Source organism: Quercus robur, chromosome 5 (genome assembly GCF_932294415.1).
Source record: "Quercus robur chromosome 5, dhQueRobu3.1, whole genome shotgun sequence".
Classification (NCBI taxonomy): Eukaryota; Viridiplantae; Streptophyta; class Magnoliopsida; order Fagales; family Fagaceae; genus Quercus; species Quercus robur.
In genome coordinates, this window is record NC_065538.1 from 63,197,789 (window position 1) to 63,269,877 (window position 72,089).

The window sequence follows — 72,089 nt, forward strand, 5'->3', positions numbered from 1 at the left end:
AAATGCCTCTACACATTGAAGGGAGATCATTTCTTATAAACACATTCACATGTGCTTCCCTAAGCGATGTGGGATTCCATGGAATACAAGACCCCCTTTTTTGGGTCACTACAGTACGTGTATACTGTGCGCACCCAAGATAAGACTAACGGGCTGATTCTACTTTGAGCTCACAATCTATTTATGATGTGGGCTTTGGATTTTCTACCCAGGGTGATTCTTGCTTAGAGGCCCAGCAACAACTCTCCAACTTTTGTATTCTTTTCCCTACACTCTTGCGACTCTATATTGCTCTCAGTTCTAAGCTCCCCTCAGAACCTTTCATTAACCCTGTCTCTTCCTTTAGCTTCGCATATATATAGCCAAGCGTTAGTGGAGGGATTATGATTGCCTTCAAAGTTAGTGCAATAGGAGGTCCAATATCGTTGATCATAGGTGGGTGTTTAGGTGGGAGTGGCTTTGGAAATGGTTCCCACTTCAGGAGGTATGCTTGGCAATGGTAATCCCGATACTGTTGAGCAACCGAGGGACAGTACAACTGAGCAATCACTTTCTTGTTAGGGAAGCAGATCACCGGATGGGATCCTGGAGGTGTAGCGTGGTACGAATTGATGAAGATCCTTTTGTTCAATGGGCTTAAAGGTGACTTGAGGCCTGGGCCTAAGGGCAATACGAGCCATGCTGTCAGGTTGAAGCTCGAAGCCCAAATGTGTCCGGATATCACAGGGCCGTACATATACATATATATTACATCTTATATTGTTTATAGGACATTTTGCTTACTTTGTGTTGTCTTACTTTTATTATGAGCTACAAGCCTAGAACTTGCATTTTATGAATTTGGAAGGACAAATTTTTAAACTCTTTTAAGAAAGGTAGATTCGTATGTTGGCTTGCTTTCTAAATCATAGGTTATTCTCTTTTGATAAATAATTCTCATATATATATATATATATATATATAGAGAGAGAGAGAGAGAGAGAGAGAGAGAGAGAGACACACACACACACACACACACACACACACACACACACACACACATGTTGTGGTGGTTACCTAATGATGTACAATATATTTTATTCAAACGCACTACATTTATTATGTTTTAAAATAATTAAATTAGAGTTTCAAGTTTCTTATTACTTAATAAGAAGAGTATTTCATAAATAAACCCTTTTTTTTACATTCAATTCTAATTAAAATAATTTTTCATTTTTTATAATCTATATTTAACATCAAAATATATTTTTTAATTTATATATGATTTTTTATCAAGGCATTTAATTTGTATATGATTTTTTTTTATTAAACCGTGCATCGCACGGGCATAATACTAACTAGTCGCTAACCCGTGCGATGCATGGGATTGTTTTAAATCAAATATTAACATGTTCAGGTTTAAACATTTCTCTAATTTCAATTATTGAAAGTTATATTGGCTCTAATATAAGATGAAACATGTAATTATGATGAAACTATCAAAATATTACACATAAAATAATTAAAAATGAGATAAATACAAATATTATGAAGTAATATATTACAATAATCATAATGTGCTCTTACATTTGATATAATAAGTATTACAAAAGAACCAGTAAATAGAATAAATATACAATTGTGCTTACATCTTCAAGCTTTATACAATGCTTTTCAAGAATCTATTTCCTCCCTTTCTTAGGCTCTTCTCTTTTCTCAACTTCTTCAAGCTACTTAATTTTTCTCCAAATTAGTATCAAGTATAACACCAAATTATACCAATTCATCAAAGATTTACAATGTAACACCAAACACTCTTAATGTCAATAAATTTCATAATAACCCCACCCCAACTATTGAATTATTAAAAAAGTTCAATATGTCTATAATCTTCATGAAAATAAGTATTCCATTGGCTTTCATCATGAAATTCAGAAATAAATAACAAAATAGATTATTCACATACAAAAGAACTTCAATATATCTAAGTTATAAATAAAATACCAATACGAATTGTGCTAAGGTGAAAAATGGTATCATCTTTTGCCATATATAAATACAACATGACCTGAGACCTCAAAAGTTTATGTGAAACATGTTTAAATTGTACTATATGGTTTCATTCAAACATTAAGAATACAAAAGCCACAAATCTAGATATTTATGGCATTTGTTTCAAAAGTTTATGCCAAGCCAAAACTAAAGGCATGCCTGAGTGCAGTTCACAAAGGCTTTGTGGCTTGGCAGTGTTGTCAAAATTTGTGCAGTCTTCCAAACAAAAAACAATCCCCCCAAAAAAAAAAAAAGTCAAAATCTGTGTGGTCTTCCAAACTAAAAAAACAACCCTAAATAAATAAGGATGCAAATAATATGTAAAAAGATGGGTATTTAATAATGAAAATTAAAAGGGTGTGTGTTAAAAGGGAAAAAACCTTGGGGGTGCCTACTATATTTGCCATTTATTTTTAAAAAGTCACAAATTTTGGCCAATAACAAATAAAAGTAGAAAACTTCTAAAAAATTTGTTCAAGCATTGCACAATGTAGGGATGTGTGATTAAATAATGCATATATATATTTGTATGTTGCAAGAATTTGCAAGGGTACCGAAAAAAGTAAAAAATAGTGATGCCAATATCACATTGCACAACTTATTATTGATAGAACTACCAATATAGAAAAATAGAATTCTGTTGCTCATAGTTTGGCTAGACACGCTATTAATATTCCAAACTTTTTAGTGTGGATGGAGGACGTTCCACCACAACTTTTTTCTGTATTTCAGGCTGATTTAGTTGATCTTTTTTAATAATATTATTCAGCTTCTTTCTCAAAAAAAGAAAAAAAGAACTGTGACGCAACTTTGATAAGTATAGTTTACAGCTTTTGTCATGTTAGAGCATCAAGCATAATTGTAATCGACTGATCAACAATTTTATCAACACAAATTAAGTTTGACTCCATGACATCTAAATTGTAATCAAATAGCACTAAGAAAAGAATTGCTCTAAGTCTCAAAACACTGACTAAATTTGAGAAAATATTATATAATAAAGAATTGAATACAAAACATTACCTTGTGCAACATTAGTGACAGAAGCAAATTGAGAGTGGTGATGGATTTGGCTGAGATTAAAGAGAGAGGATAGGGTCTGAGTTTGAGCCCTGAGAAAATAAAAGAGAGATTATAGGCACTGGTTAGCTACATCAGGTGAAATTTCAAACATGATACAATACCTCTTTTAGGCATTTTGTCATTTAGATGCGTGCCTGAGCATATAGGGTTCGATAATTCAAATAAATTACTAACTATAAGAGATATTATGAGGTAAAAAAACAATTTAACATATGGGAATCAAAATTTAACATACCTCCACTTTTTGAAATTCCAATAGAAGGTTTATTAGTTCCAAAGCTAGTCTCTGTTGCAACAATGCAAGAATTAGTGCTGGAATATGTAACGAACAAACTCATAGGATTTTCTTGTATTTAGCTTTGGACATGTAAATATGTAATGAACAATACTATGAAACCAAATAATGTTGTACCTGGAAGAAGTAAATATCTAAACCTTTTTCCTCTCTGTTTTGCACAATTATTGCTGCTCCTCCTCTAATGAAGTGGTCATGATGTGCACATTTACTGATAACCTGCAATCATCAAATCATGGCTGATAGCCAAGCCAATAATTTAAACAAATTACAAAGTTTATTATTACAAACATGATACAATATCTCTTTTAGGCATTTTATCAAATAGCTGCCCCTACCCAAGCATAAAGTGTTCACATAATTCATATAAAATACAAACTATCTGACCTAAAATTTCAAAGTGCCATAAGTTTAATTGTTAAAAGAGGGAAAAAAAATAAATTTAACATACCTCCATGTTTATAAATTCCAATTGAACGTTTAGCAGTTCAAAAGCTAGTCTCCGCTGCAACAATGCAAGAATTAGCTTGAGTTAGTGTTTGAATTATTAAAATCGTATTTTTTAAATACAAACATAGAGGATCCATTTAACAAACAAAAAATCAATTGAAAGATCTAAACTTATATGTATGTATATTATTACTCCAACCCAAAGAGACAACAAAAACAGGGGTAGGTATATAAGAGAGAGAATTAGATCAAACATGTATTTCTATTTTTGCTTACTTTGAGATTGAATTCCAAGATTGGAACTTAAAATCCAGAATTCCAACAACAAAAACCTCTTTATCTAACAGATCAAAAAATAGAAAATCAAAATTTTTGTATATAAAATCAGAATTTTCGTTTTGATCGCTTACCGTTGCCAGGAAGAGATTGTCTCAGATGGGAGTGGTGACCAAGGAGAAGGAATTGCGTCTAGGGTTTTCAGTTTTGGGTTTCCTGCATATTCTCTTGCACACTCCAATCGTGTTTCCAAGCTGAGTTTGTGTTTGTGTCTAACGCAGATGGGAGTGGAGACAAAGAAGAAGGATTTGGGTCTAGGGTTTTCAATTTTGGGGTTTCGTATTGTGTTTTCCAGCTGAGTTTGTATTTGTGTCTAACGCCTCTTTCTTTTTTTTTTTTTTTGCTATTAATATTCCAATATAGCAAAATAGAACTCCAATCGTGTTTTCAACCCTAGAGTTTTTAATTTTATTTTTTAAATTTATCAAAAAAATTATTATTTAAATATTGTGCTGACGTGGAAAATTGTGGAAGCTTCAAAGGCTTCGGTTTTATATATATATATATATATATATAGATTATATAATAAAAGTTGGGCTTAGAAGTCGTGGTTGCGCCAAGTGGTTTCACCAAAATGTAGAAATTTTTTTAGATTTAAAAAAAATAGATATATATATATATATTTTTTTTATTCTTATCTTCTTTTCCTATAATTTCTAAGTTGATAAATGAGTAAAATCCAAAATTTTCATCTAATTCTTTTCTTATTATAATTTTATAAGTTGATAAAAAAAAAAATCAATTTGATTACCATCCAAAATCTTCAACTAATTCTTTCTTTAAAAATTATATTACTGCACATCAAAAAAAGAAAGGTAACAGTTGTACACGTAAAAAAAAACCCAGCAAATGTCCAAATGTTTCTGATCAAACCTAAGTGCAATGTGCTGCTTAACTTGGTTGGCTTGCATTACTGCATACATTGCTTGGAGTGCCGGTATTTACTCCTTGGCATTTCCATTCTTCTGGATTGTTTAATTTCTATGTAATACTAACATGTTTATTTTCAGATATACGAACATCTGGTAATGTAAAGAGAATTAATGGTATTTAACTTTGTAATGAGAAAAACAAAAAAGATTTATTTTTATCCAAGACACTAAGGATGTGTTAATTCAAACTAAAAATAAAAGTTTAAAGTTATCTGAAGAAGAAGAAGTTAAATTCAACATAACTTTATCCATATAAAATCCTATTCAACTAACATTAGACTTTTGTTTCATATCAACTTCTTCAATGCGGAGTGTGTGTGTATATATATCAAATAATTCATAATGAATACCTACTGTACGGTTTTTTTTCTTTAATCTTCTCTTTTTTTAGCTACAACCTTGCAAGTATGTATTTGTTTACTCTAATTATTTTTCCATTAAATTGAATAAGTTTTGTGTATTTTTTGTCTTTTGTTTAACCTAATTTGCTTAAGTTTTATCCAATTTATATGATTATGGTTTGAGAATCAATTATTAAATATGCTTAGACATGATTTTTTAAATTATTTTGTGTTTTATGACATGGGTTCCAATGGTGATATGTTGCTTTCATCCTCTGAATTTTAATTTAGAGAACAACCTTCTTTTTAGCTTATTTTTAAGCATGTCTTGAAATAAATTTGATGATAAATTGTCCATAACAATTTGATTTTTTTTTCCCGATTGAAATAGCATTGACTAACTATTAGAGTTGTACACTTTGACCTATAGAAGAAGGCCGTCTGTCCATTTAGTTTTTTATTTTATTTTTATAAATCATTAAATATGGTCTAACATGATTTTTATCAATCGTTAAATTTTCTAATATAGAAAATTGACAAATAAGAACAATGATACACTAGAAATATGGTCTACAAAGAGGTTCAACAATCTCTCAAAGATACAAAATTCTTATTAGAGCACAATTGGTATGTTACAAAATAATAATTTTTTATTTAGGTTTTATCATTTTATATTTGATAGTTATTATACCAATACAATTTATTCCTTTTTATTATAATAATTATTTATTTTGTTATTGTTGACACATCAGAGATAAGAACTAATTAAAATTCAAAAGATGATTCCCATAAATAAATAAAAAAAAATCAAAAAATAAGAACTCTTTATTTTCTTAGATTCATTGTATGCCGCATTATAAATAAGGACCAATTAAAACTTAAAAGATAAGGACTCTTTATTTCTTGGATTTATTATTTCAAAAACATTCCTCTCTCTCACAAGCACAAAACCTTTTGTGTTTCCACTCACCATTTTCTCCTATTGCACTTCTTCTATTTTATATAGACCTACCCATAGTCTTTCATCTTCATGCCATAGGTTAGGTGCTTTTTGATATTGTTTTAGCCCTCATAATTTCTTGGTTTCTTTGTCATTTTTTACTACTATTTAGAGTAGTATTGGTATGAGCCTCGACCATAAAAGTAAAAAATGGTGATTATTTTGGAGTTTTCTTTGTTGTGAATCAAGATTATCTCAACTTTAATTGCAACCTCAAGTTTAGTTGCAGCTATTCAAGAATAGTGTGCAAACGGTGTACAAACCACAATCATATTGTTAGTTCTCTCCATCAAAACTATAATTAAGTAGTTTTTCACATAATTTTTATGTTCTTTCTCATATGTCTTTAACGTATAGTACTTATCCACCTTCATCTTTTTGATTACTTCTGTTAGTGTTGTTAACTTTAGTTGTTGCCCTTTCAAAAAAAACTATAGTTGTTGCAGTTTGTTAGAATTAGTTTCAAATTATTTAATTTTTTGTCACGGTTTTGATATACAATTGTAAGTTAATTAGTGTGCTCTACATCTCTATATAAAGACAAAGTTCATGTGTAAAATTAATAATACAAGATCAGTTATCCCAATTTTTAGCTTTTACTTTTCTTGAATTTTAGTATTCTCTTTGTTTTTTTTTGTTTTTTTAAAGGATATAAGATAAATAGAAGTATATTTAGCCAAATTCTCTTTGTTTGATTACGCTCTCTTTATGTTGGTACACAAATAATTTTGTTTCATTTAGATTATGAACATAGCGTTTGAGATTGCAGACATGGGATTTGGTGATGAGAATGAAGTGGTTGAGGAAGTGTTTAGTTTTAGAAATAAAGTCTACCTTTTTATCTAGATGTTATTTTATTAATTTAAATATTAAATTTATAATATGGTATAGACTCCTATAAATTTTGGAAACTACTTCTAGGATAAGGAAAAATTATAAAATATGAATTAGGAAAATTAAGTTTCAAAAACAACAATATTATGGGAAACATCATAAATACTATATAACAAAATGATTATTATATATAGGTCTTAAAAACATAAAAATTATTTTCAACTGAAATTACCAAGCATCCGCGCATCACTCCGGAAATTATCTAGTATTTTATAATTGTTAAGATGACAAGCTGTTAATGATAAATAATAAGATGATATCATTTGTGAGCTACGAGAACCAATAAAAACTTACCAACTCAAATGTTATAAAAATATTATGAAATTGGTGAGTTTGTAGCATAACTCTATTCAAAGTTTCAGACATATCCCTACTAGAAAAGTAGGAATCTATGACCATGTGTTGATAGTTATTTTATTTTATTTTATTTATTTTTATTTTATTTTTTGGGATAGATATGATAGTATTTAAATCTATAGTGTCCGCTCCATGACAATTGCTCTTTATCATCAGGCCAAGACACCAATTTTTTTTTTTGGTGTAGATGACTCAAACCCCATATTTCTATTTGACGACATGAAACTTTAGCAATTAAGCTAACTGTAATCCACAACCAAATGTTGATAGTCCCGAGTCACCGCTAGCCTATTGCCCAAAAGATTGGGGAATATGCGTAGGTGTAGCATCGCAACACTAGTCCAATTAGCAAGAGTCCAATGGCATTTGCTAAAGGCATGTGGTCCTGGCTGAGATACCATTCGCCACAATTTGGAAATTGGAAAGGAACCCGTTAAGAACCATACGGATAATTGCAGTTGAACCCATATACCTATACAAGTATAAGCATCCAAATTGTTCGTGATCAAACTTCCTTAGGCACCTATACTTTACTAATGTTCAATTTCTTAGTAATAAGGATTCATATGGGTTATAGGTAATGGAAAAGAGGTGCTACTTTGGTTTGATTAAACTGGCTTTTAATTGGGCCTATCTAAACCTGTTTATGACTACTGTAGCTGATTCATTACCTCCTCAGGGGATGGGATTAGTACAAAGTTTTAATTTATCTCTATTCCTAACACAAATATTACTTGCAATTTGGATTGTATCTAATAAAATGGAATTTAAATTGAAACTAATGAACTTCTCTCTTTTTTGGCATGGAAGGTGACAATTAGGCATATCTTGAGGGAAGCCAACTTGTTGACTCTCTTTTTTGGGACTCTATGGACTTTTCTTGTAATGACCCCGCCCCACCTGTGTAGATATTGTCCGCTTTGGGGTCTCATATCCCTCATGGTTTTGTTCTCTCTCAAAGCACACAGTAGTGGGGGAAAAGACCTCTACACATTAAAGGGAGGTCATTCTCTTATAAACACATTCTCATATGCTTCCCTAGATAATGTGGGATTCCATGGAATGCAAGACCCCCTTTTTGGGTTACTACAATCCACCCCCCTTACGGGCACATGCGTCCTCGCGTGTGGGGCCCACACTTCCGGCTAGGGCATGGTTCTGATACCATCTGTAACGACCTCACCTCATTTGTATAGATATTGTCCGCTTTGGGACCTCATACCTCTCATGGTTTTGTTCTCCCCCAAAGCACACAGCAGTGGGGGAAAATGCCTCTACACATTGAAGGGAGATCCTTCCTTATAAACACATTCACATGTGCTTCCCTAGGCGATGTGGGATTCCATGGAATGCAAGACCCCCTTTTTTGGGTCACTACACGTACCAAAGACATACACTCATAGAAAATAACATTTATAGATTTACCTAAAGGCTCTATTTATTATTATTATTGAATTTATTACTCCTTACTTTTGAATTAGAATGTAGCTTTGTGAAAAAAAAATGGAAAAGAAAAGAAAACAAATACATAGATGTGTAGCTAGAGGAAGAGACGTTTCCTTGGGGATTCGGGGATTCACAATTTGGTGTGAGTTTCATTCCACAAAGATGAAGATATACTATAGAAGAAGAAGATATATTATAGAAGGACAAGATAAGAATAAAGAAAAACCTATTACAAAGAAAACACTATTTATATAATTACATATTTTTTTTCCTAATAAAATTATATTTGTGGTAGTAGTGTTACTTCATTATCTTATAAAAAATTTCATATCCACAATTAAGCTTTTGTATTTATCTAAAAAATTAATAAAACAATAGAGAAAAACTTGATAAAAAATATATATATATATATATATATTTTTTTTTGTTGTTGAGAAAGTTGATAAGAATAATTAGGTTGTGTTGTTTCTATCTAAAAAAATTACTGCAATTTTTTAGTTGATAGAGTTTAACTTAAACTTAAACTTATGCCTTCCCTCTCATATTGTACGTTTAATTTTTTAAAATGTTTTTTATGTAGTTTTTTTAGGGGTTTCTTTTAATGTAGTTTTGGTCATTTAGGATAGTTACAAAGCTATCCCATAAAAAATGAACCACACACACACACACACATGAAAAGAGGGAAAAAAAATTAGGTTGTGTTGTTTCTATTTAAAAAAATTACTGCAATTTTTTAGTTGATAGAGTTTAACCTAAACTCAAACTTATGCCTTCCCTCTCATATTGTACGTTTAATTTTTAAAATTTTTTAATGTACAGTTTTTTTTAGGGTTTTCTTTTAATGTAGTTTCGATCCTTTAGGATAGTTACAAAGTTATCCTATAAAATATGAAATATATATACATGTGAAAAGAGGGAAATTTTTTTGATATCTAGAATTTGGATTGTAATCAAATTAAGATTTTTATTAACTTAAAAATTATAGGAGAATAAAAATTATATATATATTTTTAATCTAAAAATGTTAAAAAATTTCTGCAATATGATACAGCCACTTGGTGCAACCATGACTTCTAAACTCAACTTTTATTATATAGTATATGATTTCAAAACTTACATTCTCATCACTTGCCACCTGACAAATTGTGATAAAAATTATGCAATAAATTATAGCTAGCATTATTAAGCCACATTAGAGCATTTTCGGCAGATTAGACAAATTTTTGTACTGTTTGGAGAATGAACAGTGACTTTTACCTTTTAGCTACCCACTTTTTCGAATACACTTTCCAACGGATTCTCTATCTCATTTAAATATTATTTTTTTATTAATTATTTATTATTTTTTAAACAACTACATATCTTCCAATATTTTTTTATTCAATACTTGATTATTATAATAGAAAAAAACATTTGAAGAATGAACAGTAGCCCATCAGACTTGATAAGCTACTGTTCATAAGTCAAAAAAAATTCTGGGTATAGAAAGTCTATTGGAGACTATTTTTATAATGTCATTTTCTATTATAGAGATTTTTATACGTTTAACTACACCATCGGAGATGCTTCTAGCCACCACAAAATCCACTGTGAGTCTGTGACCCATAACGCAATATTTTATTTAGAAAAAAAATATTAGAAAGAATTACATAATGCTGGTAATAAACTATAAACTAAGTTTTGTATAATATTTTATCATTTATTATGATGAAAACCCGTCAGCCATCTTTTTTTTTTTTTTTTTTTTTTTTGAGAAATATACTAAAAATCTAAAACACGTGAACCGAAATCCATCCTAAAAAGATTCTCAAAAAGAGAATCCATCCAAAACAAAAAAAAACACGTGTTTCCAAATCCGACAAAACGGCCCACATTCAGCCTTTTATACTCGTTTCCTTTCGTGCGCCGCTGCTGCATGATCTCATTCACACCCAAAAACGAAGACAATTCCAAAACCCCATCCACATGCATGACCATGAACTAGTCTAACCCAGCATTTACAAAAATGCTGATACTCCAGCCAATTTCACAACTATTTGATGTAGCCAATTGTGACTTGTGAGTGGTGAAGAAAAAAGTATCGAGTCTATGTAAAAAATATGAACAATCAATCGTAATAGGTCATGTAAAATGACTGTAAAAAGTGTATTTCAATTGATTCAATATGTTAAGTTTTTAATGGTTGAATAAGAAATCTGAAACTTAATCCCAAATAATTAATGCACTACACTTTTGGGCTGATCTGGATTTGGGAGTTATTTTTTGAGATAGATGTTAGGCATAAAGTTGTCGACAACAGAAACGATTCCTTTTCAAAATGCACAGATTCCTCTCCTCCACTGGGTAGATAATAAAAAGCTAAACTCCATTCAAATGATTGGAGATACATAACTTTCTCCTATATAAAAATATGTAACTTTTTATATGGTCTGTCAGGGCTTTAAATTTTAATTGAGAAGCATACAAAATAGTTACTTCAATTTGTTATAAGTATAACCCTCTCAATAGGCTCTAATCTAACTCTTGGGATATTAATGTATGAATAAAGTTTCCCTAGATAGTATAAAACTCAGTCCGGATAGATACTAAAATCTGGAGATTCGAGAGTAACTAATATAATTAAGGTTGCTGGGACTTAGTGAGTTCATTTATTAAAAAATGGTTATTTTTGAGTGGACATGGTTGTTGGTGATGTGTTTATAGAGCCAAAAAATGCAGATATCAGTGTTGTCTTTTTCTTTTTTGGTAAACAGTGTTGTCTTGTTTACAATCATGTGGTAGTGATTGTTTTCTTCCCCCAGTCCTTTTCCTACTATATAAGAAAATACAATTGCCTTCGTAAGCCCTGACGTTTGCATTTGTACTTATGTCATGATTGACACTGCCATTTTCTACTTTGCTTGCTTTCTGGTTCGTCATCAATTACTACTACTATCATTATTGATTGGACAATGTTTATTATGCTGTACACACTCTGAAATGTACTCAAAATCGTATATTGCCGCGGGGGGGGGGGGGGGGGCGGTAAATAGTATCATCTTGAAGTCACCATTTTAATGCATTTCAAGGTTGTGTAAGAATGTGTTTGATAGAAGTTTCTAAAAAGAAAAAAATTAGAGGGTGTGTATTAATATTTTTCCTTATTTATTTATGGTTTTTTGTCAATTTTTTTATTAATTTTTTTTCTTTAAATAGAGTGAAATTGTGTACAAAACTACAAATATAATATAAAAAGCATATAAATATGATAATTTTATGTATGTAAACCAATAAATTATTGACACATTTTCTTTCTCAAAAAAGTGTGTATTACAACACATTATGTAATACACTATCATTATTGATTGGACAATGTTTATTATGCTGTACACACTCTGAAATGTACTCAAAATCGTATATTGCCGCCGCGGGGGGGGGGGGGGGGGGGCGGTAAATAGTATCATCTTGAAGTCACCATTTTAATGCATTTCAAGGTTGTGTAAGAATGTGTTTAATAGAAGTTTCTAAAAAGAAAAAAATTAGAGGGTGTGTATTAATATTTTTCCTTATTTATTTATGGTTTTTTGTCAATTTTTTTATTAATTTTTTTTCTTTAAATAGAGTGAAATTGTGTACAAAACTACAAATATAATATAAAAAGCATATAAATATGATAATTTTATGTATGTAAACCAATAAATTATTGACACATTTTCTTTCTCAAAAAAGTGTGTATTACAACACATAATTAAATAAATATTTATTATTTGCTTGATATGTAGCCTTGAGATACTTAAGAAGACCTTTTATTTTTATTTTTTAAGTAATGATAGTCATTCACTATTGGACACTCACCGAATACACGGGCACATAATGCGAAATCGTGTTGTGAAATCGCGTTCTTTAAAACATGATTTAGAAAATAGAGATGTTACGTCTATAATATTTTTACAATAAATCACAGGTGATTAGTTGTTATTGGTTCAAATTTCGAATTAACGCTAAGATTACTTTTTTGCCCCAACAATAACAACTAATAGCAACTTGTCACTTAGAATTTGTTGTAAAAATGTTATAAATGTTGTAGACATAACTTACTTTTAACTTCAAACTAAGATTATATATAATCAATTATGCATGCCATAAAGTCGCTTATAGAATCTCTTGCGTATGTTTGACTCTGTTTGGTCGATTCCTGACAATAACTCAATCTTTGGAGGTAATGCTCTCATTGTCAGTTATTGGTTTCTTGTTCTTGTTTTTTCTTTTCAGTACTGGTTTATGTAAAAACTGGAACTACATTGCATAAACCTAAGAAAACATATGAATCAGGTTTCTGTATTCATTTCTTGTCCTCTGTCTTCTTGTCAGCAATAAATGGAAGAAGATTGAATTTTTCTTTCACTTTTTTTCTCTGTTGTCTGTTCCTTGATAGAATTTAAATTAGCATTTGCAGGATAGAGATGGGTTTCTTTTCTTTCATGTATTGATGGGTTCAAACTTAAAATATTTGGTGTTGTATTACTTCTTTTCGGTTTGAATATGAGTATGGTTTTCTATTGTTGCAGGGAATTGGGTTAGCACAAAACTCTATCAAACACCCTATAGTTGTTTCTAGCAAAAGAAAATATGAGTTTGTAATTTGGCCTTGCAATTGAAGATTTGTGAAATAGGGACTGAATATGGCTTTTGAGCCGTTAATTTGGTATTGTCAGCCTGTGGCAAATGGGGTTTGGACCAAAGCAGTAGATAGTGCTTTTGGCTCATACACACCTTGTGCAATTGACTCTCTAGTGATCTCCATTTCTCACTTGGTTCTCCTTGGCCTGTGCTCTTATCGGATATGGCTGATAAAGAACAATTCCAAAGCCATTAGGTATCGTTTGAGGTCAAATTATTACAATTACATGTTGGGATTGTTGGCTGGTTATTGCACTGCTGGACCTTTATTAAGGTTGATGATGGGGTTTTCAATCTTTAACCTGGATGGACAGACTGGTTTTGCTCCTTTTGAGGTGAGTTTTCATATTGTCTTAATAATGTTGCATGCTATCTTCCTCATAACATGGCATTTTCAAATCTTAGCATGTTATGCAAAATTAAACGTATTTGAAATTTGATATCTTTTAGCTTCAATTCACTGTGAAAATGTTTAACCTGTACAATTTTAGTTTGATAATTTTTATCTCTAATTCCGGCCGGAGGCAATTGTAATATTATGATAGTAACATGTTAAGTCAACTTGACTTGAATTTGCAAAATGAATTTTTTTTTTTTCCTTCTCTTGTAGAAAATTTCTTTGATCATTGAGGCTGTTGCTTGGTGCTCCATGCTGGTAATGATTGGCCTGGAAACTAAAATTTACATTCGGCAATTTCGGTGGTTTGTACGGTTTGCAGTCATCTATGTTTTGGTAGGGGATGCTGTGCTGCTCAATCTTATTCTTTCAGTGAGCAGTTACTACAGTAGGTTGGTTTTTCTTTCATTCATTAAGTGCAATCCTCACATAGAAAATTCGGAGTGGCCTCTGGTTTATTAAAGAAATGCTAGTTCCCTTTTCTTTTTTTTTTTTTTTTTTTGGGGGGGGTGGGGTGGGGAGGTTTCTCAAGTGTCTTGAGAAAGTTGCATGTACGTGACTCTCTTGACAATTTGATTTTGAGGAATTATTTGAAATCAGCTGTGAATAATCTGTTATATGTGGAAAATCCAAGATTGATTTTAGAGTGAGAGAAGTAATGCTTGTCTGAAAAATGGATGGCTATTGTGGTGCGGTTTGGATAGGACTTATATGGCATTTGCGTTTTGCGTTGCATTTTGCTCCTCTTTTTTTTTTTATCCCATGCGTTTTAGAGACAAAATTTAGCTGAAATGGCTACTGTTCATACACTGTACATGAACAGTAACCAAAATTTTTGACTTTTCAGCAGATCAGTGGGTCCCGTGCATTGTTCACAGGACTCACAAATTTCACCAGCAACTTTTTCATTAAAAATGGGTCCCACGGCACTATTTACACATTTAAAAATTATTTTGCTACAATATTTTCAATTTTCAGTTTCAACAAAATAAGTTTTATCCATACGGACCCATATGTGTTAAAGTTGTCCAGAATAAATCAAAAAATGTAAGGGTCAGGATTTGTACTAATAAAGCAGGGATAATCTGGGATTTCTCATTGTAAATCAAAGATCTGGAACAATATTCATGCATATATACCCTTGAAATATTTACTTACAGGGACAAGAATTAAAAAAAAAAACATTAGTAACAATTATAGTTGAATATCATGTTTAGCCCGACCATCAAGTTGGCTACTTCCTCATGTTAATTTCAGTGGTCAATGTTAATTCGCTAGAAACTTTAAATAACATAAAGTTATTTTTTAAAAGCTAATTAAATATAAACACACACACACACAAACATTATGATTTTAATTTTGCACCTTTATCACCAATCATTACTACAAAAATAACAAGTTTCAGTTTGCACCCCAACAAGAATGCTAGCGGGTTCCACTTAAGTAATCATTATGGCTATTGCATATAGGATACATGTCTTATTGGTGGCACTGTTTTCTGGAGTGGGATAACTTTTATTCATGCTGGATGCCAATGCATACTTACAATTCTATTTTAATCATGCAGATCTACACTGTATTTGTACTTAAGTACAGTTTGCTGCCAGGTTTGTTCCTTCTCTTTTACTGCCTCTAACGGTTGTAGGTCTATAACCTCTTCTTATGTTAGTTTTCATATGTGCTGTTTACCCTGTCATAATTATAAATGGTCTGTGGATGAAGGCTAAGAATTGGCTGTAGAAGCTTTGTACAGATCTTAGGCTGTGTGTCAAGCAGTTAATAGTCACTTATCCATGCTTGGAAGGCTTCAGGGACATGGGCCTGGGACTAAAGAAATATAAAGGAAGCAACTTCATATCTTAATCTAAATATGAGCATAAAATGGATGATGATATTATAGATTTATAATGGAAAGTGTAAGCATGAATTCGTAACAAGTGCATCAAAGTTGTATCATTCCTTGCTATGCTCCACTTTTTAAAATGAATTTGTGAGAAAATTATTAGTGTGGCCATTTAGGTAGTCTTTCTGGTTCCTGAAGGAAGGCATTGGACACGTGGATTTTGGCATCTTTTTACATCTATAGGATAGTGCTAATAAGAATGGAAGTTCTAGTCTGGGTCCTTAAGGCAAGCTGGCCTGCATTTCTGAACCTTGTCTTTAAAATTCTGATTAGAAACTGTATCCTGAAAGGCATAAGATATTAGGAAATTGGCCCTTGCATATCTGAACCCACTCCTGTCTTTATCAGAAATTATTTGTCTCGCAAGCTAAGATCAACAATGTTTATCAGGCTCACATATACACCATCCCCCTCTCCATCAGGGCTGCCCAATAACAAAACAAACAGTGAGCCTTGCATGTGTTAATTAATAGAAGAACTTAACGGGATGGGGGTCACAAAGACTTGAACCAAGGGCCTCAATGACAATCTAGATTTGGTTTAATGTTAGAAACCAGCTATCTCAAAAGTTGAAGCAATAACAAAGTGGGAGCTCACATACACACCAATACTAACATTTTGACAGGCCTGTAGACCTGGACTAGTTCCAACTTTATACTTAGTAGGCCATCACAACAACTTCTTGAGAACTAATGCAAACTGGGCCAACATTTGGATTAAGAGATCCTATCTTTGTCACTGATAGTCACTTTACATTTTACCATGTTACAAAACAATTACCTTTAGTAGATATTTTGAATCTTGGCTTTTCTTTATAATTCCAAAGCATGTCAATACATTTCTTACTTGTATCTATTGTTCTGATACAGGTGTTGTTTGGAATTCTTCTTGTTGTTTATGTTCCTAATCTGGATCCTTATCCGGGTTACAGTATGATGCATGCTGAGCCTCTTGACAACTGCGAATATGAAGCTATTCCTGGAGAAGAGCAAATTTGTCCTGAGAGGCATGTCAATATATTTTCCAGTGAGTACTTCCTAAAACTAAACGGTCCTTAATGCCAGGAGTTATAGGATATCCTACTGGTTCTTTACTTCTTGAGTTATTGGCCTTTTGTTGAGGAGGGAGCAATTAAAGCAATACACATAATAGACTAAAAAGTGGTATGCACTTGGTAGTTGCGTTGGTGCAGGACTTTAACCTCTATGTGTTCTATTTGATGCACCAGAACAGAGAAAAAAAGAGCGTACCCATTTATGATCCTAGTTGTTGTGTCTTTACACACCTATCTAGCCGTTTCTCGTGTTTTCTTGGTAAATGAACATAATATTGTGAAACAGGCAATATAAGCATTTTCCAGGTTCTTCTAAATTTATTGGTTCTTACTTTTGGGAAGGGGGGGGGGGGGGGGGGTAGGAGGGGATAGAGATGTCTTAGGATGGAAGAAAGGGTTTTCTTCGTACTTTCATCACTTTTACCAAGATGGAAGATCGGACCTCCAATTACCTTGACTTGCTTACCTTTGGTTAATTTTCTGTAGGAATATATTTTGGATGGATCACTCCACTCATGCAGCAGGGTTACAGAAAACCTATCACTGAAAAAGATATCTGGAAGTTGGACACATGGGATCGGACCGAGACACTTAGTAGAAAGTTAGCATCATGTTGCCATTATTTCATGTGCCTCTTAACAAATTCATAATCATTGTGAAACATGTTTGACAGTGTTGATTTTGCAGGTTCCAGAGATGTTGGATTGAAGAATCTCAAAAGTCAAAACCGTTGCTTTTAAGAGCATTGAATAATAGCCTTGGTGGAAGGTATGACACACACACACACACACACATATATATATATATATATATTTTTTTTTTTTTCTAGATTTTGATGAAACTCTAAGCTTTCTGATATGTGATTGGATTCTAAATGTTTTATGTAGGTTTTGGCGGGGTGGCTTCTTCAAGGTAATGATCTCATTCCCTTAGTCCCCCTCTCCCCCTTTCCTTTTCCATTTTGTCAAGGATTGTTCAGGATGGCATTGTTGCTCACCAATTCATTCATTATCTGCATACAATATCTCTTGAAATTGTGTGTATGCAATCTACTGTTTTGTTGCAAAAAATCATCTTTTATCTTTCAACATTTGAAGGTCACAACTAATTTGAATAATGCCTTAATCTGTTAAATAATTATGTACAATATATAATTCAAAAACTGAAATAATTGAATGGATATTGGTGTGTATCAACAGATGTAAATTAGAGATTACTAAACGAGGACTTCTCTATAGATGCTTATGCATAGGCATCTGTTCTAAAGTTTTCTCATGAATGGATATTGGATCTTAAATTTTGTAGATCAAATAGAATTTCACTAAATAAAATAATTTCAATAAATTCTCATGCATTGATCTTGATTCATGGAGATCTGGCACTTATCTTATTTTGTAGATTATATAAAATTTAAAGTTTCCTTTTGAATGCAACAAGAAAGTTTTAATGGGAACAGTATTAAAAGTGAAACATAGTTCTGTATTTGATGACGTTTTGGGAGCTAATTAATTTTTCATTGAACATTTTGTAGATTGGCAATGATCTTTCTCAATTTGTGGGGCCAGTTCTATTGAATCAACTCTTACAGGTCTGTTACTTTCTTGCAACTTAATTGATAAATGATGATATTTCAAATTATTTACCGCCTAAAAAGGGTGTCTGTCTTCTATTTAAATTTAATTAATTCTCATATAAAAAAGGCTGTGTTTGTTGAAATCTGAAGCATTGAACACTGATCCATGTTTACTAGATCAAATTTTAGGCCACATAGGTCTTATGATTGGACAAGCTTACAACCTCAGTTTATGAGCGTTAGTTTCATAATGAATATGGAATTTTTTATGATCTAGTAAATAATATAGAAGTTGGAAGCAAGAATGGTCATCATTTCTGTTAAATTATCATTCGCAAAAGTTAAACTATTGGGATATGGTAAATTTAATCATTTTAATAGGTGAGACCCAACATGTAGGATTTTAAATGGGAGGTGAGTGGAGGAGACAAGGATCAAACTTAGGACCTCTTGTTTTGATACCATGTCGAATATTAGCTCTGATATCATGTTAAAGTATCAATTGTCTCAAAAGCTTAAACTATTGGAATATGGTAAATATAATCATTTAATCACATATTTCTAACAATTTCTAACGGGGAATAAAAATTAGGAGCTTCATTTCCCAAGAAATTTAAGTCAAGTGTGTAATTTTGAAATGGTTGTTAGAAAGATGGTCTATAAATAATGTAGATGTCAAGAGCCTTGTAGCTCAACTGGCATATCCTGAGTTCAAATCCCCCTTCCCCCAATTATTGAATTATGAAAAATAAAATAAAACAATGCAGACCATGCAAAGGAAGGAAATGAAAAATTATGGTTTCAGAAACATAAAAAAAATGTCTATTAGCCCATAACACTTGCACCCTGCAAAATCCTTATATCCAAAGAATTATCTAGTTGAAGTATAGACCATTTTTGGTTGCTAAGATCGATTCATTCTTGAAATTATTTTCTGTGATGATGAGAAAGATTGGACATGAATAAAACTACCTTAGTTTGAGATTATTCTGCATTCTCAGTTCTGTTACGGTTTAGCTATAAGATGAACCTTGTTCTGAGGTTTTGGACCATAAAAGTTCATAACTTTCTTGTTACTGCCTGCAGTCCATGCAACGAGGGGATCCAGCTTGGATTGGTTACATCTATGCCTTCTCAATTTTCACTGGGGTGGTATGAATTCTACTCATACTATCAATATTGATATTTGAAAATTTGCTCTTGTGACTAGGTTTTTTGTGGAAAATTATAGCTGATCAGCAACATTAGTCAGAAGGGGAGACATATATTTAAGTGAAAGGCACTCATGAGAATGATTTTAAATGTATTACATGAATGGTAGCGGATGAGGTCTAGCTCAAATGGCACCTCCACTTGTAAGAGTAAGGTGAAAGGTGAGGTTGTGGGTTCATAACCCACTGGGAGAGTGTGTAACTTGCAGGTTAAAGATATGTTTATGTGAAGAAGTGTACCTTGAATACGTAATGGGCATTGTTGGATTACATTTTGGGATTGTTTCTTTAAGTTGCATTTATGATTCATCTTCAACATATTACGAGGATTTCTGGAGGTAGGGGTGTTGCAGGGATTTTCTGTGAAATCTTTCCATGTGGAAAATTTTCTTGTAAATCAATAGCATGGCTGTACTTCATTGTCAATGTATAATAATTAAGTATGGTTCTTTTTTTTATATGGTAGATTTACTTCAATAATTATAGTGAAGCATGTTGCTTTCTGGTTGGTTAAACAATTTAGTACTCATTGAATGAAGTGTCTATTATTCATTGATTTTTATACTTGCAGTCATCAAATTATGGCTTGGTGAGAAGACAACTGCATTTATTATTATATTTTTTTGTCGAATGGCAGTAGAAAGAACTTTTGCTTACCTCTGAGAAAAGATACTAGTAGTTGACTTTGGAGCATTGTTTTGTGATTGGTCTATATTAGATTAAAAGAAGATTGACTAATTGTTTATTTATTTCAGTCACTTGGCGTGCTATGCGAGTCTCAGTATTTTCAGAATGTTATGCGTGTTGGTTTTCGGCTGAGGTCAACTTTGGTAAAGTTTTTTCTGTGTTAGAAATCTTATTGTATATGGCGCTTTTGTTTCTGTACAATTTCTGCCTTAATTCTCTTTGGTTGGGTCTAGCCATGCAACTCAAGTTTCAGTTGAAGAAGTGACTGTTTCTAATTATAGGTGGCTGCAATTTTCCGCAAGTCTTTAAGACTAACACATGAGGGTCGCAAGAATTTTTCCTCTGGAAAGATAACCAATATGGTGACGACTGATGCTAATTCACTTCAGGTATCCTCTAACTCAGTGAATATGCATGCTGGAAAAAATTTGACCATATTATAATTATTTTGTGGAAGGGGCGTGACTGAATTAATATGTTCCTTATATTGTTCAGCAAATATGTCAACAACTTCATGGATTATGGTCAGCTCCATTTCGTATTGTTGTAGCTATGGTACTTCTTTACCAGCAACTAGGTGTAGCTTCACTTCTGGGATCATTATTGCTAGTTCTCATGGTCCCTATACAGGTCAGAAGACCTTATTTTCTATCCTATTTTGATAAAATGGGTTGATTGCATGGTTCTTTACTATTTTTCCAATTTTGTGATGATCTTTTTTTTTTGCTTGTTTGTTTTCCTAGTAGTAATTTTGTGCAACTATTCTTTATTTATAATTTCAAATTCCATAATCTGACCCTAGCTCAAATTTACCAAACTATTTGGTGCCACTGATGCATCCCTAATCCTAAAGCTATTAATGTAATGTTTTTTATCAGAAAACCCAACAAACTCAACACTAGTGACAAAAAAAAGTTAATGTGTTGGTAGAAAATTGAGAGAACAATGAAAAGAGGTTCATAGATTGGCACTAAATAGACACTCAAAAAGGAACCAGTCCTCAGACTCAGAGAAAAGAAAACAAACCAGACTTAATCTTCAACAAAAGCCCTTTGAGATCCTTAGGCAGACTGAAGAACAGCTCTGAAATTTGAAGTCCAGTTTTTAGGTACTCAGAAATAACACAGAATTAGTACAGTTTTATATGATTTTTACCAACAACAACAAATAAGATGTCTTAGGACATTGACTCTGTCTCTTGGACTCTTTTATTTCTTTGACAGTAGACATTAATTTTATCTAATTTTTCTCTGACTAACTCTTGATCTGTCAAGGACTGGTTTCATAATGGCACCTATACCTTTATTGCTTGCTGCATTAATCATATAATACAATTTAATTTTCTATCTGTAATGTCACATCTAGTTTTCTAGCGTACTGCAAAAACATTCTGGGTTTGATAACAACGATGATTTAGTACTTTTAATCCTTATATTTGTAGATTATATTTCTCACTTAGATTTGTGATACTAATTGATTTTTCTATTTATATGTTCTTTATAAAAATTTAGAAATTCTTATAACTTTTTTGCAATGAATTACTCTAAATTTGTACTAAGCTTGATACACATTATTGGCCCACTGCCTAACATGGTAATTTCTTCTGCCATGCAACATGTGAGGCCTGTATTTGGATTGATAGTTACTCAGGGGGCCTACTTTGAGAGGGGTTTTAGTTTATGTTAAGTTTGATTGGTTACAAACTGTTTTCATATTAACTGCTTATAAAGTCTTACATTATTGTTTTAAATAGTTAAATTATTGATTCTTCCAAAAGCTTAGGGATATAGTAAATCTAATCATTAAACCACACAATTCTAACGCCTCCCTCTCACATGTGAGTCGAAACTTTTTTTTTAAGGAAAAAACTTAGGTAAAGTACCTTAGGTGCTGTTCTTTAGATTCCTTTCTTAAGATTCAGCCATGTGGTTACTTAACTAAAAAATACACTTCTATCTCATGAGAAAAAATCCACATGGCAAAATCTTAAAAGATGAACCTAAGGAACAACACTTAAGTACTGTACTTAAGTCTTGCTCTTTTTTTAATTGGTGAGACCTAACACGTGGGATTTTAAATGGGAGGTAGAGTGGAGGAGATTGAGATTGAGCTTAGAAACTCTTACTCTGATACTATGTTAATTTATTGATTATGTACAAAAGTTTAAGCTTTTGGGAAAATCAGTAATTTAACAATTTTGCAAAAATTATTTTATATAGACAATGGAACTTGAGTTTGTTAATTTCTACTTGAACTGTAATTAGTTTGAGTTTTCCGTATTCCATACAATGTCTCTGATGAAAGCTCATGTTTCGTGATTAACTTGTGAGAACAGACTGTTGTGCTTAGCAAAATGCGGAAACTGACCAAGGAAGCACTGCAGTGGACTGACAAGAGAGTTGGCCTCGTGAATGAAATTTTGGCGGCCATGGACACTGTGAAGTATGGTTAATTTAAGAAAGTTTTATGTTGTTCCGTGCATGACACTGTTTGTTTTGATAATATGCTGAAATGTGTTCCAGATGTTATGCTTGGGAGACAAGCTTCCTATCTAAAGTTCAAAGCATAAGGAATGATGAGCTGTCATGGTTCCGCAAAGCACAATTACTATCAGCTGTATGGCTCAAAACATAATCTTGGAAAATTTCTTCTTGTTCCTATCTAGTTCAAGAATGTCGAAAGCATGATGATGTTACTATTTGCTTTTTTAAATTCCTCATCATCACTGTTGACATGTAGTGTATATAGCACTACTGCTTGAGTTACATAGAAACCAAATTTGGCTGACTGCATACTGCAAGTATGATTGCTGTAGAGAAAATTGATTATTTTGTCTGGCTACTAACTATGCTTCCACCGTAGCATGATGATCAGCAAAAATATTGCACCCCTCAGCCAATGTCAGAGTGAGATTAGAGTGCAGTGAAATTGGTTTTTATGGTTAAATGCTTACCAATTGTTGTTTTTCAAGGCTTTTGTACTTAGGGCCACCTGATAGATTGCATATGCAGATATATAAAGTACTGGGAAGATATATTATTTTGGAACACCGGAACTTTATTGTTGTTGAGAAAAAATTATGATGCATATGTTAACATGATCTGGTTCTCTCAAATGTAACATTTACATAGTGATCTTGATTGGTACAATAAATGTTACCCATAGTTGACTTATAACGACTAAATTCATGATCTATGATCAATTTAAAACCAATGATGAGGCAATTTGAGACCAGCAACAGCATATGCATCAATTCCTTTATATGGTGAATTGTAAATATTAAATTAACGATTGTCTCAAAAGCTTAATCTATTAGGAAATGGTGTATTTAATCATAGTTCTAACAGTCCTCCTCACGTGCGGTGTCTAAACTCCCCCTTAAAAACTGGGGCCCAACACTTGGGATTTTTAACGTTTTAAAGGGAGGTACAGTAAAGACAAGGATCGAACTTAGAATCTCTTGCTTTGATAACGTGTTAAATTACTATTTTTCCCAAAAGTTTAAGTTATTAGGAAATGGTGAATTTAATCATTTTAATCATAGTTCTAACAGTAAATTGCACTGGATACAACATGACATCTCATAATCTGTATAAATGAGCTTGCATTTTGTGTTCTGTATGTCTTCATTCTTAGCTTTTATGTTCTTCTGACTAGCTAAATGCCCTCTTTGCAGTTTAACAGCTTTATACTGAACAGCATCCCAGTTGTCGTAACAGTGACCTCTTTTGGTTTGTTCACTTTGCTTGGTGGGAATTTGACCCCAGCACGGGCATTTACATCGCTTTCTTTGTTTTCAGTGCTGCGATTTCCTCTGAACATGCTTCCCAACTTATTAAGTCAGGTCTGTCTATTGTATCCATACCTTTTGTATGTAACATGCATCCTACGAGACAACTAATATAGCATATTGTGTAAAATTCTATGCTTCAATTATATAGTCTGCCTTTTGGGATTAAATCCCATTGATATAGTTCTGCAAATTCATTGGTTATGCTAGCCTTTACTATTTCAGTGTGCATTTGACCTTTGCCTTGATACAAAGTTATAAGCAAAAATTGTATTTTTACATGACCAATATATCAGCAGTTATTCTTTGAATTACTCATGCTATTCTAGTTTGACAGGTTGTAAATGCTAAAGTGTCATTACAACGCTTGGAGGAACTATTATTAGCTGAGGAGAGAGTTCTACAACCAAATCCACCTCTTGAACCTGGGCTTCCAGCTATTTCTATCAAGGATGGGTACTTTTCATGGGATTCAAAGGTCAACTCTTAGTAGTATTTATTTTTTAAGTGAAACACCTCGTACTTTTAGTAATCATGTCAGATTTTCTTTTTATGGTTTATATAAAAATATGTTCATTCCTTTGGACCACATTTCTAATAGGGTTTCAGTACTCGATATGGAAAATCATGTCAAACGAGAGGTAAACAAGATGCATGGCTAGAAGAGGAAGTGAACCATAAGATAACAGTAGGGTTGATGAAGTTGAGAAGTACATCAAGCGTATTATGTGATTGTAGAATACCTATAGTTTAGAGGAAATTTTTTTAAGAATGCTATAAAATTTGCTATGCTCTATGGTATTAAATGTTGGGTTGTTAAGAAGCAACATGTTCATAAAATTAATGTAGCTGAAATGATAATGTTAAGTTGGATAAGTTAAACACAAGGAAAGATAGGCTTTGAAATGAGGAAATTAAATTAAAGATAGGGTTGGCACATATTGATGAAAAGATGAGGAAGAATCACTTGAAATGGTGTGTGGTCTTGTGTAGGTGAGAGCATTAATGCACCAGTGAAAAGCAGTGAGTTCATTTAAGGTGAGGGAACGAACAAAGGTAGAAGAAGACCTAAAATAACATTAGTAGAAATAATAATAAATGACATATCAATTAGAGAGGTAATAGAAAGTATAACTTTGGATAGAATAGGATGGTAGAAAAGAATACATTTGGCTGACCATAGATAAGGGGGAGCTAATAGAAATTGTTCGTGGCCCATAGAGGGGGAGATGGTTGGCCATACACGTGTGAGTGAAGTCTCACATTAAATAATAATGAGGAGTAAGTGGTTAATATGACATAGTTTGGCCCAAGCTCATAGGCTTTAGCTTTGTGTATTAAGTGTTGTCCGTATAGATTATACTGACTACTCAATTTGAGTCTCCATAAGGTGTTATCTCTACACCAAGACCAAATTACCCCTTGCTAATTGCCATTACTTTTTCTCATTTTTGTGATAATGTTAGACTTTGTTGACTCTCAAATGTGCTTCTTTCCTATTTGTATTAGCATTCTTAACATTCCTATTCTATACAGGCAGATAATGCCACATTATCAAATATCAATTTGGACATACCAGTTGGCAGTTTAGTTGCAGTTGTTGGTGCCACCGGAGAAGGAAAGACATCACTAATATCGGCAATGCTAGGGGAGCTGCCACCTGTGGGAGATTCAAGTGTTATTATCAGAGGAACTGTCGCCTATGTACCTCAAATTTCATGGATTTTCAATGCTACAGTGAGTTGCAGCTTGCTTATATTCTTATTGATATTACATGTCCTATCTACTTACTGCTTTGAAATTCTCCTTGTGTTTTACTCGCAGTTATCTCTTACTACCATGCACCCTCTTGACTTTCAAATTCATTCTTACAGGTACGTGAAAATATATTATTTGGCTCAAAATTTGAACCCACACGATACTGGAAAGCTATTGATGTAACTGCAATGCAGCATGATCTTGACTTACTTCCAGTTAAGTGAATTTAAAAAGTCATATCTTTACATTTACTTCTTATTAATAAACCCAAAAAAGTGTAAAAAAAAAAGTCCTATTATTGAAATTATATCTTTCTGTTATATTTTCTCTTAGGGCCATGATCTCACAGAGATTGGTGAAAGGGGCGTGAATATTAGTGGTGGGCAAAAGCAGAGAGTTTCCATGGCTAGGGCTGTATATTCCAATTCCGATGTATATATATTTGATGACCCTTTAAGTGCTCTTGATGCTCATGTTGCTCGACAGGTAGTATATTTTGTTAAGTGGAATAAGATCACCTTAAATTTACTTGTATTCCTACATAGTATATTGCCATAATTATAATTCCTTGAGATAAAGATACACCATTAATTTTGAAAATAATGAAGTTCTGAAATACTTGAAGTCAATCCAATTTCCCTGTTTCTTAAGTGCAAAACAAAATCTGATGCAACACCAAATTCTCCAAGGTTTTGCAGGAAACAATACACTCCATTTGTTTTGATAGAAAACCTTGTGTAAAGATAATTTTCCATATTTTCCAGTGTTCATAGCATCAGAAAAAAAATGAATTAATGAAAAATTATTTTTGGTCAACAAAAAAATTATGACTTATTTTTAGAAATTGTTTTCCACTAAATTTTTTTGTAAAACAACTCTATCTCACAGCAAAACAAATAAGGAAAGTTAGGAGATTGCTTTTCAACTCATTTAAGGTTGCTACCAAACATAAGAAAATGAGATAATTTTATAGAAAATAAATTTTTGGAAAATAACTCATTTTCTAGATAACATTATCGTTGAAACAAGCAGAGAAAAAAGAAAAAAAGAAGAAGAAAAACCTAGGAATCAACACTTAGGGTTATTTAGAGTAAAAAGAAAGATGGAGTAAAAAGAAAGACGAGAAGAAGGATAAAGCCTAGGAGTCAACACCCAAATCAGTATACATTTGAAAGGCTAAGCAGAGAACTGAAGAGCTTCTCAATATGCTTCTCTACTTTTTTGTTTCTTATGCAGTCTTATTTTTTTCTTGTTCTTTTAAATTTTGAAAATTAATATTTTTTCCACCAAAATCTTTAAAAGTGATATGCTCTTGAAGCCATATTGTAATATTTCAAGCCATGGTTGTTTCCAGGTTTTTAATAGCTGTTTAAAGGAAGAGTTGCGAGGGAAAACCCGGGTTCTTGTCACAAACCAGCTACATTTTCTGCCTCAAGTGGATAGGATTATCCTTGTCTCTGAAGGCATGATCAAAGAGGACGGAACCTTTGAGGAGCTAACAAAAAATGGTGTTTTATTCCAGAAACTAATGGAAAATGCTGGTAAAATGGAAGAACAAGAGGATGAAAAGGAAGACAACAAAACCTATGATCAGAAAAGCACTAAACCAACTGTCAATGGGCTAGAAAATGATTTTCCAAAAGATGCAAGCCTTAAAAAGAAAGGGAAAGGAGGGAAATCTGTGCTTATCAAGCAAGAAGAACGAGAAACAGGTGTTGTTAGCTGGAACGTTTTGATGAGGTAGTATAGTTTTAATACTCTGATAATTTCCAAAATTATGGAAGATCATCAATTTTTTTGTTGGGTCTTTCTGCTACAACAACAAACAAAACTTAGCACAAAACTAATATATAAATCCCTTTTTCTGCACCTTACATTTTCTAAATTATGAACTCTAGAGCACCCTAATATAATCCAGATATGGCAGTGAAGCCATTTCTAGTCTAATTTGGACCTTGGATGTGACTCAATGTTTTAAATATTACATTTCGTTCAATGTAGAACATGCACTTATGGAAAAAGCTATGTCAGTATTGAACACAAGGTGGATACTACATGACTGTAATAAAAAACATTTCATGTTTCTTGGAGTAAACCCAAATCTGTAATGCTGATCCTGAATTTTCTTAGAAATAGTAATCCAAGTAATAGATAAAACAATTCTATGCTCTGGTTAATTTTTGTAATAATGTTACATACAACCTTTGGTATTTACCCGTATATATCAGCCCTAGAACATTATTCAGAAACTATTGCTCTTTAATCTAATTGGAAATATTTTGCAGAATAGTAATATCACTGTAGACACAAAAAAAGCTCCACCATGTTCAATACATGCTAGACACACACCAGAAAATTTTAAAATTATTACATAGTTTAGTGATGGATACCTGGCTTACAAGTGGGGCATATGGGTCCAGTAATGAAGGCGGCAAAGAATTATGTGTGCACATATGTGCGTATGTATATATTTATGTACACATATTGATACATAGATGTATGTACATATGTATACATAAAAGAGTCATAAAAAAGAAAAGAAATAGAATGAATAGGATGGCGAGAAGTAGGAGAGGAGAAATTTTTATCTGCCTCCTGCAGAATAAATACGTGTTACTTCTATTATGCAATGTGTAGCAGATGTATGCTAATTTTGGGATTTTAATTATCCCCTGGAGCCTTCCAAACCCAATTCCAATCAGCTTCTTTGCTTTTTTTTAAGTCCGAAGCAGAAAATGGTATCTCACATTGAACTCATTTCCTAGGACGTATGGTCGATTCTTGTATAAAAACAAATATATTTAAACAAGTTAATGAGGTAGCCAACTTAAAAAAAAAAAATTAGTGCATTTACTTTTTCTGGATCAGCAGTAGCTAGAAAGCATGAACTAGAAATTTTCAGTTATGCAGCTCCAAATAGAGAAGAATGTCGGAAAACAATTATATGGCCAAACCCAAGTTGCTATGGTATAAGTTATTGACTTGGGTTGTGATTGGATGCATAATATGAACCATTCTGCCATTATTAGACCAATCTCTTTTCTGGGTTACCTAAAAGGGCCATGGATGTACTTTTCCTGATTACAGCCACTAACCAATCATCACGAGTCTCTTTTCCCAGAGTGACTGTTTATATAAACTAATCTGTCATTTTATGGCTTTTTTTCCTCTTTTGGCAGTCATTTTATGTGATATGTTTGCCTTGGTCCTATCTGCAGGTACAAAACTGCACTAGGAGGCATTTGTGTTGTTATGATACTCTTTCTGTGCTATCTATTAACGGAAGTTCTTCGAATTTTAAGTAGCACATGGTTAAGTTTTTGGACAGATCAAAGTACTTCTGAGAGTTACAGGCCTGGCTACTACATTCTTATTTATGCCCTTCTTTCATTTGGCCAGGTGTGTCTGCAGTTACTAAATAATTGGCTAAATAATTGGAAAATGTTTTTTTCTTTTTGCTTTTTGGCAAGTAAATTATCCTTTTGCCCGTCTTGATCCTACTGTCTGTTTTTCAACCACTCCAAGGATCTGAAGTTCTTTCAATGAAAATATATTAGTCTTGATAGGTATAAGAAATACCAGTATGAAATATGACTAAACCCAATACAGTGGCAGAAAACATATTAGATGTTTAGGCGGAAGAAAGAACTACATTATCTTTTCCCTTTTCTCTTTGTTCTATATTTTAGAATATCTTAAAAAGTATAATATGAACCAGAAGAAAAATATTAATACATCTGTGATTGGTATATATTATAAAGGCTTATTCATCCTTTACCGATTCAGGTTGCTGTGACACTTGCAAACTCCTATTGGCTGATCATTTCAAGTCTTCGTGGTGCCAAAAGATTGCATGATGCCATGCTACATTCTATTCTAAGAGCTCCAATGATATTCTTCAACACTAATCCAACTGGAAGGATAATCAACAGGTTTGCAAAGGATCTAGGTGATATAGATCGCAATGTAGCCAGTTTTATAAATAATTTTATGGGCCAAGTGTGGCAGCTTATTTCAACTTTTGTCCTGATTGGCACTGTAAGCACAATATCGCTATGGTCCATAATGCCACTTCTGATCTTGTTTTATGCAGCCTATCTATATTATCAGGTAGGTTCAGTATACCATTTTGATTTTGTCTTTTGCTCTTTCACATGTTTGACATTGTTTGGACGTGAGATTCTGATTTTCTGAGAATTAATGCTGAGAGATTCTATCACTAGGTATCAGCCACTTAGGGTATTGTCATGGAAATATTCATTTTCTCATTTTAGTGCATGTTAAGGGTTTCCTAAATTAAATTATCTATACAACAAGGACTATGTAAACCCAATCTACCCTGTCGGAAGCATGTACCAGAAGAAGGAAAGAAACCATCTATTTACATTATCACCTAGGTTGAGTAAATTTGTTTCCCTTTATCCTGTGAAATTGTTTCTGACAAAAAAATTGGAGGAAAAAAATGTGATAGCACCTAGCCTCGGAAGAAGAGCTTTATTGGCATGAAAGTGCAAGCCTGGGTACAAAACTTGTCTTCATACTAGTACATTAATATTTAACTGTTAGCAAGCAATATATATATATATATATATATATTCTATGTTTCTAATAATTTCACCTCACCACACCTCACCTCACCTCACCTCACCATATTCCTATTCCACTTCATTTTTTTTATCATATATGTTTTGTTGCAGAGCACATCCCGTGAAGTGAAACGCTTGGATTCCATTACCAGATCTCCTGTTTATGCACAATTTGGAGAAGCGTTAAATGGTTTGTCGTCCATTCGTGCATATAAGGCATATGATCGGATGGCCAACATTAATGGGAAGTCTATGGACAATAATATCAGATTCACTCTTGTGAATATTAGTTCAAATCGTTGGCTCACCATAAGATTGGAAACATTAGGAGGCGTCATGATTTGGTTGACAGCAACTTTTGCTGTCTTGCAGGATGCAAGAGTGGAAAACCGGGTAGCTTTTGCATCTAAAATGGGTCTACTTCTCAGTTATTCTTTAAATATAACAAGTCTATTAAGTGGCGTTCTGAGGCAAGCAAGTAGGGCTGAAAATTGTTTAAATTCTGTTGAGCGTGTTGGCACATATGTAGATTTGCCTTCTGAGGCTCCAGCTATCATTGAAAGCAACCGTCCCCCACCTGGCTGGCCTTCATCTGGATCAATTGTGTTTGAGGATGTTGTCATGCGTTACAGGCCTGAACTTCCTCCGGTCTTGCATGGATTGTCCTTTACAGTTCCTCCAAGTGAGAAGCTAGGGATAGTTGGAAGAACTGGTGCAGGGAAGTCTAGCATGCTTAATGCATTATTTCGGATAGTAGAAATAGAAAGAGGACGAATTTTGATTGATGATTGTGATATTGGTAAGTTAGGACTAACAGATTTGCGGAAAGTTCTTAGTATCATACCACAATCACCGGTTCTTTTCTCAGGTATGCATACTTAGGCAGCCTTATATTGCTTTTTAAATGGTTTGAAATGATTATATTTCCTATTTCTGTAATTTTTATTTTTATTATTTATGACCATACAAATGTATTTGTGGTAGTTTTTTCAGAAATATTTATGTGCGAACTGAATGGTTATCATATGGTGCATATTTGATTGCTTTCCTCTTAATGACATATGAAGTGAGTTAGTGTGTCTTTCCCTTGGGTTGGTGCATTTGCATTTGTATGTCTAGATGCATATGGTTCTATGTATATGCTTCTTTCTCTTGTTCTTGGGTTATGTTTTGATTTTTTGTACTTAGTAGTGCTCCAACTGTATTCAGCATATGCATGTTGCAAACAGCCAAACTGTTTACACAAGTTGGCTGAATTAGGAAACAAACTTTTGTTTATATGAAATTTAATGCGTCTGATTTTAAAAAATGTGTCACAAAACTTCCAAATTTGAAACACATCATTATAATGGTTATCTTATTTTTTCTAGGAACTGTCCGTTTCAATATTGATCCTTTCTGTGAGCACAATGATGCTGACCTTTGGGAGGCCTTAGAAAGGGCAAATCTAAAAGATGTCATCAGGAAGAATTGTTTCGGTCTGGATGCTGAGGTATCCAACTATCCTTACTTAATTTTAATGATCAAGGTTTCTAGGGTTTACAACCTAAAAATGGATTTGTTTTGTACTAGGATACATCCTAAATGTGGGTCACTGATTGCACTCCAAGTTATTGTGCTTGTAAACTTCTTGTAATCCCCTTGATATGTTACCTGTCACTACCAACAGTTTGTAATATGGAACAAACAATGGTAGGGCTAAATTGTATGACATTAGAATTTTTGGTTGCTGGAATTTTCCCTGGAAGCAGTTATTTGTGGGAAATTAGGATTGTGTAGGCAAGGGTTTGTGGTGGAAAAAAGGCTGGAAAAATAGGTTGGAATGAGGTTTATTTACGGAGCCATAAGGTAGTTCAAAAAAAGACAAGGAAAGGATGAAAGCAGATCGGGTTCATGGCTGTTAACAGTAGTTCATGAATTGTTACAGATCTGGCTGTGGATTTGGAGGCTAATAATAGGTGCATTGTGCTACATTTCTATTCTAGGGATTCTAGGGTTCTTAGGGTGAGAAATCAAGGTCAGATTGTAGTCTTTGTAGGCTGGATGAATCGCAGAATTTTGAAGAAGATAGATTGGTGTCTTTTGCACAAGCTCTAAGTTTGGGGATAAAAACTACAGGCAAATGACCAGTGGAAGTCCTGAGTTTAATAAGCTACCTCATTACAGTAAAGATTCCAATCATTCACTGATTGTCTTTTTTTACCTTTCTATATGATAAGAAAAGAATAATAAATTCATATCAGAAACCATTTTTACATGTGCATCATATAAAAATATTTGAAAGAAATAAAATTGATAAAGAAAAGTGGTGCTTGAAGTGTCTAATTAAATTTTTGTTTAGTTGTCCTTGACTCCAATTTAATTTTGAAAAGATATAAAGAAAATGCATACGGTGAGAAATTTAGTTGGAGGAAAGAGGTCTCTTTTTAAGTTACCATTTTGCTTCAACTATAGTACGTTGAAATAAAAGAAGTATTACCAATGCTAACCAGAAAGTACTTTCACTTGAGTTGTGTCAAGGTCTCAGAGGGAGGAGAAAATTTCAGTGTTGGACAGAGGCAGCTGTTAAGTCTTGCTAGAGCATTGTTGCGAAGATCAAAAATTCTTGTTCTTGATGAAGCAACTGCAGCTGTTGATGTTAGGACTGATGCGGTTATCCAGAAAACTATTCGTGAAGAATTTAAATCCTGCACAATGCTCATTATTGCTCACAGGCTAAATACAATCATTGACTCTGATCGAATTCTTGTACTTGATGCTGGTCAGGTATGCCCTCATTAAGGCTATTCTTGCAAAAGTGTTCCTACTTGATGGGAATATTTGGGTTTGTAGAATATTAACCCTGCAACTTATAGGATCCATAAAACAAGATTGGGCAGCCAAACACAATAATCAGCTGGCAAATTTCATGCTGATGTAAAATATTGATCTTTCATTTGTTTTTGGTCTCAGTAAAGACTTTGTACTATTGATTTCAGGTTTCAGAATATGATACTCCAGAGGAACTTCTATCAAATGAAGGAAGTGCATTCTCTAGGATGATCCAAAGTACAGGGCCTACAAATGCTCAGTATTTACGTAGCTTAGTATTCGGAGGTAAAGAAAACCAGTCCAGTCAAGAAGAAACCAAGCAGCTAGATGGCCAAAGGAGAAGGCTGCCTTTGTCCCGCTGGGCTGCTGCTGCCCAGTTTGCCCTAGCTGTTAGCCTCACTTCTTCCCAAGATGACCTTCAGAGGTTACACATTGAAGACAACAACAATATACTCAAGAAAACAAAGGATGCAGTTATAACACTGCAGGGAGTTTTGGAGGGGAAGCATGACCAAGTTATAGATGAGACACTAAATCAATACCAGGTTTCTACAGATAGATGGTGGTCTTCTCTCTACAAAATCATTGAAGGTCAGTTTTAATATCTCAGCATACACAAGTTCCATCTGCGGGCTTTTATGTAAATATATGCTTATTCCCATGGAAGCTTTTCATGTTTCAGAATTTGTATATGGTGCTTCTAGTAATGGCTCATTTGTTTTTTTTTTTTCTTCATTACTTAACCAGAACTTATTATATTCTCCGCATTTATGTCTTGTTATATTTGCTTATCTGCAAGTTCAATCAATGCTTAACCATATGAACTCAAACTCAATTGTTAATGTAACTGTTTTGGTAAGATATATTAATTAAGTCTGTGTGCCTTTGTATTCGCAATAGTTGAAACATATTTTAGCTCTTAAGTTTAGATAATCTTTTTTTTTCCTCTCCATTATTTTGGGAACCCTCTATGATCTTGATGAATCGAATTTTCCCAAATATGGAGAATATATTATTAAAACTTAGTTTCCTTTTGTTTGTTACTCTAGAAGACATTTTTATTGGAATTCTTAATTGATTGAAAACTTTGATAGTTGAAGAATAAATATGTTCCCATATGCTTTTCTCTAATATTAGCTTTTTGTTGCAGGTCTTGCTGTGATGAGCAGGTTAGCTCACGACCAGCATCAACAATTAGAATATGATTTTGAGGGTAGATCTTTAGATTGGGACCATGTTGAGATGTTGGAACAATGACAACAACTTGATACTTACAATGTCTTGTTGATTGAGAGGAGGAATCAGTAATATAGAGTATAGACAGCTTTATCTTATAATCATTTATGTAGAATATTATGTGGCTGATCCCAATTTGTGTTGATGTCTTGATGATCCATATCCAACCCCAGCTTTTGGGATTAAGGTCTTGTTATTGTTGTAAACTTTTGGTTATACAGATGTTGTTAGCTGGTGCAATGTTTCATTATCAATCCAATAATATTTGAATGTAGCTTCTATGTTTTTCATGCAAAGGTAATAAATGATTGACTAAAGTACACTTTTGGCAAGTTTCGATTTGTTTCGTTTTACTACAAGAGGCTCTTCTAGTGAAATATTTATCAAAAATCAGAAACCATTCCAAAACTCCAGTCCCCCATGTCAATTTTGTTTTTGTTTATGTTTAGAGTTACTATAAAAAAATTTACAAATTGATGTGACATCTGCCTATGCATTAGCCCGCTCAATCTGTCCAATCCACTCAGCCCTGCACCAACCCACAAAGATATGATATTGATTATCAAACGGGTTGGGTGAGTTTAACTGTTAGAGTGATGGGTTAGGCGGGTGGCGGGCAGGTTGAGCCTTTTAAAAACCGCTAAGATCCCAACCAACTTGCATATATACATCTTCTAAATATATCCCATATCAAATTTAAGTTTTTATTTTTATTTTTATTCTATTTTATTCCCCTTTTTTAACTCTATGATTTACACATATTAATAGGAAAAATGAATTATATTTTGCCAACATATTCGCAAGCATATATAATGATAAATAGTAAAATAAATTAAGGTTTTGTATACAACACAACTAAAGCTAACTTGCCCAATCAGTCAGGTAAAAAATGGTTCAAATTTTCAATCAAACCATTGGTTTTGGAAGTTGCTGGGTTGGTGACAATTTGGAATGTTTCCAACCCATCAATGACGGTTTGGTTGAAATTTTTTTCCTTGACTTGCCCATTTGGACCCATGTAATTAGTATGTGTTTGGATCCGGATGAAATAAACTGCGTCTGGCTTTTTTTTTTTTTTTTTTGCATGCGTTTCAACTTTAGGGGACAAAGTGCACTATTCATGCACTGTTTATGCACTGTTCACGAGATCTACAACCACTTTATTAAAAAAAAAAAAATTAAAAATGGGTTTCACGGCACTATTCACACATTTAAAAATTATTTTGCTACAATATTTTCAGTTTTCACCAAATAAGCTGTATTCAAATGGATCCTAAGTGACAAGATTTTTTTTTGTTGCCACATAAACGATACTAGCCTCTGAGCACGCGTGTGAGCGCATGCTCAGAGGCTCTTGTAATTTTTGGGTAAATTTTAATAAATTAAATCCATTATAATTTGAGATTACTATATTTTCGAATCATATAAAAATAAAAAACTTAGGGTGTGATGAAAATCTGATAAGTATTTTGCAGTAGTTTATAAAAATCTGATGGTACATAATAGAATATTATATGGATTTGCAACAATTTGAAAAAAAAAGAAGAAGAAGAAGTAATAGATGGACTTTAAATATTCTATGAATAAATAGCAAACACTAATTTTTTTGATAGATTAAGATAAATATGAAAGTAAGACATCCATTAGCTATTTAAAATTTAAAATACTCAACTTCTAATCCTTATCTTTTCCTTTATTTTTTTAATAAAATAAAACTTTTAAAATTGTTTAGAAATCTTTCTTACTCAGTTACTCTTTAACTAAATTTAAAAATTTTAGACAAGTAAAAACTTAAAAATTCCTTACACCTACATGTTTAAGGCTTGATAAAAATTGGTTAGGATAATCAATTATCACTTTTATTTACATGTTTCTTTTTTATGAGAAATTCTATTCATAAAATGTAGGGAAGGTAAATACTAGGGGAGTATAAGTGGGGAGTTTTTAAAGCTATTGAGTAGAAGTAGGAATTTATATCGACGTAGAAGTAGGAATGGAGAGTTTTTTATCTATTGAGTAGAAGTAGGAATTTATATCAACGTAGAAGTAGGACGGCATTTCAACGTAGAAGTAGGAATTTATTATTTTTTTAATTTATTATTTTAACCTCATTTTTAAGTTTTAGGTAGGGGTATTTTTGACAGTAAAAAAAGCATTAACTAACTTTCTTTTGTCATTTTACTATTTTAACCCCATTTTTAAGTTGTTGATCAATTAATTTAGGGGTATTTTTGATAGGAAAGAAAGTAATAACTAACTTTCTGAATCTTCTTAATATATACAGATAATATGACAGTTTTTCTAATTAAAATTTTTTTGATTTTTTTGTAATTAAGCTCTATATTGTAAAATTTGCAATACATTTAACATTTTTCTTTTATAATTAGTAACATATTAGTTTATACTTTTAGGGTTTGTTTAGGATCCGCTTATCTTACTGAAACTGAAATTTTTTACTGAAAATATTGTAAATAAAGGTAAAAGTTAGTTGAAATAGTATAGTAAAACCCATGAATAGTACCAAAAAGTGCAATGTGACTCATGAATAGTAGCAAAAATAAGCTGAATAGTAAAATAAGTTGACTTTTTTAATTTGGAGCCAAACTCACACATAATGTTGTAAATTTTGCCAAATGGACCACTCTGATTAAAAGAGTGGCATATGTCATAATTAGCTGAGTCAAATATTTACAATATTAATCTAAAAGGAAAATGCTAAAGCCACCAATTTTTTTAGAAATTGCTATATGATGGTGAGTGGATATTTTTAAGTAAGAGAATGATGTTTATTGTGAGCTTGATGAAAACTAGTAAAAATTTGTCACATCAATATTTTGTAACATATGTTGTAAAATAGTTTTTTTTTTTTTTTTTTCTTTTCTTAATGATGTTGTAAAATAGTTTGTGCATTTAGCTTTGTAAAAGTAGAAAAAATTAAAATAATTTCATTCATTCAAACTTCATCTTCCTCTTCTTAAAAAAAAAAACTTCATCTTCCTTGCTCAGCCGACAGTCACATAGAAGTTTCCGGCTTCGAAGGAACTCATGATCCCCATGGCAACAAATCAAGGTATGATGACTCAAGCAGAGCAATTATGTTTTTAACTCCGTTCTTAATCTTTTTCTATGTTTTTGCTTGTGTCTTCTTCAGGACCCAATTCAGATACTGTACAGAAAGAGATTGAGAAACTGGTAATGGGGAATGAGATAAGAGAAAACTAACTAAAAACAATGAAAAACATTAAAAAAAAAAAAAAAAAAAAAAAAAAAAAAAAAAAACCCAAGAATGAAAACGACTTGATTTTTCAAAATGGTTGATTGAGATGGCTAAGGCTCATATATCAATGACTACGGTTAATGGGGGCCTTAAAGACATTTACTGATAGACCATTTTAGATAAATTTTATTAACATTTCATGGAAAATATAAAAAGTGTCTAAAAATAGAACTTTTTCCTATATCAATTAACAAAGAATTAGAGAATCTGATTGAGGGCATTCCTCTGAAAGAGAACAAACACTATTGGATGAATTTGAAGATGAAGAGAAGGATGGAGTAGAAGAAAATAAGCCATTGAGTTCATGCACAGGAGTTGACTCAGTTAATTTTAACACATGCTATTCTTTTATTGGGTGTGGACCATTGGTCAAAAACTCAAGTGGTCCACCAGGAAAAAATAATAATAATAATAATAATTTCTTCACATAATCTAGTTCTAGTTCACCCACCAAGTAAATCACAAATAATCAATGAGTTGGTGAGGAATGAGAGAACGAAAGCTTTATATCCTTTTTTAAAATCCAACTTTTTATAGGCCAGGTTTTAAATTTTAACTGAAATAACTAAATTTGGTACTTCAATTTGTTATTACCCTCTAACTTTTAGTAGGTTTTAACTCTTAGAAAACTGTGAATAAATTTTCCCAAAGATATTATAAAAGTCAGTACAGATAGATACTTCAAAACCTGGAGACTAGAGAGTGACTTGTGAGTTTAATATGGTTATTAACGTGTCCTAGGCTAATTTCCTATGGAAGATTTTCAATAATATTACAGGCTGAGGAAGCAGCCAAAATGTGATTATGGATATAGTGTTGTTTCTAATCATGTTGTGATTGTATTCTTTGATTCTTTCTGGTCCATTTCCTAAATGTATAGGTAACGCCGTAAAGGGATGCCTTCCTATGCCGCGACGCATTCAATGCTACTTGTGTCTCATTGACACTGCCATTTTCTTGCTTTCTGGCTTTGTCTTTTATAACTCATCATTTTTTATTTATGGTTTTTGTCAATTAGTTTCTTTTTTAGAAATTATTCTTAAAATAAAATCAAATATAAAAAAAGCTGTATAACTCTAATGAATTTGTGTATGTAAATCAATGAATTATTGGCACATGTATTTTTATTTTTAAAAAGTGTGTATTGTAGCTAATAATTAAATATATATATATATATATATATATATATTATTTCCTTGACATGTGGCCTTCGGATGAACAAGACACTTTATTTATTTTTCACTTAAGTTTTTTTTATAACATATTTCACTTAAGTTTAACTTTCTTTGAAAATAGGGGTACATATATTTATAACCAACTAGTAAGTTGCACGGATAATTTTGTGATATTTTATGTAAGACGGTTTTAGATAATGTTATACATATATTATAAAGAAAAGTAAACTAAATTAGAGTAAAGAAATATATATATATTTTGAGATATTAAAAATTAGTTTAGTAGGTTCACGACATATTTGTAGCCTTCTCAAGGTAAGTGTTAAAAAAAGAAAAAAAAAAAGAAACCAAAGATAAATGCAAAAAGTAACGGGACCATGAAAATCAACTAATTTGTGTTGTGTTCACATATTTCATACCATGAAATGAAAGTATGCCAAACCCTCTCACAGTCTTCTACTCATCGATAGTGCGACATTAAGATATGATGTGGACAAATGTGTATTTATGTGTTTTATAGATGATTTAAAATTAAATTATGGCAGAATTTGATTTTACACTGTGCACAAAATATTCTTTCTACCTATATACCCAACACAAAACTATCCAACAAAAGTATCCAAACCTAAATCATATTTAAGCCCCCAATTTTAAAATGAAAAAAGAAAAAAAAATTACCCGTAGGGGTTTGCTAGGGCTATAAACGAGCCGAGCTTGTCGAGTAGTGCATGTTCAAACTTGGCTCATCAAGAAAAATCAAAAGCTTGAGCTTGTGACAAGCCTAAAAATAGTGTTTGAACTTGAGCTTGAGCTCGTGGGAAAGCCAAAAAGCTTGAACTTGGCTTGGCTTGGCTTGATTAATTAGTAAAGCCAAACTTAAGCTTAATATCAAGCTTAAACTCGAGCTCAGATCAAGTTTTTGAGTTTGAGATCTAAAAGAATTACATTATTAAATGCTTAAATCTCTAAAATTAAGAAAAAAGAAAAAGAAAATAGTTTACTCATTTTATCATGCATCTAGTCTTACTTATGATTAGCTTTTATTCAAATTAATAATTTATATAATTAAATTCATTTATTCACCATTTTTTGTCTATAGCTTCAGCAATTGTTTAAAATACAATTTTTACATTCACGTTAGATGGTGAAGGACTAAAAAAATGCCTATTTGTAACTGTAGGGACATGATTTTTAACGACCCAAGGATGACGTTGGGCTCGTACATAAAAGATCCCTCACAATATAATTTATAGAGAATGGGCTTAAAAGGCTTGCCTTTGATCACGGGGCAATGGTCCGGTCCTGATTTTAGGGGGGGGGGGGGGCTCATGTAGAAAGGGGGTTTGGCCTGAACATCCAAGCCCTACAGCGTCGTAGCCTGAAGGGTTGGACTCCTCGGACTTAGTCCGAGGAGCATTAAGTTCTTCCCATTCTTCTCCTCTTTTTTCTCTCCACCTTTTTCTCTTGGCTTTCGTTTCCTTTTATACTCGTATTCCTTCCTCTCTTTAGGGTCCACGTGTAAGTTTTACCTTCGGGGAAGAGGACTTGTTCTATCAGCCCATACCTCAAGTGGTTGGGAGTAGACGTAAAGGTTGAATAGCATGGTCAAGAATAGGGGCTTGTCAGGCACAGAATTCTCTACTACAGTATTGGCAGTCTTTTCACTTATCCTATCCGTGCATTAAACTCATCCTTGACAATAGGTCTCCTCAGATCAGGCCTTGGGCCTTGATATAGAGCGGGCCTGGGTCATGAATTTTCTGGCCCACAATAGCCCCTCAAAATCCTACTGCCCGACTTTTAGTTGGGGAGGAGGGTTTTGGTGACTTTGGGCCCACATCACGGCTCGTTCAAGTTCTGCATTCCACTCATACTTGTGTTTTTACATTCACATGGGAGACGTGCCAAGTCAAGAGTCATCCCTTCGTTCGCGAGTACTCTGAAGTTTCCACAATCGAAGCGCGCCTTCCCGAGAATCTTGAGATCCTACGGTTGTGGATGGTGTGGGAAATTGAGCCAGAGCTGCCTTGTCTGCAGCGCGTCTTGGGAATCTGCTTAAATTAAATTACATGACACCTCCTTACCCTCTATATAAGTAGGACAGGTGGTTGCTCTCCTGGCATATAAACCCTTCTGCTCTCTTCAGAATCATAACCCTTTGTCCATACCCAGTTCCCTCCTCCAGTGTCATCTTCCCTTTGCGCCATATGTTTGAGGCTTGGGTGGAGGTGGAGGAACTTCACCCGCCACAGAGGCACCGGACCCTTCCAAGACGTAAAGTGATGTGGCCTGGGCAGGGGAGGCACAGATTTAAGGTGTCTTCCTGCTTGGACATGGTGGGGACGGTACCCTCCCCTCTTTTAGTCAAAATCCGAAGCAGGTTTTGGTCACGCTAGATTTTTGGTGTGTCAGAAGAAAGATTTTCCGCCATCAGCGCCGTCTGCCTTGTCGCAGGCAAATTTTGGTGTAGGCTCCTCAACTTCCGGTTCCCGGCACCTTCTCTTCAATGGTGTGGGCCTCAAGTTGGGTTCCCTGCACCTTTTCTTCAGCTGCGCTAGCCTGAAGCTGGGCCCTCTCTGCACCTTTTCTTCAATGGTACAGGCCTCACGTTGGGTTCTTTTGCTGCTTGAGTTATGGGCATGTAAAAGTGTTGAGGAATGGTTTTCCTTGAACAAAGTCTTGAAGCAGCAGCCAACCTCTCCTCTATACTACCTCCTCGGCTTTATCTTATTCTCTTGTATCTTTCTTTTCGATTATGTAGTTAGCTTTAATATAAACTGATTCCAGCTTTTCATTGTACGCTGTACTATTTCTTTGTTTTAATAAAAGGGAAATTTATTTACTTGTTTTGAATGTTTTTCTTTTTTGCAACACTACTTTGTGAATGGGTGTGCTCCATGTGTGTTTTTCTTCAATGATACTTAGAGCAGGAAACCTTGAAACATAATCCAACTAATTTTAATTTACCGACATTACCAGGCATAATAACGATAATTCATAGTAAATTAAACTTAGGAAACTAACCAAGATAACAGCTGAATATTCTGTAATAAGTGCGAGGAGACCATCCGAGAACGATAAACTCTAAATAATTCATCCGAGGGGGTAACCGAGCAGTAAGGGACTCCGATTGTGTTTTTGGTAACATATTGCTATATGTTGCATCAATCCCTTTGGTACTGAGGATCCGAGAGCAGACTTGAGAATCCATGTAGTTTAGGAATTAACCCAATTGTTAATGGAGAGTTCTCCTCGGATAGATTCTAAGGTCCATGTAATGTAATTTTTCTTTTAAGTACTTGGTTTCCCTATAGGCTTGAGTCCGAGGACCATGCAAGACCTTGGTTCTGTCCAAAACTTGTAGTTTTCTTTTGAGTACTTGGTTTCCCCATAGGCTTGAGTCCGAGGACCATGCAAGACCTTGGTTCCGTTCAAACTTGTGGTTTTCTTTTGAGTACGTAGTTTCCCCATAGGCTTGAGTCCGAGGACCATGCAAGGCCTTGGTTCTGTCCAAAACTTGTGGTTTTCTTTTGAGTACTTGGTTTCCCCATAGGCTTGAGTCCGAGGACTATGCAAGGCCTTGGTTCTGTCCAAAACTTGCGGTTTTCTTTTGAGTACTTGGTTTCCCCATAGGCTTGAGTCCGAGGACCATGCAAGGCCTTGGTTCTGTCCAAAACTTGCGGTTTTTCTTTTGAGTACTTGGTTTCCCCATAGGCTTGAGTCTGAGGACCATGCAAGGCCTTGGTTCTGTCCAAAACTTGCGGTTTTCTTTTGAGTACTTGGTTTTCTCATAGGCTTGAGTCCGAGGACCATGCAAGGCCTTGGTTCTGTCCAAAACTTGCGGTTTTTCTTTTGAGTACTTGGTTTCCCCATAGGCCTGAGTCCGAGGACCATGCAAGGCCTTGGTTCTGTCCAAAACTTGTGGTTTTTCTTTTGAGTACTTGGTTTCCCCATAGGCTTGAGTCCGAGGACCATGCAAGGCCTTGGTTCTGTCCAAAACTTATGGTTTTCTTTTGAGTACTTGGTTTCCCCATAGGCTTGAGTCCGAGGACCATGCAAGGCCTTGGTTCTGTCCAAAACTTGCGGTTTTCTTTTGAGTACTTGGTTTCCCCATAGGCTTGAGTCCGAGGACCATGCAAGGCCTTGGTTCTGTCCAAAACTTGCGGTTTTTCTTTTGAATACTTGGTTTCCCCATAGGCTTGAGTCCGAGGACCATGCAAGGCCTTGGTTCTATTCAAAACTTGCGGTTTTTCTTTTGAGTACTTGGTTTCCCCATAGGCTTGAGTCCGAGGACCATGCAAGGCCTTGGTTCTGTCCAAAACTTGCGGTTTTTCTTTTGAGTACTTGGTTTCCCCATAGGCTTGAGTCCGAGGACCATGCAAGGCCTTGGTTCTGTCCAAAACTTGTGGTTTTCTTTTGAGTACTTGGTTTCCCCATAGGCTTGAGTCCGAGGACCATGTAAGGCCTTGGTTCTGTCCAAAACTTGCGGTTTTTCATTTGAGTACTTGGTTTCCCCATAGGCTTGAGTCCGAGGACCATGCAAGGCCTTGGTTCTGTCCAAAACTTGTGGTTTTCTTTTGAGTACTTGGTTTCCCCATAGGCTTGAGTCCGAGGACCATGCAAGGCCTTGGTTCTGTCCAAAACTTGCGGTTTTTCTTTTGAGTACTTGGTTTCCCCATAGGCTTGAGTCCGAGGACCATGCAAGGCCTTGGTTTTGTCCAAAACTTGCGGTTTTTCTTTTGAGTACTTGGTTTCCCCATAGGCTTGAGTCCGAGGACCATGCAAGGCCTTGGTTCTGTCCAAAACTTGCGGTTTTCTTTTGAGTACTTGGTTTCCCCATAGGCTTGAGTCCGAGGACCATGCAAGGCCTTGGTTCTGTCCAAAACTTGCGGTTTTTCTTTTGAGTACTTGGTTTCCCCATAGGCTTGAGTCCGAGGACCATGCAAGGCCTTGGTTCTGTCCAAAACTTGTGGTTTTCTTTTGAGTACTTGGTTTCCCCATAGGCTTGAGTCCGAGGACCATGCAAGGCCTTGGTTCTGTCCAAAACTTGCGATTTTTCTTTTGAGTACTTGGTTTCCCCATAGGCTTGAGTCCGAGGACCATGCAAGGCCTTGGTTCTGTCCAAAACTTGCGGTTTTCTTTTGAGTACTTGGTTTCCCCATAGGCTTGAGTCCGAGGACCATGCAAGGCCTTGTTTCTGTCCAAAACTTGCGGTTTTTCTTTTGAGTACTTGGTTTCCCTATAGGCTTGAGTCCGAGGACCATGCAAGGCCTTGGTTCTGTCCAAAACTTGTGGTTTTCTTTTGAGTACTTGGTTTCCCCATAGGCTTGAGTCCGAGGACCATGCAAGGCCTCGGTTCTGTCCAAAACTTGCGGTTTTTCTTTTGAGTACTTGGTTTCCCCATAGGCTTGAGTCCGAGGACCATGCAAGGCCTTGGTTCTGTCCAAAACTTGCGGTTTTTCTTTTGAGTACTTGGTTTCCCCATAGGCTTGAGTCCGAGGACCATGCAAGGCCTTGGTTCTGTCCAAAACTTGCGGTTTTCTTTTAAGTACTTGGTTTCCCCATAGGCATGAGTCCGAGGACCATGCAAGGCCTTGGTTCTGTCCAAAACTTGCGGCTTTTCTTTTGAGTACTTGGTTTCCCCATAGGCTTGAGTCCGAGGACCATGCAAGGCTTTGGTTCTGTCCAAAACTTGTGGTTTTCTTTTGAGTACTTTTTTGTATTTATTTGCTTTTTCGAAGGTCAGCCCCTTGACCATGGTGGGGAGAGTTGGCTTGAGGCCGGAAGCCCCTAGAGCTGCCCGCGCCGTTGGCACTGCAGGGCGTAGCCCCTGGCAGAAGTTTATGTCGGAACAACAACTGCATGTCGCCGAAGATGGAGGAAAATTCGCGAATCTTTGCTTGCTAGAGAGTTGACTCAAACGCCACCTGCGCCAACGCGCAAGCCTTCCCACAGACGGCGCCAATTGTAGGGACACGATTTTTAACGACCCAAGGATGACGTTGGGCTCGTACATAAAAGATCCCTCACAATATGATTTGTAGAGAATGAGCTTAAAAGGCTTGCCTTTGATCACGGGGCAATGGTCCGGTCCTGATTTTAGGGGGGGGGGGGCTCATGTAGAAAGGGGGTTCGGCCTGAACATCCAAGCCCTACAGCGTCGTAGCCTGAAGGGTTGGACTCCTCGGACTTAGTCCGAGGAGCATTAAGTTCTTCCCATTCTTCTCCTCTTTTTTCTCTCCACCTTTTTCTCTTGGCTTTCGTTTCCTTTTATACTCGTATTCCTTCCTCTCTTTAGGGTCCACGTGTAAGCTTTACCTTCGGGGCAGAGGACTTGTCCTATCAGCCCATACCTCAAGTGGTTGGGAGTAGACGTAAAGGTTGAATAGCATGGTCAAGAATAGGGGTTTGTCAGGCATAGAGTTCTCTACTACAGTATTGGCAGTCTTTTCACTTATCCTATTCGTGCATTAAACTCATTCTTGACAATAGGTCTCCTCAGATCAGGCCCTGGGCCTTGATATAGAGCGGGCCTGGGCCATGAATTTTCTGGCCCACAGTAACTATTATGAATGAGAAAATACTAACATGTTTCATAACTTTACTTTAGATGATTGATAGGAAAGGAACATATGTGACCTACTTAATTATTTATTTATTTTTAAATGTAACTATAGTCTAAAGTGGTTCTTGATTAGTTTAAAGGGAAGGAAAAAAGTAAGGTAAATAAGTAGTGGTCTCATGTTGGTCATGTCATTATTAAGATATGTGTAATGAGTATATTTAACTAACACATATAAACTTATATATAAGTTTATGCTTGAATTGTTGTGTATCAAGCCTAATAGCTCACAAGCTTGTTCGTGAACAAATTTTTTTGCTTGGGCTTGGCTTGTTTATTAAACGAGCCTAAAACTAAGGTTCAAGCTTGGCTTATTTATAAAAAAAAAGGGATAATTACACATAACTTATCTGTGGTTTGAGCGAAAATTACTTTGCCTACCCGTGGTTTGAAAAGTGTCATTTAACCCACCTGAGGTATGTTCCATTTGTTTTCCGTAACCCACCTCTGTTAAAATTAGGGGTAAATAGGTATTTTTGCTCACATTTTATATCTCTCTCCTCCCAAAACAAAAAATAGAACAATAATGCAAGAGAAACAAGATCAAAAATTGGTATTTGTCTCTCTCCATTCACACAAATTTTGAACATAAGAACATGAAGAACCCACCAAAGCCATCACCACCACTACCACTGAAACAACACAAATTCCAAAAAAAAAAAAAAAAAAAAAAACACCACAACACCAGCCACCACCATCAAACCACAACAACCCACAAATCACCTGTCACCACCACTACAGCATTAACACATCACAAACCCAAAAATTCCAACCCATAGAACCACCAACAACCACCAAGATCCACACCCATTGCTACTACCAAACCCATCGCCGAATCACCAGCCACCACTGCCAATCAAACACCACGACCCAAGACCAATCTTCAAAACCCAGAAACATCGATCAAACCCAAGACCCACAACCCATACGATATAACCATCAATCAAACCAAGAAACCACAGAAACATCAATCTAAACCCAAGACCCACGCGATATAAACCCAGAAACGACCAATCTTCAAGCCATCGCTGTTAGTCTTCTAGCCTCTGCCGTCGCCTTAGCCGTTGCCATTGCCACTGAGATAAACTTTGTTGACATGGGAGAGTTGATTACAATGATGTTTGGCAAAACCCAGATCCAACCCAACGTCATGCTCCTTCTCAAAACCCAGACCTAATCCAACACTGTGCTCCTCCTTAAAACCCATACCCAACCAACATAGCCAACTCGTGCTCCTCCACAGTCATCACCCAAGCCACCACGACCCAAAGCTACCGACGATTTGAACTGGAGTGTGAGAGATGAGAGAGACATGGACAGAATAGAGAGAGAGAGAGAGGGGTAGAAAGAGCGTGAGGAATAAATTTTTGTGTGTCTCGGAGAGTGAAAGACCGTACAATAGAGTGAGGTTGGTGAGGTCGATTTCAAGTTCAGGGGTTGGGTTCACTGCTTCTGTGTGTCACTGTGATATTCTCTCTCTCTCTTTCTCTCTGTTTGTGTGTCTGCGTGAGGAATAAATTAATGTATTGAGAAGAAAATAAGTTAATGTGATAAGTAAAATTTTCCTTTTGTGTTATTTTCTTTTGAGTGTGTTAAAAAAATATAGTTTGTGATTTATTGGAGTTCTTGAGACAAGTTTCTAAATTCTTACAAATAGCATTTTTTGATCTTATTTTCTCTTGTTTTAGTGTCTCTTTTTTTTTTTTTTTTTTTTTTTTTTTTTTGAGAGGAGAGAGATATAAAATATGAGCAAAAATACCTATTTACCCCTGATTTTAACAGTGGTGGGTTACGGAAAATAAACGGAACATACCTCAGGTGGGTTAAGTCACACTTTTCAAACCATGGGTAAGCAAAGTGATTTTTGCCCAAACCACAGGTGGGTTCTGTGTAATTATTCCTAAAAAAAAAAAATGAACAAATTTTTTATCAAGTTGAGCCTGAGTTGTTTATGATTGGCTTGGTTTATTTATAGCCCTAGAGGTTTCAGCGTCTCAATGGTGATAGGAGGCCAGTATAATGGATGTGGTAACCTTGGCTCCTAGCTTCCTCTTTCTCTCTCTTTCAAACGTTTTGTCAGTCTTAGGTCTTTTATTTTGGTAATATATAGTTAAATAGTGTGTTATTTTTAACAATTTATAACATTTTTTATGTCTCTCTATCTCTCTTCAAAGCCTTATGTGGTTAGTTATTATTATTAGTCCTTAATTATTATTATTATTATTTTGCTTTTTAAAAATTACTAAAATGGTGGGTATGCTAAAAGATGTGAAGAATAGAGAAAAGTGCGGTGTAAGTTTAGGAAATTAATGAGATATTAATAAGATAACAGTAAAATAAGTTAATCTGAACATTTAGGTAACAGTGAAAAAAACTTAATGAAAGAGGTAAAAAAAATGTTAAATGCAAAATTAAAGCACCACTTGGCAGGACCTCATACTCTCCCACATGAAGTCTCTGCTTTTATTTATATATTGATTGATTATGAATGCCATGCCATAAAGTTGTTTATAGAATCTCTTCTGTATATTTGGTTCATTCCTGCACTGCAGTGAAGCTGCAAAGCTCTCATTGTTATGGCTCTTCTTATTCTTGTTTTTTCTTTATAGTACCGGTTTATGTCAACTCTATTATTCCATAAACATAAGAGAAGATGCGAATCAGGTTTCTGTATTCTTTTCTTGTCCTGTGTCTTCTATTCAGCAACCAAATGGAGGAATGTTGGATTTTCTTTCACTTTTTCTCTGTTTTCTGATCCTTGATAAAAGTTTGATTACTATTCGCAAAATAGAGATAGGTTACTTTTCTTTCATGTTTACCAAGTTATATTGATGGAATTGGACTTGAATAGTTGTCTTGTATCCACTCTTTCCTATTTGAAATATGAGTATGGCTTGCTATTGTTTCAGGGAATTGAGTGAGCACAAAACTCTGTCAAACACCCTATAGATGTGTCTAGCAAAAGAAAATATTAGTGTGTAATGTGGCCTCACAAGCAAAGATTTTTAAAATAGGACCAAATATGGCTTTTGAGCCGTTAATTTGGTATTGTCAACCTGTAGCAAATGGGGTATGGACCAAAGCAGTGGATAGTGCTTTTGGCTCATCCACACCGTGTGCAATTGACTCTCTAGTGATCTCCATTTCTCATTTGGTTCTCCTTGGCCCGTGCTCTTACCGAATATGGCTGATAAAGAAAAATTCCATAGCCAACCGGTTTCATTTGAGGTCAAATTATTACAATTATATTACTATTTTCGCGTGTATTCTAATAAGTATTACTGTTTATTAAAAAAAAAATGTTAGGATTGTCATATATGTTTCCTAAAAAAAAAAAAAAACATTATTATATATATGGTGTCAATACAAAGAATAAATTAAGAGATACCTTACTGTGATCTCATATTTTCTTGCCTCTTAAATTACTTTCCATTTAAGGGCATGAATTAAGAGATACTTTACCATGATCTCATATTTTCTTGCCTCTTAGATTGATTTTCATTTAAGAGCATGTTGATATTTTTGCCATTGATCTACAAGCCTCCAAAAATAATTCTCCTCAAAATTGTTATTACATTGCCACCATAACAATTTATTATACATATATAATTAGTGAATTCAAATAAAAATCTAGAAGCATTTTTATTTATTTATTCATAGATAAGAAATATATATGTTTTTTTTTTTTGGACAGAAAAGCGGTAAAGAAATATATATGTAACAAGTTCTCAAATAATTTATCAAATTTATATATATATATATATAACAAGAATATATATATATATATATATAATCATATCATATGTACCGTAAACATTTGTATAGTCTTAAATTTTTGTTCCTAAGAAAAATAATTAATAAATAAATAATTTTCAAAATAGCAATTAAATAATCACATATCACATAAACTTGAAGTTACCATAAAATTAAAGAATAGTTGAGATATATTGCCCCGATGATATTTTAAAGTTATCTCATAACATGAGAAACAAATTACCGTCAATTCATGAGCTTTTAGATGGCAGAGTTAAGGCATGGACCAATTCACTATTTTGAAACGAGACATGCCATCTATGAGATTTCCGATGTAGTAGACTAACAACATTGTTCATGCCGCCCCTAAGATACAACAACCCATACATCTTGCTGATTATTCATACAAGCCTATACTGCTTGTAGGATATGAAGCTCTCAAAATAGTACTTTATTTAACCCAGAAATATAGTGTAGTAGGGATATAAAATTTTCATTATAAGAAGAGGAAATAACTATAAAAGTGTTTTAGAACCACTAAACGTTCATATAGTCAATACATTTCCTTACCAATATTAGGAAATGTATTTGGTAAGGAAATATTGCTACATACATTGAACCACTAAACGTTCATATAGTCAATAATACTTATAGTCATACAAATGTTAACATTATATACAAAATAACTAACAAATTAATACAAATATAAAGACTTTGAATTTGGTAAAGAGAAAATTGATTTCATCAAGTCACTTGAATAAGCATTTAATAAATATATTATAATTTTTATAAAAATATTCTAACAAAGAGTAGTGGAGAGATGAAAAGGTAAAAGAGAGGAAAAATGGTTGGAGAAATTGTAATAATAAGTTGGGAATTTAGTTATAAGAAGAAGAATTAAAAGAGATGATATTTTATTGTTAAATAATGGACTTTCTAATTCACCTTAATGATTAAATGCTAATATAAATATATGAAAAATAAGAAAGAAAAATGATAATCACATGGCCTCTAATGTGGCTCAATTAGAGCGTAACAACAACTAGTCCATAGTATGTTAAATTAAACTAAGAAAAAGGTATTTTACTAGTCCATATATATATATATATATATATATATAATTTTTAATATGAGAAAGCCTTTTGTTACACATGTTCTAAAAAATCGAATCTAGAAGTTGATTTATAATTTCCTCTTTTACTACACATGCAATATACATTAGGAACATAAACATACATATGCACATATGTATATGTATATTTTTGCACCATTCATCATTTCTAAAACCATTTCTATCATCTCCATAAAATATTTTAGCCGAAATCCAACCCCATCAATTATCATTTTGAGTTCAGGTGCTCTCTCTCTCTCTCTCTCTCTCTCTCTCTCTCTCTCTCTCTCTCTCTCTCTCACATTTATCACTCAATCGCCCAAACCCCAATATCTCTCTTTGTCGTTCCCCCAAGTTACCTAAATTATTAATATTTTAATATAGTATAGTAAATTTTTTTAGGATATAACTTTTTTTCCCAACAAAGTTTATGTTGAATCATGGTGAGAATTAGAGTCATTAAGTTCATTGAAAGAAGTGAGCAGAGGGTCGATGATCTGTGAGAAATAAGTTCACGAAGATTGGGGTTTAACTGTAACTATTTAAATTTTTTTGTTTTAGATAGTAATTGAAAGGAGAAAAGAAATAGCTCTATTGCATATATATATATATATATAATTTTTTTTTTCTTTTCAAATTAACTTCAGCCTGTAAGGAGGAACCCACCAAGTTAAAGGAAATGAGATATAAGAAACAAAATATAATTATCATTGTTTATATGTTTATAAATATGTTAATTTTTTTTCCTTATAATATCTCATAGATTTATATGTCTATAACCATTTTTAGAATTTCTTTTGTGCAAAATATTGATTTTAGCTTAATGATTAACATTTTAATATACATAGAAAACATTTTCTTTTTTAGATAATATAACTAAAACGATGGAGTTCGAATTTGAAGGTTATCCTGTTATTGTCCATCTCTCTTCTACTTCCTATTAGAAAATAAAGGAGTGTACAATGAAAGAAAAATGTAATTCAGTAAGCAAAAAAAAAAAAAAAAAAAACTGCCAAATTCGTAAATTCTGCATAATCCCATACAATACTGTTAAGACTGAGTTTCATTCAAACTCTCAGGGTAGCGGTTTACCTCATATGTCAATAAGCTTCTTAATTCCCCTTCTTAAATAGCTTGAATTTAAGAGGATAAACCTCTTTGTTGACCCATCGGGCAACCAATATTGAAAAATAATTAATCTGAATTAATTATTAAAAATAATAGGAGGTTTAGCTTCTTTTGAGGATTTTATTAACTCGAGCTTTAGAAATTAAAGACATTTAAATTTTGTTTACGGGCCTCGCATTCATTTGTAGTCAAAGGGTTGTTTACTCAAATTTAAATACTCAAAGTCCAAAGGTTTGGAACTTATGTCACTATGGGTCATAAATTGTCTTATTACTGTTGGTTATGAGTATTATTTGGTTTTGTTGGTTATGTGTGCGATTTTTAAAACTTTTACTCTTGTAATAATACATGAATATGAAGAATTTGGAGTATGTAAACATAACAATAAACATATAATAAAACATATCAAGGATATTCGTTATAATAACATTTAGTTGTGATCTAATGATTTGAGGCAAAGAAGTCACACATTTAAGTGGAATAGATATTTTAGTAGAGACATTTTGCTATGATATAGGCATTGTTCAAGATGTAATGTACAATTATGATTTTCAATTCAAATGAATTTTCCAAATATTCACCGTTAAATAAATTTATATAAGATTTTAATTAAGGTAAAAATTATGTCATCTTATGTAGGAAATTTATATGATATGTTTCAATGATTTCAAGATTTATTCATTACAATAACGAGTATACGCAAGTTTCTCTATGAATGAATATCCATGTGAAAACCATAAATACATTCATATACACAAACACAAACATAAACATCATTCTCCACAAATGTGTGGACCAAAAAAAGTATTAGCAATTTCTAAAATCGAAGGATATAATCTCTATTTTTATGGAAAATTAACATATGAGGTATAAATATCTAATTCTTTAATATAAGGAAAAATAAAATATCAAAATAAAAAGTAATAATAATAAAAGAATTGACCATTCTTGATTAACTTTAACTCAAATTGCATGTATAACTTATAAATAAAAAATAATGATAACAATAAGAGAAAGAAAAAATATAAAATATTTATAAAAAAATCACCTCTTCTTTTACACCATTCATCTTTTAAAAAACCGCCTCCATCATCTCCATAAAAGATTTGAGCCAAAACTTTTTACGCCATTCATCTTTTAAAAACTGTCTTCATCATCTACATAAAAGATTTGAGCCAAAACCCAACTCCATCAATTATTAGTCGGTATTGTTCGTTGAATGATATGCTAGTGAAAGAACTTGTAACAATTAAATAAATACATTCACAACAAATCTATATATAATATAAAATTGAAACTAGTTTTACATGTGCATCATATAAAAACATTATAAACCAATTTATATATATAGAAATAAAATTGAAAATTTTTTGTTCGATCAATCTAATACCTAGACTCCAATTTCATTTTTGAAAAGGTATAAAGAAAATGCATAAGGTCATAAATTTAGTTGAAGGCAAGGGGTCATTTTTAGTTGCCATTTTGCTTCAACCAATGTTAACCAGAAAGTACTTTCACTTGAGTTGTGTCAACTGTCAAGGTCTCAGAGGGAGGAGAGAGTTTCAGTGTTGGACAGAGGCAGCTGTTAAGTCTAGCTAGAGCAATGTTGCAAAGATCAAAGATTCTTGTTCTTGATGAAGCTACTGCAGCTTTTGATGCTAGGACCAAAGCACTTATCCAAAAAACCATTCGTGAAGAATTTAAATCCTGCACAATGCTCTTATTGCTCACAGACTAAATACAACCATTGACTCGGATCGAATTCTTGTGCTTGATGCTGGTCAGGTATGCCCTCATTAATGCTATTCTTGCAGAAGTGTTCCTAACTCAAGAATCAACTAGCAAATTTCATGATAACTTAAATATTGATCTTTCATTTATTTCTGATCTCAGATTAGACTTTGCACCATTGATTTCAGGTTTTAGAATATGATACACCAGAGGGAACTTTTATTAAATGAAGAAAGTGCATTCTCTAGGATAGTCCAAAATACAGGGCCTACAAATGCTCAGTATTTATGTAGCTTAGTACGTGGAGGTAAAGAAAACCAGTCTAGCAGCGAAGAAACCAAGCAGCTCGATGGCCATTGGAGATGGCTGGGTTCTTCCCACTATGCTACTGCTGCCCAGTTTGCCTAGCTGTTAGCCTCACTTTTTCCCAAGATGACCTTCAGAGGTCACACATTGAAGACAATATAACATCCTCCAGAAAACAAAGGATGCAATTATAACAATGCAGGGAGTTATGGAGGGGAAGCATGACTAAATTATAAATAAACACTAAATCAGGACCCATTTTTACAAATAGTTGATGGCCCTCTCTCTACAAAATCATTGAAGGTCAGTTTTAATAGCTTCTCAGCATACAAAATACCATCTGGAGGCTTTTTATGTAAATATATGCTTACTCCAATGGAAACTTGCATGTTTCTGAATTTGTATATGGTGGTGCTTCTAGGAATGGCTCATTTGTTTATTTCTTTCTTCATTACTTAACCACAAAATTCTATATTCTCACCCTTTTATGTCTTGTTATATTTGTTTATCTGCAAGTTCAATCAATGCTTAACCATGTGAACTTAAACACAATTGTTGATGTAACCGCTTTGGTAAGATATGGTAATTAAGTCTGCCTGCCCTTGTATTCACAGTTTTTAAAACATTTATTTATTAACTCTTAAGTTTAGGTTTTTTTTTTTTTTTTTTTTTTTTTGGAGGGGAACTCTTAAGTTTAGTTAATCTTATTAATTCATTTTTTATTTACATTTTTCTCCTTTATGTTTGGGAACCCTTCTAGATCTAGATAAAACAAAATCAATCCAGAATAAGTCCGAATGAAGAGCAATGTGGCTGTGGAGATTATTGGCTTAATTTGTGAACTGTGGTGGACAATGGAAGCTTCATGGTGGTGGTGGTGGTGTGGTTGAGTTATACATACTTACATAGTGGTGAAGATGGTGGTGGCGTTGAAGGTGAGTCTATGGTGGGCCAGTGGTGTAGGTGTAAAGGTAGGGAAGAGGGAGAAAAACATTTATATATTTATATTTTAAAAAAATAATATTTAAATAGAATAGAGAATCAAATATTAAGACTATATAGGTGTATATTTGTAAAATTAATAAAAGTGAAAATTTTAGATTAAATTTGGCAAATATTTCATTGAACCTGATATGAATGTTGTTATAGACTCTATTACAATGTATCAAACATGTCATTAGTTTGATAAAATTTGGTTGTCGCAAGATAGCAATTACATGCCTTAGTCCACACTCTCAAGACCCGATGTAACCGCTTTGGTAAGATATGGTAATTAAGTCTGCCTGCCCTTGTATTCACAGTTTTTAAAACATTTATTTATTAACTCTTAAGTTTAGGTTTTTATTTTTTATTTTATTTATTTTTATTTTTTGTTTTTTTTATCCGAATGAAATTCAAAAGAAAAACCATGGGTGTTGGGAATTAACCCGAAATTCCCAATATGTGAGAAACAAAAAATAGAGAAAATACATGCCAAAGAAAACAATCACACGCACAAGACAATATATACGTGGTTCGGCAACTTGTCTACGTCCACGGAGTTGCAGGAATTTCACTATTATTAGGGAAAATACAAAGTGTGGCTATAGTTTTTCCTCTCTCTCAAAAACACGACAACCACAAACCCTAATCACAAAATTGCGTTTTTCTACATCTTACGCACAGGATTCACAATGGGCTACAAAATGGGTCAAAAAAATTTTCTCGGGGGTGTTGCCCCCAGACCCCCACAAGGCTTGTCCATGAGTGCTCCAGCTTGGGTTTGTCGACCCAAACCTTCGCTCCATGGACTAAGTCTTAGAAAATCTTCCATTAAAAAACCATGCAACATTATTTTGGTCGGGTCGAGTCGTCAAATCGGATCAAACAAAACTAGGCTCCACAAAACCCAACAATGGGTTGAAGGAAGAAGCTTTAGGCAGAATGGGTACTAGATTTAAACTTAAACCGGGCCAAAAGAATCAGATTGGGCCCAAGAAATCCCTTTTAGACCCAAACTTTGTATAAGATGAGATTATGACCTACAGTTCTCAATCCTTGTGGGCTGGCTTTTAGAGAGTACTCTAAACACAACCCAAGCTAAATTCTTGAGACTAGCACTAAGGCAAAGGTGGGGGGTAAAGATCCGAGATAGAGGAACAGAAAATAGTTGGATCTTATTTTTGGAGTGTACTTGAGAAAGTAGCTAAGTCTTATTTAGAAAGCTTGGTTTAGGGACAATAGAAGCTCAATTGTAATTCAAAGGGTCTTTGGAAAATGAAGATCTAGGGCTCCCTCCAATTTATTTTGACAAACGAAGTCAAAGAATCTAGACAAAATGTCTTTGACTCAATCCAAAAAGCAAATACTAAGGAGTTGATAGGTGCAGTACTGCAAAAGTAGGATTTTGGTGATAGAAGAAGAGAGGAGGTGGAGTTTGAAAGAGAATAACAAGAATTACAAAGAAGAGAAGAATCACTTGGGAGTTGGGAGGCAAAAGTTTAGAATCAAGTGGCTCACCTCCCCCATATCTCAATACAAGATTCTTCCACCTTACCACAATTGCTAGAAGAAGGAGAAATGCCATAGGCTTTTTGAAAAAAGAGGCCTGGAAGCTGGATTGCAGGCAAGAGATTGAGATTGCTTTCACTTATTTTGAAAATCTTTTTAAATCTAGTAATTCCCAATTCTTGGATGAAATTCAGTATCTAATCCAACCAACAATTTCAAATGAAAAGAATGTAAAACTAACAAAGACTCCTAGATGAAATATGGAATTAGTAACATTATTGGTCTTTATGTGTGACATTTGATTTGATTTAACATGTGTTATATTTACTAGTAAAAGAGTCTTAGTAACATTATGAGAATTTAAGATTAAAGATTTCTATAAATGTTTGATTGTACTTTAAAAAGAGCGATTCTATCAATCTAATATTATGTGTTTTAAGTAGGCGAAAATCACTTTTGGTCTCTATATTTTGGGTTGATTTCAGCTTTGGTTTCTACTTTTTAGACTTACCTATTTTAGTCCTTGAAAATTGAAAACCATTTTCATTTTGGTCTCTACCGTTATCTCACTAACAAAAATTGTCCACGTGGCAGATGGAATGCACTGTTGGCATGTTAGATGCTAACGTGACTAATAAAATAATAATAATACCAATTTATTTGATTTTTAAAAATACCACATTAGCTAGGGGTGTGCAGCCAACCTGCCAAAACTGACCCGACCCAACTTAACCCGCTGGGTTGGGTCGGTTTTTAGGCCTTGGTGGGTTGTGTTGGATTACAAAATGTTTTTGATAGCGGGTCGGGTTGGGTTTGGGTCATAAAATTTCAAACCCGCCAAACCCAACCCGACCCACCCATATATTTAATATATATATATATATATATATATGTATATAATATAATATATAATATAATTATTAAATTTTTAAAAATAACCAGCTTTTCTTATCCTATATAAAAGCCAATTAGTTCACACAAACCCTAGTAAATTACTATTTTTGTTTTGTCATTAGTGTTGTTTGCCTTTAAGAAGTTACATTGATACTAATTTTTAGGTTTTTTTAATATATTAATATTAATATTTTTTTCTACTCAATTTAATAATAATAATAATAATAATTTGACAAACCCATGGGTTCAACCCGACCCATGTGGGTTGGGTTGAATTTTTTTTAACTCACCATGGTGGGTTGGGTCAAAAAATCCTCTTAATCCGACCCATGCACACCCCTAACGTTAGCATTTAAATAAATAAAAATAAAACAACAAAAAAATAAAAATAAAATTCTAAAAATCTAGTTTTTTTAAAAATTAATTAAATTAATTTTTTTTAATCTTGAATCAAAAACTATTTTCAATTTTAACTTTAAATCTAGGGTAAATTACAAATTATACCCCTGAAGTTTGGGGTTGACTAGATTTTAAACCCCAAAATTTCAGAAACTTGATTTTACAACTTGAAGTTTGGTTCCGTTAGCAATTCACCACCTATGGTTAATTTTTGCTGTTATACCGTAAATATGACTATCACTTTTTCTTGAGTCATTGTAAATTTCAACCCCAAATTAAATTGTCATTGTTCCCTATGAAAACATTCTTTAAAAAGATTTAAAAATCATAAATTCACCAATCATCTTAAACCATAACCCACTAATCCATCAACAGACACAAATACTCCAATCATTTTAGAAGTAGGGACTATTAAATTTATTAGTCCATAGTATGTTAAATTAAATTAGGAAAAAAATTAATTTATAACATCTTAATTTTGTGTCTATATATATATATATATATTTATTTACTTACTTCATATGTGAGAACATTTTGTTATACACATGTTTAAGAAAAATCAAATCTAAAAATTAATTTATGATTTATATTATTATGAGGTTTTACCAAACATGCAATATACATTAAAAACATAAACATATGTATACACATATGCCTATCTATAAAATAAAAAAAAAAAAAAGGAAAGAATTTAATATCTCTTTTTTTTTTTTTTTGGAACATAAAGATATCAGCTTTAAATATCTAATTCTGTAATATAATTAAAAATAGATATCAAAATAAAAAAGTAATAGCAATAAAAGAATTCACATTTTTTAATTAACTTTAATTCAAATAAAATATCAAAATAAAAAAGTAATAGTAATAAAGGAATTGACGTTTGATAATTAACTTTACCTCAAATTGCATGTACAACTTGTAAATAAAAAAATATTATAACAATAAAAGAAAGAAAGAAAAAGTTACCTCTTTTTTTGCACCATTCATTTTTCCAAAACCGTTTTCAACATCACCATAAAAGATTAGAATCAGAACACCGACTCCACAAGTGGTCCAACTTTGGTGGTTGTGTATTGGGACAAATATTTTAGATATTTAGCACAGTAGTCAATCTAGTAAATAATAACTAAATAAAACTATACCTGAAGAATGGGATACAGATTTACCATTTATGCCATTATGGGTCATAAGTTGTCTATTTAGGTTATTTTATTGTAATATTTTTCTTCTGGAATATTATTATTTTAGTTTTTTTTATTATCTCTTGTTATATTAAGGTTTAAGCAATTATTTTTGTAATTTGTATACCCATAACTTTGATTAATAATACATGTAAATGAAATGATATTGGAGTATTTAATATCATTGCAAAATTTTGTGTAATACAATATATGTATATATATACACCATTATAAGTTTCTTTCAGACATTCTCTCCTCTCTTCGTGTATGTGTGTTAAAAATATTTAGTATTCTCCAAAGAAAAAACAGTGGGTTAATCCCACATTGGAAAATGAGTGTGAGTTAAAGAGGTTTAAAGCATGTGTTGTATATTCAAGAGTTAGGCTCTTTTGAATATACACCACTGTAAGTTTCTTTAAAACCTTCTCTCCTCTCCCTGTGTGTGTGTGTTAAAAATATTTAGTATTCTCAAAAGAAAAAACAGTAGGTTAATCCCATATTGGAAAATGAGTGTGAGTTAAAGAGGTTTAAAGCTTGTGCTGTAAATTCAAGAGTTAGGTCCTTTTGGATATACACCACTGTAAGTTTCTTTAAGACCTTCTCTCCTCTCCCCGTGTGTGTGTTAAAAATATTTAGTATTCTCAAATATATATATATATATATATATGTGTGTGTGTATTTGTAAATATAAAAGTAAACATATTTAGAACATTCATTACAATAACATTTAGAATATTCATTAGAATATTTAATAACATTTAACATTTAGAATTTATATGTTTAAATATACCTCTTCTTCTGCACCGTTCATCTTTTCAAAAACTATTTTCAATATTGCCATAAAAAATTTGAGTCAAATCCCAACTCCATCAATCACAAACCAATTCACCTCATCTACATGCTACTTGAGATGAGTGGTTGAATTTTAGCAAAAGAGGAACGAGAGTTGGCATGGTTATCCTGAAAAATTGATACAAATTTACTGTAAACGACATATGGTAATAAATTGTCTTTTGAAAGATGATTCATATTATTATTTGTGTTTCCATTTTTTCTAATAATTTTTAGGTTATTTTATTGTCTTTTGGATTATTAATTTAGTTTTTTTTATTATATCTTGCAATATTGAGGTTTTAAAAATTATTTTTGTAGTTTGCAATCCTTTAACTTTTATTAATAATACATGTATATGAAATGATATTTGTGTATTTAAGGTCATTGCAAAATAATGTGTAATATAAAAATATATATGTGTATACATAAAATTAAACATAACTAGAATATTCATTGCAATAACATTTAGTTGCGATTTAATTATTTGAGTCAATGAAGCCAAACATTTAATTGAAAGAGATATTTTAGTAGAGACATTTAGCTAAGATATAGGTATTGTTCAAGATGTAATATACACATTATTTCAGGAAAAATGCCTATACACCCCCTAAACTTTCAACTACTGGCCAAAAGACTCCCTCAACTTTTTTATTGGCCAATTTACTCCTTAAACTATTCACAACTGACAAATCAATACTTTAGTTAGTCACACGTTAAAACACTAACAGAATAAGCACATGCCACTCACGGGACTTTCAAATACAAACATAAAAAAAAAAACCCAAACTTCCAAAACCCAACGGAAAGAGGAGAAGAGAACTAGGTCTGGCAGAGAGAGAATCCACGCCGTTCAGAGCCACTGCCGAGCTTCTCTTTGCCATCTCGCCGCCCTTGTCCTGGCGGTGCCTTGGTGGTTCCGCCGCACTGTTCAATCTGGGTATGTCTCTCCCCTGCCAAGCTCCAACCATCTTTCTTCCTCAATTCATCGCCGACCCAAGCCCCAAGCCCCAAGCCTCCATCGCTGACCCAGTTCGGCGTTTGTATTTATGTTTCGGTATGGGTTTCGCCGTTTATGTTTGTGTTTTAGAGTGGATTTCGGGTTGTGTTTGTGTTTCGGTATGGGTTTCGGCGTTGGTGTTTGTGTTTCGGTATGGGTTTCGGTGTTTATGTTTGTGTTTCAAAGTGGATTTCGGGCTGTGTTTGTGTTTTGGTATGGGTTTTGGCGTTTGTGTTTGTGTTTGTGTTTCGGCGTGGATTTCAGGTTGGGTTTCGGGCTTTGTTTGCATTTTGGGTTTGTGTTTCGGGCGTTGGTTTTAGCCTCTCTCTACGTTTCGGGCTGGGTTTTTGCTGGTTGTTCTCAATCTGTTGGTTTCGATTTGGGTTGTTCATATTTCTACTTTTTTTTTTTTTTTTTTGGTTTTTCTGATCTGGGTTTTGCTCATATTTCTGCTCGTTTTTTCTGGTTTTTCTGCTCAATTTTTTTTGTTCTTCTTCACTGGTTCTTGATGGGTTTTGGTCATAATGATGGTGTTGCGGTTGTGCGGTGGTTTCCAGATTGAATTGTGCGGCGGAACCACCAAGGCGCCGCCGGGACAAGGTTCTCTCTGCCGGACTTGGTTCTCTTCTCCTCTTTCCGTTGGGTTTTGGACGTTTGGTTTTTTTTTTTTTTTTTTTTTTTTATATGTTCGTATTTGAAAGTCACGTGAGTGACACGTGCTTATTCTGTTAGTGTTTTAACGTGTGACTAACTGAAGTATTGATTTGACAGTTGTGAATAATTTAAGGTGTAAATTGGCCAATAAAAAAATTGAGGGGGTCTTTTGGCCAATAGTTGAAAGTTTAGGGGGTGTATGAGCATTTTTCCCCATTATTTCATATTATTATGAGAATTGACAAAAATAGAAACATTTTACCTTCATCTTATTTAGAGGAAGTTCACATTATATGATTCAATGATTTCAAGATTTATTCTTTACAATGACAAGGGTATTTGATATTTTTCATTAAATTTACTGTATACTTATTTAAATATTTATGTATTTATTGTTTTCATATGTGAGAACCTTTTGTTAGACATTTTTTAGAAAAATCAAGTCTAAAAGTTGATATATAATTTCTATTATAATGAGGATTTACTACACATGCAATATACATTAGAAAAATAAACATAAGTATACAAATATGTTTATCCATATTTATATGTATGTGAAAAAATAATACATTCATATACATCAACACATTCATCATTCTCCACAAATGTGCGGACCAAAAAAAGTATTACCAATATCTAAAAATAAATGGTTCAGTATCAATTTTTCTGGAACTTTAAGATATCAAGTACAAATACTAATTATTTACTGACATGTCTATCATCGATCTATTGGTTTAATTAGGAATACGTACAGTTTATTTTTAATTATTATTATTTTTTTTTGTGATCGACCCACATTATGGTATTAAACCAAACTAAACTGTTAGGTTGTTATGGTAAATTTTTATTTTTTTAATTATTTTATATAATGTTATTTATTTATTTTTATTTCCTCAAAAAAAAAAAAACTTTTAATCAAAGAAAAAAATGGGATTTTTCAGCATCTTAATCTAGATATCAATTTCGTATAATTTTCACAATGGGTTCTTTGATTTAGGGATTGGACGCAGGTACGCCTCATCATCATCCTCTTACTCCTTTAATTTCTTTTTCTCTTCCTTCTTCACACACTTATTTCGCATTAATTAGTACTTTTTTTTAAGGTAACATGAGATACAATTATTACGATTCCTTGTTAGTTTTATTAAAAACAGAACCCTTACCCCATACATTGTCCGACTTTAGTGGTGGTTGGATACTGGAACAAATAAATATTAATATTTAACACAATAATTCACCTTGTAAATAATAACTAAATAAAAGTCACTTGAAAATCTTTGAACTAACAAAACTATACCTGAAGAATGGGATACAGATTTACTTTTATGCCATTATGGGTCATAAATTGTTTATTTAGGTTATTTTATTGTAATTTTGTTTTATTGTCTTTTGGATTATTATTTTAGTTTTTTTTTTAATTATATTTTTCAATATTAAGGTTTAAGCAATTATTTTTGTAATTTGTAAACCTATAACTCTTATTAATAATACATATAAATGAAATAATATTGGAGCATTTAATATCATTGCAAAATTTTTTGTAATAAAAATATATATGTGTAAACATAAAACTAAACATGTTTAGAATATTCATTACAATAACATTTAGCTGCTATCTAATTATTTGAGTCAATGAAGCCAAACATTTAAGTGGAAGAGATATTTTAGTGGAGACATTTAGCTGTGATATAGGTATTGTTTAAGATGTAATATACTATTATAATTTTTTTTTGATTTAAATGAATTTTTCTGAATAATCACTGTTAAATAAAATTATATCAAATTTATATAAGGTACATATTATTTCATATGATTATAAAAAATGACAAAAGTAGAACCATTTTAGCTTCATCTCATTTGAAGTTCACACAATATGGTTCAATGATTTCAAGATTTAATCTTTATAACGACATGAACTTCAAGGGTAATTGATATTTTTCATTAAATTGACTATATATTTATTTAAAGATTTATGTATTTATTATTTTCATATGTGAGAACCTTTTGTTACACATGTTTTAGAAAAATCAAGTCTAAAAATTAATGTATGATTTATATTATAATAAGGATTTACTACACATGCAATATACATTAGAAAAATAAACATAAGTATGCGAATATGTTTATCCATGTTTATATGTGTGAAAAACAAAAATACATTCATATACATCAATACAAACATCATTCTTCACAAATGTGTGGGCCAAAAAAAGTATTACCAATACCTAAAAAAAAAGGTTCAGTATCTCTTTTCTGATGGAATTATAAAAAATAAAAAGTAATAACAATAAAAGAATTGACAGTTGTAAAACTAATTTAACTCTAATTGTATGTATAACTTGTAAATAAAAAATAATGATAACAATAAAAGATAGAAAAGCATATAAAAGATTAAAAAAAAAAGTTACCCATTCTTTTGTACGTACCATTCAATTTTTCAAAAATCGTTTCCATCATCTCCATAAAGGTTTATGCCAAAACCCAGCTCCATCAATTATCAATCAGCATTGTTGGTTGAATTATACTCTAGCGAATAAAAATGCAAGCTTTTTAAGATTATCTTTAAATGAAAAGCCTTCCAATGAGGCATCTTTTGAACCATCAACCAATCCCTTTTTCAAAACCCTTTTCCAAACTAAAAAGTTAAAAATTGAACCTTTTACTTTAAAAGATGAACAAAAACTATGGATTTTCACTTTCAGATTCATCTTTCTTTCATGGAAACCATTTTCTTAAAACAAGTCATTTTTTCTTAAATGGTTTAAACTTTAATCTTAGGTACGTTTTTTCTAAAAGGTATGCGAACCAATTTTCCTAAAAAAAAAAAAAGTTGTCGTTTCTCAAAAAAAAAAAAAAAAAAAAAAATGTTGTCAAAAATGGTTTTAAATCTTAAACCTTGTTTTTCTTAACGATGCATAGAAATCCTTTTTTTCTTATTGCTTTCCCGAAATCCTTCTTCCTAGAAGTTGGTCTCTCTTTACATTTTTTTTTTTTAATCAAAAAACCATTTTTCATAAATAAAATAAAAAAACTAAGAGAAGCCATTTTAAAAGCTCCTTCATGAAAAAGCATAACCATTATTTCAAAATAAACTTTTTTCCAAAAAGCCATGAGATTTTCTAAAGGAAAATACTCATCTTTTAAAATGTAAATAAATTGTGTTCCTTTATACATTGTTTTCTCTTAAATGACATAATTTTCAATGTGGTTTATTACGTATCTATTGTTGATACTGTATTTTGTTCAGTTCCGATTCACGCGTCAAAACAAAAACCAAAAATCGAAAAAATTGGAAAAGGTACAAAATCCTGAGTTCTAAAGCCAAAAAGGGCAAAAATAAATATGACATGCTTGAATGGTGAATCAAAAAATTACAACGATTGAAAAATCCATTTTATAGAAAATTTAACCAAAACCTTAACTAGGGATGGTCAAAAGGTTGACTTTTTTATTCGACCGTTGGATTGTGTTGAATTTTAGACTGTCTAGTAGGGCATAGTTTTTCCTTCAAAATGATAGTTTACGGGCCAAAATTGGGTTAAAATGGATGAAATATCATAAAAATACCAAAATCCTAATAAAGTCTTCATTGTATTTTTCAGGAACGCTGGCAGTTTTTAACCTGACTTCGCGCAATAAACTGTACGATTGGGCAAGAACTGGAATGAATAGGCTGGACTGTCTTGAAGAATAAGATCTTAGCTATTCTAAAACAAAAGGGTTTGACAATATTTGCTTTAGATTGGAAGATATGAATTTTTCAACTTTGCGTCACCATCCTTTTGAGAGTGATATCTTGATGACCATGGCTCTAAATTGAATGAGGCTAGCACTGTTGGAAACTAGACATCCCAATCTTTCTGTACATATAAAATTTGAGGAGAAAAGAGCTCGTAAAGGCCACCAAACAACAACGCAAAAATCGGGCAAAAAAAAAAAAGAAAAAGAAAAGAAAAAAGGTTGATGACATGGTGGACAAGAAGGGAAGTTAGCATTGGTGTATCAGGATACACCAATGCTAGCCACCTCTTTGACGAGGTGATTAGCACTAGTGTATCCTGATACACTAATACTATCCCCTATTTCTCACACTCTCCTATAAATACCCCCTAATTTTGGAAAAATCATGAAAAAATGCATGTATAATTTTATAGAAAAAGTAGGGAAAAATAGGGAGAAAAAGTGAGAAAAAAAAAAGAAAAAGAAAAAAGAGTGAAGTTAGAATAAAATCTGAAAATGCCTTAGAAAAAAAAAAAAAAAAAAATCCTCTCTTGATATTGTGGGTAAGGATTTGGGAATAACTAAACCCATCCCTCTGCTTTTGATATTGTAATCATCTTTTCATATATATATATATATATATATATATATATAATCTTTCCTTTACTTTATTGTGTAAATAGTTGCTTTATTTTTACTATGTTCTTGTATATATTGTGTTTGCATCTAACCCTTTATTTCAATGCTATTAATATTGTTGTTGGATATTATATTTGTGTTGGTTATCCTAGATGGATATTGGACCATCTCCTAGGCTATGTATAGGAAGTACCCTTAAGGGGAAGAAATTCCATCCCACCTAGGCATCTAGGGTATTTATTGTTTTTTTTTAATAATTTTTTTGCACATCCCCAATCCCCCTTTATTTTATTTCTCTTGTGTGTGTGTGTGTGTATTGTACTTAGACACTTTAAATTTTTTTTTTTTTTTTTTTTTTTACTATCGCCCTTAAATGGTTTTTAAACCTTCATTAGAGCACAATATGGGTATGTCTCATAAGAGTGGTGATGACTTAGAACTCTCACTTCTTTATGTTGAAGGATCTATAAGGCTTGAAAGAGATTAAAATTTGTTTAAGGGAGAAATTAAAAAAAAAAAATCATTTTTAATCAACTTTACGATATTCCAAGCTTTTACTTTTATGTCATTTACATTACAAGTCTTTATTTTTATGTCATTTAAATTCAAAGTCTTTAAATTCTTCGGATTTAAATTTCAAGATCTTTATTTTTCAAGCTTTATTTTATGGTTGTCCTTTACATTTCTTGTTAATAATGGGCAATAAAGTAAAAATGCTTGGGTAAACATTTCCCATACACCCTATTTTAAGAAAATGTTTTCTTTTCATCCTCTTTGTCTCTTTCTTTAAATTAAGATAAGGTTTTCAAGAAAAAATATTTTTCAAAATATCTTAAACAAAAACCTTTTTCTTAAGAGTTCTTTATAAATAAATAAAAAAAAAAAAAAAAAAGAGGAGAAAGCTTTTTAAAAAAAGATGTAAATCTGTTTTAAAAAAAAAAAAAAAAAAAAAAACTGTTTTCATCATAAAAAAACTGTTTTTAAATTTCTAATGAAAAAAAAAAAAAACAGTTTTCCATTTTTTTTTTAAATCAGTTTTTTCTATAAAAAAAAAAAAAACAGTTTTTGGAAAAAAGCCTCATTTGTCTCAAAAATCTGATTTTGCAAAACTGTTTTCATAATATAAAAACTGTTTTATAAATCTGTTTTCAATAAAAAAAAAAAAAAAAAAAAAGAAAAGAAAACTGTTTTCCAAATCTGTTTTTCATAAAAATAAAACTTTTTTCAAATCTGTTTTCTGGATTAAAAAAAAAAACTGTTTTAAAAAATAATACAAAACTCTTTTCTAAAAGTTGTTTTCAAAAATCTGTTTTTCATTTTTTATTATTTATAAATTGTTTTTATAAAACTGCTTTCTTTATAAAACTTTTTTTCTAAACTGTTTTTTTTTATTTAAAAAAAAAAAAAAACTGTTTTTCAAAACTAAAGAATCTGTTTTTTTTTTTTTTTTTTTTTTTTTTTTTTTTTTTTTTTAAATTTGTTTTCTTAAAAAAAGGGCCAAAGCAATAAAAAGATGAAAACAAAAAAAATGTTTTCAAAATTTTTTTTCTAAATTGTTTTCTATAATGCTTCTTTTCAATTTTTTTTTTCAAAAGTGCTCTTAAAATATGTCTAAAATTTTCCTCAAAAAAAAAAAAAAAATGGCTAAAATGTTTTCTTTCAGAAAACGTTTTCAAAAAGAGGTATGTTTCTTTCAAGAATTGTTTCATGAAACACTTTTGTCACCTAAAAAAATGTTTTCTAAGGAAAATGTGTTTTGCCAAAATAATAAATTAACATTGTAACTTTTTCTTCCAAGCTTTTCTTAGAATAGGTGAAGTTTGTGGATTTGTGTTCAAGGCTCACTTTCTTGAGTCTTTGAACACCCTATAAGCTTATATTTGTTCCTAACATTCTTGGCACTAACAAGTTTTTTTTTTTTTTTTTTTTTTTTTTTTTTTTTTTTTTTTTTTTTGCATGAACAAAAAACAAGAAAAAATGTGGATGACAATAAGGTGCTATTCTTCCAACCATATCTTTTCATTTCATTGTATTTATTTATTTATTTATTTTTTGTATAGCTGTTAGTATTCACATGCTAGCTATATAATAAATAGATACTCACATGTTATTGTATAGTATACTTGTATGCTCCCTCTCGCATGTTACTTATGTATATATCTTGCATGTTTTGATTGTATATATTTTGTTGGAGTTATTATTCACATGATAGTTATACGAAAATATTTACTCACATGTATATATGTATATTGTTTGCAAAACTCTTTTCAAAAAATCAAAATGCAAAGTATCCTATTTATTTATATAAAAAGTTAGCGTTTGGAATAAATTAAAATGAGGTATTATTTTTAGATAGGCGTTGTGGGGTGCCTAACACCTTCCCCACATGTAACCAAACTTTCAAGTCTAAGATCTTTGGTTCAAAGACTTTTGGTTTACCTTAATTAATGAACCTTTAAAATTTGGTTTAATTAATTAGGTAACTTAAAATAAATTAGACATCTAGGTGATCAATCACACGTAATATAAAACCAATGATTGATGGCGACTCCTAAAATAAAAATAAGAAAAAGGGAATCACATGCACACACCCCACCCTAGATACACAAGCACAAAAGAGCCTAGTCACCAAGGTTCCAATGTGTGATGACCCCCGACGGTGGAAAAAATCGGGCGTCCACATCTATGGTTAATTCCCAATGAATTAATAGATTACAATCAAGCTAACATATTCCTCCCTCCCCCTACACTAACAATTTTGGGTTGTTTGTGCATGAGAATAAAACTTGGAGAATAAAATTCGCTTAAATGCACAAGGTGACATCCTTCCTCCCTTCTTTTTTTATTTTACGTTGTATATATTCTCATGATAAATACATAGTAAATATTATTCACATGTTGGTTATATATATTTGAATCCTTGTAATATAGTTTTCACATGATACGTATAAATGATATTCACATGCTCTTTATATTTACTCATTTCAAATAATACTCACATGCTATATATTTTAATATTTAAATAAAATACTCACATGATATGTATATGTATTGTTTGTACAAAACTATTTCAAAAACAAATTGTCAAGTATTTAATTTGTCTTATTAAAATGTGAAAGTTGAAGTTAAATTAAAATGTGATATTATTCTTTAGATAAGCGGTATGGTGTGTCTAACACCTTCCCCACTCGTAACAGATATCTTAATTAATTTAAAGACCCTTAAACTGATTTTTAATTAATTAGGTAAAATGAATTAGGCAAATAGGAGACCAATCACATAGAACAAAACTAATGCTTGGTAGTGACTCCTTAAAATAAACTAAGAAAAGAGACTCACATACACAAACCTCACCCTAGAAAGACATGCACACAAAAACATGTCGCCAAAGCACCCAATATGAAAATACTTTTGAGGAACAGGATGCTAGAAAAAGAGTCCCGCACTAGTCCCACTAGGAAAGGCATCCACAACGCTCTAACAAGGATGTCAAGGATTTCGATGGAGTAGATTGTGATGCCCTAGATTGATTAGATTTGAGTGTGTATAGTATGTGGATGTGTGCAAAGTCTCACATGGGGTATTAACTAAGATTATCTCAGTTATATTAATAACTACAAAGAACATTAATTGTAAGTACAATAGTTCAGTTGAGGTATACTGTAAATGTAACTAGCACTTTTCCTTGAGTCTTTATAAATTTCAACCCTAAATCAAATCCTCATTGTTCCCCATGAAAACATTCTTTAAAAGTTTTGAAATCATACATTCACCAATCCTCTTAAACCATAACCCAACATCACACACAAGCAAATACTCCAATCATTTTAGAAGTAAGGGCTATTAAATTTATTAGTCCATAGTATATTAAATTAAATTTGAAAAAGTATTTTATAGGATCATAACTATGTGTGTATATTTATTTACTTTATATGTGAGAAACTTTGTTAAACATTTTTAAGAACTATCTAATCTAAAAGTTAATTTATGATTTATATTATTATGAGGTTTTCCTAAAGATGCAATATAAATTACGAACATAAACATAATTATACACATATGTTTATCTATGTGTGTGAAAAACAAAAATACATTCATATACATAAACACAAATATCATTCTCTATGAACTTGTAGACAAAAAAGAATTAAAGATTTTAAAAAAGAAAGGATTCAATATCTCATTTTTCTTTCTTTAATATAATGAAAAATAAAATACCAAAATAAGAGTAAGTAATAGCAATAAAAAAATTGACATTTTTTTAATTAACTTTAACTCAAATTGTATGTATAACTTGTAAATAAAAAATAATGATGGCAGTAAAAGAAAGAAAAGTATATAAAAGATTAAAAAAAAGTTACCTCTTCTTTTGCACCATTCATCTTTTCAAAAACTATTTTCAACGTTACAATAAAAAATTTGAGTCAAATCTCAACTCCGTCAATCAAAAATCAATTCTCCTCATCTTAGTGCTATTTGAGATGAGTGGTTGAGTTTTTGCGAAAGAGGAATGAAACTTGGAATGGTTAACAAGAAAAATGGAAACAGATCTACTGTTAACAACATATGGTAATAAACTGTCTTTTGAAAGATGATTCATAGTATTATTTGTGTTTCCATTTTTACTAAATAATTTTTAGGTTATTTTATTGTCTTATGGATTTTTAATTTAGTTTTTTATTATTATTATATCTTGCAATATTGAGGTTTTAGAAATTATTTTTGTAATTTGCAAACCTTTAAATCTTATTAATAATACATGTACATGAAATGATATTGGAGTATTTAAGATTATTGCAAAATTTTGTGTAATATAAAAATATATATGTGTACACAAAATTAAACATAACTAGAATAATCATTACAATAACATTCAGTTGAGATCTAATTATTTGAGTCAACGAAGCCAAACATTTAATTGAAAGAGATATTTGAGTAGAGACATGTAGCTACAATATAGGTATTGTTCAAGATGTAATATACACATTATTTCATATTATTATAAGAAATGACTAAAATAGAACCATTTTACCTTCATCATTTGGAGGAAGTTCATATGATATGGTTGAATGATTTCAAGATTTATTCTTTACAACGACATGAAATCCAAGGGTAATTGATAGTTTTCATTGAATTGACTATATATTTATGTATTTATTTTCATATTTGAGAACCTTTTGTTACACATGTTTTAGAAAAATCAAGTCTAAAATTTAATGTATGGTTTTATATATTATTATGCGGATTTACTACACATGCAATATACATTAGGAAAATAAATATAAGTATATAAATATGTTTATCTATGTGTATATGTATGTAAAAATAAAAATAGATTCATATACATAAACACAAACATCATTCTCCACAATTGTGTAAAAAAGTATTAACAATTATTAAAAGAAAGCTGCTCAAAAAAAAAAAAAACAATTATTAAAAGAAAGGATTCAATATTTCTCTTTTTGGAACATTAAGATATCAGTTATAAATATCTAATTATTTAATATAACGAAATATAAATTATCAAAATAAAAAGTAATAACAATGAAAGAAGCGGTAGTTGTTAACTATAACACAAATTACATGTATAACTTGTAAATAAAAAGCAATGATAATAGAACCATCATTCTTCACAAATGTGTGGACCAAAAAAAGTATCAATAATTTCTAAAAGGAAAGGGTTCAATATCTATCTCTTTCTTTTTTTTTCTTTTTTTGGAACATTAAGATATCAAGTATAAATATCTAATTATTTAATATAATGAAAGATAAATTATCAAAATAAAAATAGTAACACTAAAAGAATTGATAATTGTAAATTAACTTTAACTCTAATGGTATGTATAAGCTGTAAATGAAAAATAAAGATAACAATAAAAGAAAGAAAAGCATATAAAAGATTTAAAAAAATAAAAATTACATCTTCTTTTGCACCATTCATTTTCTCAAAAACCGTTTCCATCATCTCCCTAAAAGATTTGAGCCAAAACCTAGCTCCATCAATTATCAATCAGCATTGTTGGTTGAATTATACTCTAGTGAAGAACTTATAACTATTAAATTAATACATTCGTAACAAATTTATATATAATATGAAATTGAATAATTTAATTTGTTTTGTTAGGCTTCACAAAAGTTTTTCACATCAGTTTTGGAGCCTCATAATTTTCCACATCACGATATTTTTTTATAATTTTTTACGTTTTAATTTACTTTTTAAAACTATTCTACCATTTCCCTCTTTCGATTCTTTGCTTCTTTGTTCAAGAGCCCCCTCTGGCCCTCTCCCTCTTTTTCATTTACTCTTCTATCACTTAGTACCCCAAACCCTAATATCTTTCTTTGTTG

The 72,089-nt window shown here is 32.4% G+C and overlaps 1 protein-coding gene, 1 long non-coding RNA gene and 1 pseudogene across 3 annotated transcripts; 2 read left to right on the forward strand and 1 right to left on the reverse strand.

The window, feature by feature from the left end:
* Positions 1-1,564: 1,564 nt before the first annotated feature.
* On the reverse strand, positions 1,565-4,519 carry LOC126726632 (uncharacterized). Of its 2 annotated transcripts, none has more exons than XR_007656012.1 (6): positions 4,270-4,519; positions 3,861-3,914; positions 3,527-3,628; positions 3,350-3,400; positions 3,055-3,143; positions 1,565-1,709 (listed from the first exon to the last, which is right to left on the reverse strand). It is a non-coding gene; the product is annotated as an uncharacterized LOC126726632 (long non-coding RNA). The 2 variants fall into 2 exon arrangements; XR_007656011.1 differs by having other exon boundaries at positions 3,527-3,648.
* Positions 4,520-13,482: 8,963 nt separating this feature from the next.
* LOC126726628 (ABC transporter C family member 12) lies at positions 13,483-35,104 on the forward strand. The gene is made up of 27 exons (XM_050431917.1): positions 13,483-14,159; positions 14,435-14,613; positions 15,789-15,828; positions 16,994-17,150; positions 17,665-17,779; positions 17,866-17,946; positions 18,066-18,090; positions 18,710-18,766; positions 19,838-19,903; positions 20,718-20,792; positions 20,931-21,038; positions 21,145-21,279; positions 22,985-23,091; positions 23,172-23,265; positions 24,326-24,493; positions 24,777-24,917; positions 25,976-26,176; positions 26,314-26,412; positions 26,531-26,683; positions 27,552-27,937; positions 29,416-29,596; positions 29,984-30,307; positions 30,895-31,651; positions 32,154-32,275; positions 33,304-33,549; positions 33,762-34,185; positions 34,745-35,104. Exons 1-27 carry the CDS (start codon positions 13,827-13,829, stop codon positions 34,849-34,851), a joined length of 4,881 nt encoding a protein of 1,626 aa, XP_050287874.1. The 5' UTR covers positions 13,483-13,826; the 3' UTR covers positions 34,852-35,104.
* A 2,780-nt stretch (positions 35,105-37,884) lies between these two features.
* On the forward strand, positions 37,885-54,035 carry LOC126728516 (ABC transporter C family member 2-like; annotated as a pseudogene).
* Positions 54,036-72,089: the final 18,054 nt, after the last annotated feature.

Excerpts from the sequence above, each read along its gene's own strand:
- LOC126726628 (XM_050431917.1), top strand. The coding sequence starts at position 13,827 with ATGGCTTTTGAGCCGTTAATTTGGTATTGTCAGCCTGTGGCAAATGGG. Across the intron at positions 15,829-16,993 it reads TAAGTACAGTTTGCTGCCAG|GTGTTGTTTGGAATTCTTCT; the intron begins GTTTGTTCCTTC and ends GTTCTGATACAG. Across the intron at positions 30,308-30,894 it reads CAGCCTATCTATATTATCAG|AGCACATCCCGTGAAGTGAA; the intron begins GTAGGTTCAGTA and ends GTTTTGTTGCAG.